Genomic DNA, 72,089 nt, shown 5'->3' on the forward strand with positions numbered 1-72,089 from the left:
AATTTCGTCCCGAAATTGAGTAGTAGTAGCTTCAGCCTCAGTAGTGGTTGCATTGGTTTCGAAATAACTGGGGTACTTTTCTGTCATCTCATCTTCGCGTTCCCAGGTGTACTCTGGGTCACGTCGGGAGTTCCAACGAACTCGAACAAGAAGGATTCTCTTGTGTTTGAGGACCTTAACATCCCGGTCCGTGATTTCAACTGGCTCCTCGACGAACTGCAACCGCTCTTCGATAGTGAGTTCCTTAAAAGGAACTGTGAGGGTCTCATCTGACAGGCACTTCTTCAGATTCGACACGTGAAATACATTGTGAACTGCACCGAGTTCAGCTGGTAGGTTCAGTCTGTAGGCTACTGGGCCTATTCTTTCAGTGATTTCGAACGGTCCAACATACCGTGGATTGAATTTGCCTCGTTTACCAAATCGAACCACACCCTTCCAGGGTGAGACTTTAAGTAAAACCCGGTCCCCGACCTGAAGTTCCAATGGCCTCTTACGCTTATCCGCGTAGGCTTTCTGACGGTCGCGTGCTGCCGCCATGCGTTGTCGTATCTGTGCAATCTTTTCCGTGGCGTCCACTACAATCTCTGGACCCGTAATCTGACTATCCCCCACCTCTGCCCAACAGAGAGGTGACCGGCATTTACGTCCGTACAATGCCTCGAATGGAGCGGTTTGAATGCTGGTATGGTAACTGTTATAATACGAAAACTCCACCAAAGGGAGATGTTTTTTCCCAGCCGTTGCCGAAATCGATAACACATGCCTGAAACATGTCTTCAAGAGTCTGAATCGTTCGCTCAGACTGCCCATCCGTCTGAGAATGATATGCTGTGCTCATGTCCAATCGTGAGCCGAAAGATTTGTGCATCGCTTGCCATAGCTCTGTCGTGAATCGTGCATCCCGATCCGAGACAATGGAGATGGGCACCCCGTGCCTCGAAACAACTTCTTTAAGATAGATGTATGCGAAAGTGGAGAACTTATCCGTTTCCTTAATAGCCAGGAAGTGTGCAGACTTGGTGAGTCGATCCACGATCACCCATATAGTATCATTCCCACGCTGAGATCTGGGTAAGCCCGTAACAAAATCCATGGAAATCTCTTCCCATTTCCCCTGTGGTATCCTGGGTTGCTGAAGTAAGTCTGAGGGTTTCTGGTACTCTGTCTTGACTCTCGCACAAGCCAATCATTTGCAATGTGGGCCTTCATGCTAGGCCACCAATATGTAGTTCTAATGTCGTGGTACATTTTATCCGACCCTGGATGTACCGAGTAGCGAGACTTGTGTGCTTTATCCATCACAAGTTCGCGTAGATCGCCATAGGGTAGGACCCAATACGTCCTGTTACATAGTAGGCGCCGTCTTCCTTTTGTTCTAACCGTGGCCTCGAGCCGCGTAAGGCTTCAGCCTTGACGTTTTCTGGTTTCAATGCTTCTACCTGAGCATTTCGTATCCGTGCAGGAAGATCAGACTGAATAGTGAGCTACAGAGCTCGTACACGCCTAGGTAAAGTGTCTTTTCGACTGAGGGCGTCGGCCACAACATTGGCTTTGCCTGGATGATACTTAATAGCGCATTCGTAATCGTTAAGCAGTTCGATCCATCGTCGTTGACGCATGTTCAACTCCTTCTGCTTGAAGATATGCTCGAGACTCCTGTGATCGGTGTAAATTGTGCACTTGGTACCGTACAGGTAGTGTCGCCATATCTTAAGTGCAAAACAACAGCTCCCAGCTCTAAATCGTGCGTCGTGTAGTTCCGTTTATGAATCTTGAGTTGCCGTGAAGCGTAAGCAATAACTTTATCACGCTGCGTCAATACACAACCAAGCCCCTGTATCGATGCGTCACAATAGACCACGAAATCGTCGGTGCCCTCTGGCAATGAGAGAATAGGTGCACTGCAAAGCCTATCCTTCAAGTACTGAAAAGCGGTTTCCTGGGAACCTCCCCAACGGTAGGTGACACCTTTCTGTGTCAGCATAGTGAGCGGCTGAGCGATCTTCGAGAAGTCTTTGATGAACCGTCTGTAATACCCTGCCAAACCCAAGAATTGGCGTATTTCCGTCGGTGTACGCGGTGCAGGCCAGTTCCTGATCGAATCTACCTTGGATGGATCGACATGAATCCCATCCCTGTTCACCACATGGCCTAAGAAGTGGACTTCACGTAGCCAGAAGTCGCATTTAGAAAACTTTGCGTACAATTGCTCCTTTCGAAGAAGTTCCAAGATAAGACGTAAGTGCTGCTCGTGCTCCTCCTGACTCTTGGAGTAGATCAGAATGTCGTCGATGAAGACAATGACGAATTTGTCCAGGTAGGGTTTGCACACCCTGTTCGTAAGGTCCATAAATACGGCAGGTGCGTTCAATAATATCAAACCATCCATCATATCACACATAAAGTATAGTAGTTAAAAATAATTCATAAAACCCAATACATTTGATGTTCAAACCAAACTTTGTTTGTGTAGCGGAAACATAATAATGAAAACCCAAAATAAGTTATAAATTCAAATATCGTTCATTGCGTCTCCTCGTCCTAACACGAAAGCTTGACCTCTTGCCTCGTTGCCATTGTTGTTGTTGTTTCCCCTGTTGTTGTTGTTGTTCCCGTTGCCCTGGTTATTGTTGTGGTTCTGGTTCTGGTTCAACTGAGGACAATCGCGTTTGTAATGACCTTCTGCCCCACACTGGAAACATCCCCGGTTCCCACGCTGTGGTTGCTGCTGCTGGTTCTGTGGAGCTGGCGGTGGGAGTTGCTGGTTCTGATTTGCTGGCCGAGAGCTTCTACAATCCTTAGCCTCATGACCCATCTTGAGGCATCTTTGACAACGTTCCCTGCGACATCTTCCGCTGTGGTATCGGTTGCACTTATTACACAGTGGGTGAATTCCCCGATATCCACCCTGCCCCTGACTGCCAGATGATTGCTGACTCGAGTTCTGGTAGTCATTTGTCTTGCGCTGTTGAGACTGAACAGAAACCGATCCCTTGCTGGAATCCCCCTCCCATTTCCTCTTGTTGTCACTGGGAGTAGCAGAAGTGGTGACAGCAGCAGTGGTAGCCTTGACACGTTTTGGCAGTCTGTTCTGATCCACTGCCTGATCTGTAATACGGTGAGCGAGGCGCTGAATAGCCTGAATGTTGTCAAGATTGGCCGATGTCACATGGCTCTGGATCTCTGGCGCCAATCCCTTGAGATACATCTCAATGCGCTTGTACGGAGGGTCTACCATAGTTGGACACAGCACGGCCAGCTCGTTTGACCGTTTAGTATACGCTTCGATCTCAAATCCAACCATTTTCAAATTGTACAGCTCGTCTTCCAACTTGTGAATATCTTCACGCGTGCAATATTCCCTCTTGATAAGTTCCTTAAAATCGTTCCAGGGTGTGGCGTTAGCAGCTGCCAACCCCAGAATTTGCACCTGCGCGTTCCACCAGGTTAGCGCGATTCCCTCCAAGGTGCCAGTTGCATACTTGACCTTGCGAGCCTCAGGGCACTCGCACATTTCGAATACTGACTCTAGCTTTTCAAACCAATGGAGGAGTCCCACTGCCCCCTCGGTGCCACTGAAAGAATTTGGACGACAGTCCATGAAGTTCTTGAATGTGCAGACAGGCTGCTGCGCGTGTTGACCTGCTTGAGCGGCTGCAACCGCCGCAGCAACTTGAGCTTGAACGAGAGCCTCTAGCTGGGCTTGAGTTATGTTAAGTCGTCCAGACATGATCTTCATTGTAAAAGTAGCATAAGTAAGGATGGTTCGCGAATAGGGCGATGACAGAAAAGAGTAAGCACGTAGGTGTTCTCAAGCAATAACAAGTAGTGAGCAAAGTAAGGTAAGCATACTACGAGCAAAGTTCTATGCAGTTCTAGCAAGCAGGTAATAAACATAAACCTTATTACCTAGGATGTCGAGTCTTGCACGTGGAGCGAAGCGTCGTTGTGGATCGTTGAGAGCACTGTTCTGGTTATAGTCTGGTTTTAATAAAAACGTTTTCCCATATTAAAACCGAGTTCTCTATAACCAATGGCTCTGATACCAATCTGTCACACCCCCAAAATCCACCTGCGGAGTATCACCGCTTGGGAGCGTGACTGACCAGGATCAAGCCACCAATCATATCGAACAATGTAATTAATGTCAGTTATAATAAATGTAAACCAATCATTCAATACGATTGATGTTTACAACAAAACATAGTTTAAGTAGCGGAAGCGTAACAATGAGAATCCAATGTATTTAAATAGTTCAAGTGTTGTAAGTGTAACGTAACATCCACGATCCAAGCTCCACAACGACCTGCTCCTCCTTGTGCAAGCTCCATATGTACCTAATGTCCTGCAAGGCATGCAGCAGAGAGTCAACAACTAGTTGAGCGAGTTCACAGTTAACAGTTCAGTAATAGTATAGTGTGAGTAGTAGTATGTTCGTTCGTTATGTCATGTATCGTATTAGTTTCCATCGCGGCCTCCCAGGCAGGTATGCGAAGATATTAGGGGGATGTTCATCCCATATATTCTAGACTAGGTTTACCTGTATCGCGGCCTACCAGGCAGGTGTGCGAAGATTAGTAAATTACAGTTCGCGGCCTTCCAAAGGCAGGTGTGCGAAGTCAGTCATAATATCGCGGCCAACCCTTGGCAGGTGTGCGAAGATCAGTTCAATAAGTGTTACTAGTCTAGTAGTAGTTCTAACAGTGGAGTATGTACAATAGTTCATCAAATCACATCACTACGTTCCCGTATAGATAAGTACCAGTAAATAATCAAATCCCATTCCCACCCTGGGAACCCCATGCCTTGGCTGTGTGAACTCACCTTGGTTTGCTCGGTATGTTATTGCTTCTAGGGTTTATAAATCTCTAAGTCCGTAACACACGACCTAGGATGTGTTGCACATGATACGATGTAAGTGTTTGCATCAAATTAGGGTTTGCAAATCGTTGGCATTCAAGCAGTTGTGTCTTGTGTGTTTATTGTGTACATGATGATATCACATAGAATGTTCACGCATGTAGAATCATACAGTTGCATTCAGTATCATACCATTATACATATACAGAATCATACATCACGTAAACAGTTAATCGTATTCACCTAATTCCTGCGTCGCGTCTATGATTGCACAGTTTAATGTAACGTGGATTCTAACCTAGTTGCCACTGATAACACACTTAACATATTATCATCGTTAATAAGCTTGACAGGTTTAGTAGGGTTTGCGACTAGAACAAGTGTCATACACATCTTATCAGATTCAATCATCATTTATTACACTTTCATGGCCTCATATTAAACACACATCAGCATCAGACAAGTGTGGGGGTGTTAAAACTCGGACAAAGAGTTTCATTGAAGAAACTCGGACCACATTAAGTGAATGAAACTCAGCCATACATCCTCCCCCCTAAACTCGGACCAAGTACATCATTTAAACTCGGACATATATCCTCCCCCCCTAAACTCGGACTAAGTACTTCATATAAACTCGGACATGGGAGGTTAATGAAACTCGGACAAGTGTTTAAGGGATTAAACTCGGACCTTTTATGACTGATTTAAATTCGGACTAGTTCATGGAGTGTCAAAACTCGGACTCCACATTGTGTTCAAGAAACTCGGTCATATGGTCCCCCTTAAACTCGGACCATATGCTTCACTAAACTCGGTCAACATTTAAACACTATGTAATTCGGACCTTACACCTCATTAAACTCGGACACTTGTGTTTCTTATTAAACTCGGGCAAGAAACATCAAAGTATACTCGGACATAGGCTGCCCCATTAAACTCGGACCACATTGTTTCTTGTAAGCTCGGATCTATAAGGTGTCAATAAACTCGGATCCCTCATGTTTGTTTTGAAACTCGGATTTAATTATTTTCCATTACAAACTCAGACATAGATTCATCAATAAACTCAGACATAAAACATCATATTAAACTCGGAAATGTGATATCATATTAAACTCAGACATGAAACATCATATTAAACTCAGACAACTAGGATCAAGGTTACGAAACTCTGACAGAAATCGTGAGTTCCAATACAGAATCAAATGAATCAAATCAGTTACATTTCTCTTGGTTTCTAACCCTAATATCAAACACAGTGACGGCAGAATCATAATCAATCCACTCATGATCAACAATAATCAAACTATATCATTATAGGAACCATCTATCAATCATACGACTAATCATTATCATCAATAATTCAGAATCAAATCAAAATCACAACCTATCACATGAAGAACTAGGGTTTTATAAGCATCAATCAATCAACAATTAGTCAAGAATTGATACAATCAAATAATCAACGCACAATCATTAACAATTACCTTGAATGATTCTAGAGAAAGAGGAATCAAGTGTGATGATTATCTTGTGCCAATGATGATGGTGATGATGCTTGCTAGAGGATTAGAGAGTTACAAGTACGTGTTTTGATTTTGAGAGAGTGATTAGTGAAAAGGGGATTAGGGTTAAGTATAATTAAGTTTTCACTAATAACTCTTCACACCCTCAATTATTCTATTTTACAAAGGTACACCATCTCAATCAATTTCACAGTTTCACCACCAAGTTCACATATTTGACAAGTCTATCACAATTAACAAACAACCATGCAAAGTCACACAACACACTTCATTGTATCAAAACATATACAATTTCATAACAACTAACTGTGAAATCAATCAACTAAATAATACAAGAACGTGCAATAAATGCGAAATAGAATCTTGGAAATTCGAGTTGTCACAGAAACTACGAGTAAACATAACAAAACTACTTATATGAAAGTAAAAACCTACGCTTCAACTCCATTGAAATAGTAACTTGTTTAAATAAATCTAACATTTGTGACATTAACTCCACATCCTTCGGCCCATTCTCACTGTTATACAAATGTGCCAGGTCATGAACGACATTTGGAGGCATTAAAAGAAAGGTCTCAGATACAAGATCTCAAGAGACAACTCCATTCTTCATAGCATCAAAGCATTTCCTTAGATCTCTGGCAATCACTGTCTCAACTTCAAATTCTTCCATCACTACTTTGAAAAAGAGTTCCTTGAAATCCTCTCCTTGATTACATGATGATGCCATCAAAAAAATTTACTTTTTAATTCGATATCTGTAAAACTTAAATAAGTTGAGATACATCATACATGAAATGTCTATATATATAAAGGGCTTATGATCACTAACGTGAAACTATTAATGGCAGCAATGGTGACATAATGTAAAAACTACTCCGGGAAACGGTGCAAATAACTGAAGAGACACACGATTACATACAGTTATTACTATAAACACACAAACCATTAATTAAACACGGGAAACTTAACATGATACACGCCTTACTATGCATGAATCAAAGAAAATATTAATTACCCTTGAAATTATAACGAAAATATTACAAATAAAGAAAAACATGCATGTTTAAATGAAGGGAAAATATACACATAAAAAAAGTCCAACTCAACATAGTACCATTACCAAAATATAATGTATTCAAAAATTTACACAAAAACGTATTGAAATTCAAAATCAGAACTAACTTTTGACAACAAACATAAGAATGCATTAAAATAAAACTACAACAACAAATAAATATGAAATGATTACAAACCATTTCACCATCTAACCATCATCATACATAAAAAAAAAACTACATAACTAAACAACCTAAACAACCAAGCTAACGTTTCCAAAGGAAAAACAACAACGAAAGAAAAAACAAAAATGCCAGGTCACGATCATATGGTAGCCCACCGTGGAGTGAAATAAACACATCGATTAATCTTTTTAATTAGCATATCATCATCTTAAGAATCTTCACAAAAACGGTCGATTTCAATCACCTCATCCCACTTCTAATTCTTCAGCGCCTTTACCCTTTGATTAATTCTTCTGAAATAACAAAGCTAGAAAATAATATGCCAGTCATTCAGCTAGAATATTAACTAAACACGGTGTGAGCGCATTGTAGGACCGTGGACGACTCCTGTACGATTGCGTAACGAAACGTGCGACGTGCGGAATCCGTGCACATGCGTGGACCGAACACTAGAACGTATATAATCTGTGATTCTATTGAATGTATTACAACGTACAAGCATCATGAATCACCTTGATGACTTTCTCTCTCTAAACTCTCTCTCTAAGTTCAAAGCTCCAAAGTCACTAAATGCTAAAAGTTCTTAAACTAATACCCTCAGCCTCCTATTTATAGGAAAGGCTTCTAAGCTAAGTTCAAGGTAATTACAATAATGCTACCTTGACTATCTCCTATATATATCACTATAAAATCATGTTTTCTTCTAATTTCTGCTATGAACTGAATTAACAGAGGTGATAGACATTCCTACACTAACAAACTCCCCCTTGGATATTGCCGCAGTCAATCTCGTAGCATCTTGTGTAACATTTGTGCTTGAAATCATTGTGAATAGTTCAGTTATCAGTAAAACAATGTTATTTGATCCCAATGTTTGTTTGGTTATGTTTTACATTTTTCATGTTTTGACTTTTGTTCGATTTTAAACTCTACATCGCTTTCTAGAGAATTATACGCAAACTGGTGCGTAAACGTACTCAGTTTAATGCGAAAAATACTCCGGAACATCAACATATACTTAACATACCTTAAAAAACCTTTACATAACTTAGAAATAAGTTTTGAAGGCTTTGGTATGGCAAAAACAAGTTAATTCGCCTACAGGGACTAAATTTGACAAACTACGAAAGTATGCCAATTTGAACTGTAACGAACATTCCGGAACATGACCATAAGTTAAACACACCTTAAATATCCTTTATATAGCTTAGAAATAGGCTTTGAGGGGTTCGGTGTGCTAAAATAAACTTTTGGATCATTCAGGGACTAAAAGTGTCAAAAAGTGCATAAGTTTGCACTTTTGCGCGTAACTTACGTTCTGAATACATCCGGACATCCAAAAATTTATGTAAGCACTAAAATATTTTATTTTAGTGTTTGGCATAAGAAAAATCCATTCGTCACGCCATTTGGATCGTTTTTCGCGCTTATGCGCATTCCGTCGTAATTAACCGAACATCGCGTTCGTGCTACCAAACGAACCGACATCCGGCATATTTTTGAGCATGTTTCATGTCCACAATATTTAGGCATCATTTTAGGTCCTTAAGGTTGGCTTAACGGGCCTTAAACATGTCGGAAATGGCCTTAAACCACAACAGGGACCTAAACTGTCATTTTTGAAAGCTGTTTTCTGATCAGGACACCCAGGCGGCCCGCGTAAGCCCAGGGTGATCCTTTACGTGGCCCGCTTCAGCCTTTCAGATCAGCAAAGGTCGTTAAACTGCTGTAAACAGCCTTTCAACCCTCCAAAGGGCAATGCCTCTTGCAAATCTCTAGGGTTGGGGTCATATTGTGATACCATAACATCTTGACACTTGTACGGATGAGATTCAAGCACGTAAGTCGATAAACGATCCTAACGGTCTTGCATATCCTATAAATACCCCCCCCCCATTCTTGCAAAACCCACAAAATCTGATCTAAAAGCTCTAAGTTGAAGCCATTGCTTCATACCTGAGCTCCTGGATCAAGATTAGCTTTCGGGGACCCTTCGTAATTTGACTTTCTGCATTGACCAGTTTATGGTCAATGCGAAGTTCATTTGAACTTCATAACGTGAGCGTGATCACGATGGATATAGTCCATAGTGACTATACCTACTGATTACCACGTTATCTAGGCTTAGTGACGAGTCGTAGTTTCGGCCAAAATGCGCATTCTTGCATATTTTGTAACCAAACTACTCATAGGTAACAAAACCGTTTGTTTGATACCAAACCTGTTTTCTAAACTTAGTTAAGCATGTTTTAACATGCTTAGCTCGTCACTTTTAGTTTAGTGCTTATATAGGGTCGTAAGGTAAGCGATCTAAACAATCGCTTATACTTTCGAACCCGACCCATTTGGTCGATCATTAGGATCCGACCAAACACATTAGGTGACCATAGTTGTATAGAGAATAACCTTCTGAGGTTATACCTTATGGTCACATCGTTTAAGTAGTTGTATGATAGGTAGTTTATATGCCTTAGGTAAATTACCAAAATGCCCTTTTTACGCCAAAATTCATATTAAGCATATGTAACATAACTTTTGACATCTAAACTGATTTGGTAACAATATTAGACATGTTAAGGCATATTTTACTTATCATAGGACTAGTTAGGCGTTCCGAACGCGTTTTACGCGAACGACACGTTTACGTAGCATAAGCTACCTAAACGGGTCGTAATGGGTCGTAAGCACTTAGGTTAGGTTTCATTTTAGTATGTGGGCTTTGTTAAACCATATTACATGAGTTCCCATACTCGTTTGGTTTACGAACCCTCATTCTATCCAATCCTCTGATTTAGGTCCGGTATATTAACATAGTTACCTATATTAGGTGCCGTTTGATATCCGTGATCTCTAGCACAGTTTGTTGTTACTCAAGGACTACTAAGCAATCTCAAGTGAGTACATAGACCCCTCTTTTACTGTTTTTCCAAACATTTTGGGGTGAAACACATGTGCCTACTTGTTACTTTCATGCTTTCATATCATATGCTTGTTAAGTTCAATAGTACACTTATAGCACATGATTTCATTGTTTTTATGCTATGTATGCCCATTGTGTGCATACTTAGTACATCATTTTACATAACATTTTATGCTATGTATGCCATTGTGTGCATACTTAATACATCATTTTACATTACATTTTATGCTATGTATGCCCATTGTGTGCATACTTAGTACATCATTTTACATTACATTTTATGCTATGTATGCCCATTGTGTGCATACTTAGTACATCATTTTACATTACATTTTATGCTATGTATGCCCATTGTGTGCATACTTAGTACATCATTTTACATTACATTTTATGCTATGTATGCCCATTGTGTGCATACTTAGTACATCATTTTATATTACATTTTATGCTATGTATGCCCATTGTGTGCATACTTAGTACATCATTTTACATTACATTTTATGCTATGTATGCCCATTGTGTGCATACTTAGTACATCGTTTTACATTACATTTTATGCTATGTATGTCCATTGTGTGCATACTTAGTACATTTGTTATTCATCACATGCTTACATTTTGGTATGACATTTGGTTTGTTTAAATAAGACAATGTACATTCATTAACACCGATCATGCCGCTCGGTAGTAAGTAGTGGTACCATAGGACTTGACAAATCCCATTCCTAACATCCCGGGATTGTTTGGATGTAAGGAATGACTGAATCCGAAAACATTTCTTTTGATAACCTTGACTTAGGGTTATCCGACTGTCTCAAGGCTTGGATGTATGCATTTTCACAATACCGCATAGATGTTTATATCAGTATAGCATGCATTTGTTCCACAAAACATAACTTTGATTTAAACCATGTTTTACTTCAATACCTTGTTTTTGTGCATTTTACATATGGTTTTGTTGATATATTTCACTCACCATACATGATATTTTGGATACACATTACATGAATTACATTAGACATAAACATTTTGACATTCATATACACAATTCATGATTTATATTAGACATAAGCATTTTGACATTTATATACACAACTCATTATTTACATTAGACATAAACATTTTGACATTGATATACACAACTCATGGTTTTCATTAGACATAGACATTAGACATGGTTTTCACACAAACATTTTGACATTTGATTACACATAAACATTTTACAATGGTGGTTTGGTTTGAGCAAGTGATTTAAGTAACGAGGCATGTGTAATATGATACAAGCATGGTGGATACACCGCTGGTACTTCCTATATATAAGTGCTTGTATGGTATTACATATCGTAGCGTTATTTGAATCATTTCAATTTAGACATATAACATTTTTTACAAATAACATACTTTTCACAATACATTGTTTACAACCAACTTATCTAATACAAACTCATTTTACTTGGTTATTTACTTAACCATGTAATATTCTTTTATACATATATATCATTTGGTTTATTTATCACTTTTCAAATGATTTACAAGACAAAGCAAATTACAAGGTTCATGACTAAACATTTTCTTAAACATAAGTCATGAATCTTATTTTCACAAAACCTATGTATCTCACAGGCATTTTTATGCTGACGTACCTATTTTCACATGTGTTTCAGGATATGATGCATAGGATTTATAAAGATATACTTAGGCGGACTTGGGCCTTAGTGACAATAAAAGATGCAAGACTAGTTATTTATGTTATATTTCTTTGATTGTCATGATATTGTAACTCTTTTATTCAATGAAACAATATTTCAATTTCCATGTGTTATGGAACAATGATTCTGTTACAACACTCCCCGATGTTTCCGCCACGTTTTGTTGTTCCACGTGGTCGGGGTGTGACAGAAAAGTTGGTATCAGAGCTCATGGTTATAGGGAATTAGGTTATTAGTTATGCTTTGACCTAGTCTATAACCTTCCTAGGACCCTAACGCGAGTTTACTTGCGTTTAGACATAAAACAACACCGTCACCTATCCTTAAGTGACAACCGCAACAAGAACATAAATTTCAAAACTGCTTTGAAAACTAATCATCTGTTCTAGGATGATTGATTACTAGGTTTTGAACCCTCTGTTATATGGTTTTAAACCCCTTTGAATTTTCAAAACCTCGTCAAAGTTTGGGTCTTATAGTGTGAACACGTGCAATCTGGAAGAGTGGATGCCTGTACTCTGAGTTTTCTGTCTAAGGCTAGAGTGTTCGTACAAATCCACATAATCGGACCAGTCACTCTTACCTGGGAACTCTTGGGGTGAGTGTCCACTTATAGGCTAAAGCATGTCTTCGCGATACTTTAATATGACCCGCTTACTTTGATTAGTCACCGAATCATTTGTTTGCCCTAGGTAACAAACAAATGATCGCAATTACTATGCGTTGTCATTTTGTTTTATTTACCGATAACATTTCATTTGTTCCCTCCTATATCCTTCTTTCCTCCAGAATGTCTCTTCATCGCAACGATGCGCAGATATCCGAGCAGACTGCCAAATTTACCCAGCGGATAGGCGAAGTAATTCTGAAGACTGTTGAATTAGGCATTGCCATGTCTCGTCTCAACAATGAAGCCACTCAATGGCCACCAAAGGAAGCAGAAGTCAAGCCTGCACCACCAGCCAAGAAACCAATCAAGGAATCAAAGACCATGGATGAACAGACTGGATCCCCTAAGAGGTCAAAGAAGCGAAAGGCTTCTCAGAACTTCGCCGTGGTCGCTCACAATGGTCAAGCCATCCCCAACCAACCAGCTCAACCCCCTGCTAGGAAGCCATACAATGGAACTGCACCCTTGTGCAACCAATGTAGCCTCCATCATCATGCCAATGTAAAGTGCCGCAAATGCCAAACTTGTGGACTTATAGGCCATACAGCAAGAGTTTGCCCAGCCGCAGCTGCACCAAACCAAGCTGGCAACAATCCCGCTCAAGGTCGTTTCCTACCAGGTTCTTGTTTCAACTGTGGCGAGATGGGTCATTTCCGAAGAAATTGCCCGAAGCTTGCTAAGGCAAATCCAACCCACGGATTAGCAGTTGGCTGTTTAGAAGATGTTGTTGTCTTATGCTTTTGTTTCTTCTATTTAATTGTAATGTGAAACAATCTGTCCCGTTCATAAATAAAAGTTGTTGTTCGCAATTCTGATATACAAGTATAGTTACATGTATGTATGTGATTCCCCTATGATGCCTACATTAAGGAACTATGTTCCTTGCAAACTACTTTTGTGAAAATTTTTCCCATTTTTGCGTTTACTCATGATTTCCTTGGTAAATTCTAAGTACTCGTTTTATTCTAAGAAACGAAGTACAGGAAATAAAGTGACATTATGAGTAATCGTGCTTCTATGCCTTTGAATCCTTGGTTAGATAACCAAGGATATTTTCAAATCTCATGCCCATTACGTTCTGATTTCTTCAACATGTATAACATAAGTTTTCAAAACAACCTATATGATTTCAAAACGTTCTATATGTAAGTTCGAAAACATTTTTAATATAGTGTATTTACTTAACATGACAAATGCATAAAGCATTGTCTATGTTTTCAAAAATAACCCTCATGATTTCAAAATATTTCATATAGTTTGAAAACAATTTTAAGTAATATATCAAGTCCACGATTTCAAAAGCATCATTCATGTTTTCAAAAACCGAATACATAGTTTCAAAATTCATCTCGCATGATTTTAAAACATTTTTATAAATATACTTTGTGACAACCGGTAATTAACGGCTTCTAATTACACAATTAGCGAATGATTAAGACGATAATTAATAGTGTTTAAGGCATGAATTAACCCAATTAGGCTTTAATAATGCCTAGGAACGCCTACTCGACTTTACAGTACGCGAATGATAATGTGCGGAGAAACTACGTAACGATAAACGATAACGAACTGATGCCGTACAAAACACTGACCACGTCGACAAATACGAATTTTATACGTATAATTTAAACCTATGGATTTCGTTTTGTGAAATTTACACGCTTTCGAATGTCACAACACGCAAACGTGAACGAAAAACGCGACTGCAGGAGCGCACCGACAACGAAAAAGAAGCACCAGACACGTGTATTAAATTACAAACTGAAATATTTTGATATATTTAACTTCGTTTTCAAATTTTATTATCCATAGTTGAAAACGAGTCGCAAAACGGACATGGAACGATGAACGACACGTTTTACGCGTTATGACGCAATCTACGAAATACGCGTCAAAATATCGATTTTCGACGTGATTTTGAGTGCTTCGACTTAACATTATAATTTACGACGTTTTATAAAGTTCCGGCTTGAGAATCGGGCTTCAGAATTTTATTGGGCCGCTCAAAACACTAGTAACAGGCTTGTGGGCCCTGGGCCCAAACCCATTTAAGAAGCCTAGTATAAATACCCTACTAAAAATTTCAAAACCCTAAAAACCCATTTCTTGTTAAATCCTGCGCACACACCTATAGTTCCTTCAAGACCCCTCTTTCATCTCCTCTGCATTTTTTTTAAGGAAAACCCTAAACCACTAACCAGACACACACACACACCCCTGATTTCCCTCTCCATCGTCATCTCTCCGGCGACCCGAGCCGGAGATACCGGCCGTAATTCTGGCACCCTGTGTTTGTTCCGTCAGATACACACCCACAACCCCTCATCGAATTCAAATCCACGACACAACACCTCTTCACCCCACCCTCTCGGTTCTCCCTCTCTCATGACTGCCCGGTGGCGACGTTGGACGGCGGAGCCGTCACGACGATGATCCAGATCCACCGAAATCAATGCTGGTGGTGTTTTAACGGTGAGGGTGGTGGTGTTACGGCATTCAACGACGAGAAACAGAAGAGACAGCGAGAGAGAGAGAGAGAGAGAGAGGAGAAATCGAGAGAGAGTGGCCGGCGACGGTGGCGGCACGGGTTCTGGTTTCTTCCGACCAAAACTTCACGGTAAACCCCCTCCTAGTTTTCTATTCGTCTCTTTTCTTTTCTTTGTTTGTGATCGGTGATGATGATTTCATTGATTTGTGAGATGTTGAGGAGGATCTGAGGACAAAGAGGATGGTGTTAGAGACGTGGTGGTGGTCCAACGGCGGCTGAAGCCGCCGGAGCCTTGCCGGCGACAATAGCAATGGTGGTGGTCGGTTAAGCTCAAGATTAAACGGGTCAGAATTTGTTAACATCTGATGTGTATGGTTCCGTTTCAAGTTTAGAGATGATTTCGGCTCAAGTGTTTAAGTTGGGTTCGGGAGCCTTGATTCAGATCGGGTTTTCAGCTACGGGCTCTTTCGGGCCTGGTCAAATGTGGTCAACAGTCAACGGATCGGTTTTGGTTTCACTCTAGTCAGATTCGTTCGGTCAACTGGTCAACAGATGGTCAACGCCGGTCAACAACAGTCAACGAAAGACCCGATAAAGTTGTTAGCGTATCGAAGTGGTTTACGTTAGAATTTTAGTTAGTTTACGCGACCGAGCTCGACCCGATTCTACTAAATATTAGTTTAGTTTTGATACTTTGACGAAAACTATATATTGTGATTACTTTGCGTTGAATTTTGAAATTATACGACGACTTTTATTGTCGGGTTATTCGAAAAATAGAGGAAACTCTGTCCAATTTTCGTTAAAAATCCAAAACACGGCACGTAATTTTGATTTAAAAGCGACACTTGACGAGATCCGAGTTTTATTATAAACTAAATATAAAGACATACTTATTTTGACGACGTTATATGATTTCGAAACCGATACTTAATTGAAATAAATATAACGCTTATAGTTATTGCAGATATAGATATTTCCGATACTTATGTAAAATAAACATAATTATTTACGTTTACCTCGAACATTGATATTCCGAACACTTTCTACAAGGTAAACATAATGTTCTATTTGTTTCGAACATCGATATTTCCGAACGTTTTTACAAACAAATATAATGTTTATATCTATTTCAAACGCCCAAAATTCGGAAGTACTTTTATAAAATAAAAATAATGTTTTATTTTTATTCCGAACGCCAACGATTCGAATACATATATATATTTATTTGTTTACATCTTAAGCAAACTACATCGGTATATTACCGCACCACATACGACATTTCGGATACGTACCACTATTCACCTACGCTTAAGATTCGTGACGACTAACACGACGATGTAAGTATATTTATATTAAAAATATAAATATATATTTTAAACCATTCGAAATCGAAGTCGTTTTCGAGACATAGTTTTATTCCGATTATAAACAGGATCTGTTAACCATAGAATGGTTATTCTAAGTCAAGATAACACTACTTTAGAGTCGTTTAGTTAGCGACTCGGTAGAGCTCGGACACGTAGTTTATCTACGTTTAATTAGAAACTGATAAGTTATTCCCTATTAGGAATGCTTTAGTTGCATGCTAGCGAGTTCACATTCTTGGAATGACATCATGGAATCACGTTAAGCTAGCTTTGCACAGGAATGTCAACGTGAGTTCATAACCCCCACTTTTTCTGTTTTACATTTTTATAAATGTTTTCGGGGGTGGAAAGACATGCAAGTTTCGCAAAGGTACACAATATTTCGATGAACGAAAACTATATATATTTCTAAACCATCTCGCAACAGGATTTCAACGAACTCAAATGGTTTACGAAAAGTTAATGCTAAACTTACCGGTTTTTACAACAATACAAGGTGTTCGAAACATGCATGAGTTTTCATGACGTGGGCAAGGGCCCAATGTCACTAGGACTGGATAGTCCACTAGGGCAAAGGCCCAAGGACGTGGGCAAAGACCCAATGTCACTAGGACTGGATAGTCCACTAGGGCAAAGACCCAATGTCATTAGGACTGGATAGTCCACTAGGGCAAAGGCCCAATGACACTAGGACTGGATGGTCCACTACTCACTAAGGGCCGTAGGGTCTCTAAAACTGTACAGTGAAGTCCTCGCTACTAATTGGAACTATAATCACCCACTAGTCGACCGTCTTGAGTAAACGGTTTGGCGAGGCACTTGCTAGCACAGGGTGGGTTATAGGCTCATGCGGGCATGTTGTCTTTGTCGTACACGGGCATTGACGGTTATACAATTTATACAAATACAAGATTTTCAAATGACATGTCAAAGAAAATGGTTTTATTACATACTCTCGACATTACTTAAACCGGTTATCAAAAAGATTTGTTTTAAATCTTTTTCAAAACAAACTTTGAACTCGCTCAACTTTATGTTGACTTTTTCGCATGTTCTTTCTCAGGTTGCATTTTCAAAACTATGGAACGGTTGGAATAGGAAAACCCATGGGAATTCGAGTACTTAGCAGGCGTTCAATTTCTAGAAGTCTTAGCTTATTTGCTTCCGCTGTGCAATGAAGATACCGGTCCAGTCACGCCAGCTTTGATATTTCGGGGTGTGACATACTTACCTAGTACACCTACTTTATGATTTCAAAAGTATTATGCATAAGGTTTCAAAAACATTGAACACATTTTTTTTAGAACCCCATGCATAGTTTTCAAAAATATTTATCCTCATACATTGACTTAACTTTCAAATTCCGCTTCATATGTTGCCTTGGCATATTGAGCATCTCAACCTCATAAGCATTTTACTTCATGTTTTGACTTAAACACGTCCAGTGCAAGGTTTCGAAACATCTTCAACTTCTAAAATCTATATGGGATCTTTTTATCTCCACAATTAGACCCTTGTGGATGATTATCATACAAATCAGAGTCCTTAATTGGATTCCTTGTGTACCTTAATTCGAACATTTCGGTTCCTTAGAATCGAAATCGAATTTTCTCTTTAAGATCTTTCTATCTTTATAGTTAGATTCTTATAAATATTTAAAGCACCAATCAGAATCCACTGATTGGATATCTGGTGTGCTTTGAATACATGTGCACAGTTAGCAGAACAAATTAACAAAATGATAACCAATCAAGTTAAGCAATTTTGTGGTTATGTGACTATGTGTTTATGCATCTTGTGTTTTCTTTTATGCATTTTTTGTGTTTTTGCATACTCTGGATATTCGTTATCCAAATCCTCGTAGAACCTTTAGTATCTTCATATGAGGGATTCGTAGAAGAATATTCAAAAAGGTACTACCTTAAATCCTTATTGGGCTTCTACATGATAGTTAAGACCCTTGGATTGTATAATACCACTCCACGATTCATAAGAGACCCTTTTAGTGGTCTAGTAAAAAAGATTGATTCAAAAATCTGGTTAAGAATGACATGTGATGGTATAAGCTGAAAAGACTCATTGGTTGACTATTAAAATCATTTATTGATTTAATAAAAAGGGACCCTATGGTGGTCTAGTCACAATCATCACAGGCTCGTTCATCGTTTTCTTCCCCTACACATTTTAAGATGCACTACGTGACAATGCAAGGAATTACGTAATTATGGATGCATACATAATTACGAAGTTCAGTGCACGGAAACCACAGTAAGACTTATTATGTGTAAGAACCGATAGTGACAACCATAACGAAATGTGAACAATGTAATAGAGGTACGGTGGACGCACCAATAACGCCTTATATACTTGTATATAAGTGTCCCTCTCACATTACAAGCATGATGTTATTGTAAAGTTACTAGAAGTTCAGGACGCTAACCAGTGTTGTTTGATCTTTTCAACTTCATGTTTCAAGCTCTCACAAGTTTACTCTGAATAAATTTCGGGACGAAATTTCCTAAAGTAGGGGAGACTGTAACATTTGTGCTTGAAATCGTTGTGAACAGTTCAGTTATCAATAAAAAAATGTTATTTGATCCCAATGTTTGTTTGGTTATGTTTTACATTTTTCATGTTTTGACTTTTGTTCGATTTTAATCTCTACATCGCTTTCTAGAGAATTATACGCAAACTGGTGCGTAAACGTACTCAGTTTAATGCGAAAAATACTCCGGAACATCAACATATACTTAACATACCTTAAATAACCTTTACATAACTTAGAAATAAGTTTTGAAGGCTTTGGTATGGCAAAAACAAGTTAATTCGCCTACAGGGAGTAAATTTGACAAACTGCGAAAGTATGCCAATTTGAACTGTAACGAACATTCCGAAACATGACCATAAGTTAAACACACCTTAAATATCCTTTATATAGCTTAGAAATAGGCTTTGAGGGGTTCGGTGTGCTAAAATAAACTTTTGGATCATTCAGGGACTAAAAGTGTTAAAAAGTGCATAAGTTTGCACTTTCGCGCATAACTTACGTTCTGAATACATCCGGACATCCAAAAATTTATTTAAGCACTAAAATATTTTATTTTAGTGTTTGGCATAAGAAAAATCCATTCGTCACGCCATTTGGATTGTTTTTCGCGCTTATGCGCATTCCGTCGTAATTAACTGAACATCGCGTTCGTGCGACCAAACGAACCGACATCCGGCATATTTTTGAGCATGTTTCATGTCCACAATATTTATGCATCATTTTAGGGCCTTAAGGTTGGCTTAACAGGCCTTAAACATGTCGGAAATGGCCTTAAACCACAACAGGGACCTAAACTGTCATTTTTGAAAGTTGTTTTCTGATAAGGACACCCAGGCGGCCCGCGTAAGCCCAGGGTGATCCTTTACGCGGCCCGCGTCAGCCTTTCAGATCAGCAAAGGTCGTTTGAACTGCTGTAAACAGCCTTTCAACCCTCCAAAGGGCAATGCCTCTTGCAAATCTCTGGGGTTGGGGTCATATTGTGATACCATAACATCTTGACACTTGTACGGATGACATTCAAGCACGTAAATCGATAAACGATCCTAACGGTCTTGCATATCCTATAAATACCCCCCCCATTCTTGCAAAACCCACAAAATCTGATCTAAAAGCTCTAAGTTGAAGCCATTGCTTCATACCTGAGCTCCTGGATCAAGATTAGCTTTCGGGGACCCTTCGTAAGTGTTCTTTCGTTCTTTTATCGCTTTTCGAGTCCTAAAGTCAAACTTTGTTTGACTTTCTGCATTAACCAGTTTATGGTTAATGCGAAGTTCATTTGAACTTCATAACATGAGCGTGATCACGATGGTTATAGTCCATAGTGACTATACCTACTGATTACCACGTTATCTAGGCTCAGTGACGAGTCGTAGTTTCGGCCAAAATGCGCATTCTTGCATATTTTGTAACCAAACTACTCATAGGTATCAAAACCGTTTGTTTGACACCAAACCTGTTTTCTATACTTAGTTAAGCATGTTTTAACATGCTTAGCTCGTCACTTTTAGTTTAGTGCTTATATAGGGTCGTAAGGTAAGCGATCTAAACAATCGCTTATACTTTCGAACCCGACCCATTTGGTCGTTCATTAGGATCCGACCAAACACATTAGGTGACCATAGTTGTATAGGGAATAACCTTCCGAGGTTATACCTTATGTTCACATCGTTTAAGTAGTTGTATGATAGGTAGTTTATATGCCTTAGGTAAATTACCAAAATGCCCTTTTTACGCCAAAATTCATATTAAGCATATGTAACATAACTTTTGACATCTAAACTGATTTGGTAACAATATTAGACATGTTAAGGCATATTTTACTTATCATAGGACTAGTTAGGCGTTCCGAACGCGTTTTACGCGAACGACACGTTTACGTAGCATAAGCTACCTAAACGGGTCGTAATGGGTCGTAAGCACTTAGGTTAGGTTTCATTTTAGTATGTGGGCTTTGTTAAATCATATTACATCAGTTCCCATACTCGTTTGGTTTACGAACCCTCATTCTATCCAATCCTCCGATTTAGGTCCGATATATTAACATAGTTACCTATATTAGGTGTCGTTTGATATCCGTGATCTCTAGCACTGTTTGGTTGTTACTCAAGGACTACTAAGCAATCTCAAGTGAGTACATAGACCCCTCTTTTACTGTTTTTCCAAACATTTTGAGGTGAAACACATGTGTGTAGGATCGTTTGCTGACCCGAATGAGTTGTTCAGAGGTTGTCTCTTGCGTTTCAGATGCGGAATAATAAGAAATGCAAGTAGAAGTAGCTTAGTCTTCTCCCTAACTGCTTGTTTTATTGTTTTGAAACGTTTTACAGCTCAATCTTCACACCGGCAGAACCTCGGCGTGGAATTCGACAATTACGTTATGAGGTCCGCTCTAACAACATCTATATATAGGCAGTTGGGTCCGCTTATGTGTCATATGACCATAAGAGCGGACCACCTTAGTCCACATAAGCGAACCATACTGTCAAATAAGCGAACCATAACCCTAATGTTCATATGAGCGGGCCTAGCATATAAAACCTATACAGACTCCTGTTTTCTCGTATTACGTGCCCTATGCTATACAATACAATATAAGACCTGATCCTAGACACCTAGACGCAATCAACAGATGTAGTGCACTAACAGACTCCCCCTCAGATGTTGATGGAGTCGCCAATACACCCTGACAGCAAAACTGTGTCTTCACATCTTCAGTCTAGATCAGACTCTAGGCTTTCTCTTTTTTTGTTAATCTTCAGATCCACCTCTCGATTTACTGGCATTCTTTTGTTCTTCAGTAATATCTTCAGGATCGTTGTCTGGCTTTAAAACACTCTAATTCTCTTGATCAGATCTGTTGATTCCTTAAGTTCATCAGCATCAACGGTAGACGTGATCTTCAGGATTAGAACCTGACTCTACTCATTCTTTCAGAATTGATTTCCAGGATCGAAACTTAGCTCTCTTCCATCAGAGATCTTCAGGAATCGAAACCTGGCTATCTGCACAATCTCAACCCCGAAATAAATTTCTTTCACAAATATTTCAAATAACTGTGCACCAACACTTGATTCCCTTCATATGCACCAAAACAAACATATAATCGTGCACTACCTCAGACTTTCTTTCAAATATCTATGATGAACCACTTGAGAAGGTTAGATTTAACGAAAACAGTTTTTATTCAAACACTCCCCCTCAAATGCTGTTCATCATGTTTAGCACTCGGAATTTTGAAAATCAATTTTCCAACGTCAGCTGTCGAAAATCTTTTTGACTTTTTCAAAATTTAACGAAAACACACTAAAATCTTTTTTGAATTTTCTGAGAGATACTATCTGACACCACATGTAGACAAAAACATACAGAAATGTAATATTTACAAACAATATTTTTTGTGAGTTTGTGCAAGAGGAACAAATCAGTTTTTGAGACCAATCACCAACACCATTAAGCTTGATTACATTTTAAGTTCTAAACAATTTACCTAGATTGTCAGTATGTTTGTCCTCTTAAATTCTCACACAGATTTCAATCGATTCGAGATACGGTATTAATATTTTAGAGACTTAAACTTAATTGTGTATCACTCCACTTGAATATACTCTTGTATCCAGATCCCAAATATTCAGTCTTACAGGTGAGTATACCACAGATGATATCTGTAAAGGGGTTAGGTGCGAAACCGTGAGAACTCAGGTCAGAACTTCCGTTCAGCAGAGAGATGACGGCTCGACTTTTGGTGGGTCCCCTTTAGAGGATCTTTTGAATTTCAACAGCAGCGACTATCAATTTTATTGTTTCATCAGCATGCTGAGGGTGAAGCTTATGTTTCAAAGCTTTAGCAGAAAGTATTATCCGGGGACTAGGTCAGAACTTCCATTCAGCAGAAGTCCCGGGATAATACCCCAGATATCACCGAGTATAAAGACCTAGTATCTCAGAATATGGGACCTTTCAAACAAGATTTCGGGGGTTACCCATATATTCAAGAATAGTTACCCACAAATCAAGTAAGTTTGAATTTAGATTTATATCTCGTTTCAATTTACTAAATGTGCGAAAATCTACTGACACATCCGCAGTAAGATTGTTTATCACATTTTGACTTTACATTTCTTTAGCGTGCCGTGATAGTCCACTGATGTACTATCATTTCCTCTTTTTCGCAACAAATCTCATTTTTGAATTTATCATGTTTTTGACTTTTTCAAATTTTCAAATATTTTTGGATTTTCTGAAATTTTCTACTCCCCCTAAAATGCAAACACATTTCAAAGAAAATTTGAAAATTACAAGACTCTTGACCCTACTTGAAAAACATAGAAAACAATACAAACTGTTGACAACTGACACTGAATCACATCAAATCGCCATTCACTCGGCATAAACAATCAGAACTCCCCCTTTCACAAACCATTTTCTCATTTTAGATTTCAAAACACTTAAGTTTGTTTTAATCAAAATGATTTTTCCGGAAAATAAATTTGTGTTGATAAAAACCATTTGTAGGTTTATCATTTTAAAAACGGGGATGTGGTTCATCATCTTGTTCATTTCTTGCCAGATATAGTAAATCAAGTACAATTTAATGTCCCTGATTTACCATTTGCATTTCAGAACCTTCTGTACCACTTGTAAAGATACAAACATCTCAAAATATAACCACAAATACCACTTGTAAAATCAAGATTACCACTTGAAGATACCCAAAAACTACCATTTGTAGGTTATGCTGTAGGAATAACACTTCTACAGAAACCTTTTTACCACTTTGTCGAATTATTCAGAAAGATGCCGATTCCTGCTTCTCAATTAACAACCTGGAAGCTCCGGCGTAGTCCTTCAACCTGCAAAACATTAAAAACACTATTCAAAATCTTTCAAAACAAACTGTTCAAACACTAGAAAAATGCCGATTCCTGATCCACGATATAAACTTGGGATCTCCGGCATAGTCCTAAGACTATTATGGAAAACAAACATCCATCCAAGTCTTCTCAGACTTGATGGATTTCAACTCCAGAGAAGTAGGGTTGTATGTTGCCTTTTTCGTGGCATAAAAATCTTTAACCCCCTTTGATCTCCCACTCAGCATTTTCCCAAAAATCTTTTTAACATTCCCGTTGAATGTTTTCTCGACATCAAAATCTTTTTTCTCAATGTAAAACTGATTTGAAATCTCAGTTTTTCCAATTTTCTTCTTAACTTCCTCAAATTTTAGTGACGGAAATTCTTCATCATTCACTAAAATTTTCTTCTTAACTTGTGGCTCTTCTGGCTTTGTGGAACCAGATTCATCGCCGACATTCACATCAAACTTTTTAACAACCCACACCTGGTTGTCTTTTTCTTTCTTTTTGTAAAAATTCTTTTCCGAACACTCACCAACCTCATATTTAGAATTTTCAAAACATTTAAGTCTATCGGTTGGTGGTTCAACATCAACAACTTTTTCTTTTAGTTTCTGAGAAACTCCCTGTTTTGTTTTGATATTTTTCGGGCAATCCCATGCAATGTGACCAGCTTCATTGCATCTATAACAGGTTCTAGTCTCTCTTTGATAACATATATCAGCTCCATTCTTCTTTCTCTCAGCAAGAAACTCTTTATTAGACTGTCTCCAGAATGGTTTCTGCTGTTCCTCCTCAGCACTTCCACCTGACACAAATTCAGATTTTGTTTTAGAATTTTTCATATTTTTATCATTTTCTGGTGGAACAAAACCAAGACCTTTCTTTTTGTAGCTACGATTCTGGTTAGGTTTATTTTGAAAACCAGGACCAGAATTGTTGCCCTTTTTCTTATTTAAATGTTGCTGAAATCTAGAAGTGTATTTTTTTGGTTTTTCAAAACTTTTCAAAACTTTTAATTCTGGAATATTAACTTCTATAAATTTGAAAGTTTTGTTTATTAGTTCCGTTTTAATACTCATTATTGGGAACTCTTTATTGTAGTATAATTTGTCCGAACCATTCAAAGTATACACAACTTCGAATGTCTCATCATTCAAATCTGCCTTTGACAATAAAATTCTTTACTATAAGACCGTTTAACCGACGAATTTTCTCTGTTGACTGACGAATTTCCAGACCCAGATTTCGACTCAGACTCCTCATCAGTATCCAAAACCTGATCGACCACCTTTTTGATTAATTCAGACTCATGATCAGTATCGGACGAGGTATACGTGACATCAATGTTATCTGGTAAAACGTCAGTTGTGTCGGTTTTAAGCTTTATATTGACTGCTTTTTCCAATTGCTCCTCATTTGGTCTCCAAGGTGAATAACCATCCCAAATCGGAGGCGGACATTTGTTATAACTAACAGTCGATTTCTTACCACAGTCTTTCTTTTCTTTTAGCTTCTCATCTTTGAAAGCTTCCATACCTGCAACAGTTGGGTAAATACGGTCAATGAGATAATCAGAACTAGAATAACTTTGCAATAAACGTCTAATCCTCTCATTCTCTATTTTCTCTGTCTCCAACTCTTGCTTCCACTTAGCACTCTCTTCGATGTAGAAGTTTATTGCTTTTTGTTTTGTCATTAAAACTGCATTCAACATAGTCAATGCTTGTTCTGTTTCTGAGTTTGTCTTTTGAAGACCAGTTACTGTTTTGTTCAAAACATCATATGATTCTTTCACATAGTTGAGATTGAACAATAACTGCTCCTTCTTCTTCTCATACTCAGCTATGATGTCGTCTTTAGCTGCACAATCCTTGCAGGCTTCCAAGCACTTCTCACACGGCTTGACGATTTCAACAATCTTTTCGACTTCAATTGTTTTAACAACTTCTACCACCTTTTCTACTTCAATCACCTTTTCTTCTTCTTTCACAGCCTCGGTAAACTTCTCAGTGACACTTTCAGCGTTCTGAATATCACCTTTAGATACAGCTGGTTGTTCTTTAGCAGCTCGTTTCTCCTTCAGTTTCTCCATTCTTTATGCAAAATAGAAATGAAAACTTTCAGGAGACAGATGAGTTTTTGCAACATTTATATGTTTTTCTTCCTCATCATCACTGCTGTTGTGATCAGGTGATCGATCAAACTGTACAGACTTATCAGAATCACCATCTGATACATCGGAATCAGACGGTGTTTTATCAAAAACAACTTCTTTTTCTTGAACATTTTCATTTTGTACACTTTTATCAGAACTCTGTAAATCTTCATCTGAACCCTGTAAACCTTCGTCTGAACTTTCTGAAACTTCCCCAGAATGTTCTGAAAGTTTATCAGCACTGTCTGAACTTTCATCAGATGACACAGATTTTTCATCTTCACTTTTCACATTCTCTCCAATAGATTTCATCCAATTAGCAAACAAATCTGGCTCTCGGACGATCTTAGCAATGAAGGCTTTAAATTCTCCCTTCTCATCTACAAACATATCCTAGCTGAAACCTTCTGGTAGTTTCTCATCATCTTGATCAATAATGCGTGTTTCTGTGGCTTCAGATGATATGTAATTACTCCAGCTGAAATCTACCAAACATGCTCTCTTGGAATCTTCAATCTTTCTTCCGTGAGCTGTCTGCGGTTCTTGGGATTGACCAACTTGCTGATAGATAGCTTTGCGATAGTAATCATCTTTCCCGAATGGATTCTGTGCTCCGCTAGCTTCTCTTCCCTTGCACTCCCGCTTGAAATGGCCTTTCTCCCTGCATCGAAAACAAGTAACTTTAGATTTATCAAAACCTAAAGTTGAAACATGAGCATCTAGAAAGTCATTTCTCCCGGTAATGGTTTTGAATTTCTCAGCTCGTCGAAGAACACTTGCGAGACACCATTTGATATCCATGAGTTCCATCTCTTCGGCGTCTATCTGATCGTAATCCTCTTTGGTAAGCATAGGATTGCTGATCCGGCCAGCAACTAGACCTTCATATGATAACAAAACTGAACCCAGAAGTGCCATGTGGTCTTTAGCAGTGTCTTCAGAGAAACTTTGACCTTCTGGAAGATTAAGAGCTATGTTGCATTGAATTATGTATCCATTTCCGGTTTTTGTACTCTGAGACTGAAAACTCGTGTTAGTCTCTTTCGGATTCACACTCGGAAACGATGAAAACCCGCTGCTACTCTTGTTCGAACCCTGATCAGCTTTTTCAGATGAATCACCAGCACTGAACGCAGTTTGAATCTTCGGACTTCTTTCAGACTCAGTGACTGGAACACTATCCCGGTAGTACATCTTCACATCCTGTTGACCACTCGGACTATTCATCCTTGCGATCTTCTGCTGCTCAAGATCCTGACTTTCTATTTTCTCAATGAACTGTGAAATAGTCAGCCCGTCATACACACCAGTATTCTTTAAAATCATCAAATACGTTCCCCACTCTTTCTGAGGTAACGCGTCAGCTAATTTATCCACCCATTCCTCACGACCTTTCTCAACTCCCAACATCGATAATGATCGTACCAAGTGACAGTATCTCTCGATTAGCTTTTTAGTATCCTCTCCCGGCAAACTGCTAAACAAATCGAATTCTTTCTTTAACAATGCTTTCTTTCTCTTGTTAATGTTTTCACTTCCCTCGAATTTAACTCTAAGAGCATCCCATATCGACTTAGCAGTTTTGTCGTGCTGTAACAAGATGAATATATCTTCCTTTATTGCCTGCTGCAACAAACTGATCATCATTTTCTCGGCTCTATACATTGCTCGTTCTTGATCGGTAAACTCGGATATCTCTTTAATAACTTGCAAATCTGTTCGAGGCAATGTGTACTTCTTCAATATGCATTCCCACGATCTGAGATGATTTGCCTGAACCCAGTTTTCAAATCGATCCTTCTACCCATAATACTCCTCAATGCTCATCAATCTAGGGGGTTTTTGAGTCGTTCCCGTCTCATTTTCTAAGTTCATTGCTTGAGCAATTGCGGCTGGAGTAGTCGATGATGCAAACGCGTTGTAGAACTCAGAATCCATATTGACTTGGCATGTTTTTCAAGGCAAATCACAGAAAAGCAAACCAGAAAGATCCAAATAAGTGAACTAGATGTTCACAAAAGCGAACTGTACTTTTGAGCGAACTAGGCTTGGGCTTTGGAGCGGACCAACACACAAGCGAACCAGCAAATCACTTTGGAGCGAACCTAACTTGGTCACAAAAGCGAACAGACAATATACTTTGGAGCGGACCCTAAAAACTTCCTTGGAGCGGACCAGTTTGACAAATAAGCGGACCTGTCTTGATTTTGGAGCGAACCAGAAGCAAAAATGTACACTCGAGCGAACCAAACTACTAATTTGGAGCGAACCAGACTTAAACTTGTACCAATAAGCGAATCAACCACGATCAGAAAAGCAAACCAGACTGTGACCTAAGGGCGAATCTCGATGACGTAAGTACGAGCGAACCGCATAACGAACATGATTTGACCCATTTTTAGGCTGTGTTTTGACCTGAAACTTTCAAGGGTTTGTCTTTGATCAATTTTTAACAATCTGTGAGCTTTTAAACGAAATTTGACCGTGAAATCTCCCGGAAATGAGAAAAGAAGGTATAGAAGTAAGAAGAAATGATGAAAAACAGCTACAATCTGCAGAAAACCTCCTCCCAAGCTCTGATACCACTTGTAGGATCGTTTGCTGACCCGAATGAGTTGTTCAGAGGTTGTCTCTTGCGTTTCAGACGCGGAATAATAAGAAATGCAAGTAGAAGTAGCTTAGTCTTCTCCCTAACTGCTTGTTTTATTGATTTGAAACGTTTTACAGCTCAATCTTCACACCGGCAGAACCTCGGCGTGGAATTCGACAATTACGTTATGAGGTCCGCTCTAACAACATCTATATATAGGCAGTTGGGTCCGCTTATGTGTCATATGACCATAAGAGCGGACCACCTTAGTCCACATAAGCGAACCATACTGTCAAATAAGCGAACCATAACCCTAATGTTCATATGAGCGGACCTAGCATATAAAACCTATACAGACTCCTGTTTTCTCGTATTACGTGCCCTATGCTATACAATACGATATAAGACCTGATCCTAGACACCTAGACGCAATCAACAGATGTAGTGCACTAACAATATGCCTACTTGTTACTTTCATGCTTTCATATCATATGCTTGTTATGTTCAATAGTACACTTATAGCACATGATTTCATTGTTTTTATGCTATGTATGCCCATTGTGTGCATACTTAGTACATCATTTTACATTACATTTTATGCTATGTATGCCCATTGTGTGCATACTTAGTACATCATTTTACATTACATTTTATGCTATGTATGCCCATTGTGTGCATACTTAGTACATCATTTTACATTACATTTTATGCTATGTATGCCCATTGTGTGCATACTTAGTACATCATTTTACATTACATTTTATGCTATGTATGCCCATTGTGTGCATACTTAGTACATCGTTTTACATTACATTTTATGCTATGTATGTCCATTATGTGCATACTTACTACATTTGTTATTCATCACATGCTTACATTTTGGTATGACATTTGGTTTGTTTAAATAAGACTATGTACATTCATTAACACTGATCATGCCGCTCGGTAGTAAGTAGTGGTACCATAGGACTTGACAAATCCCATTCCTAACATCCCGGGTTTGTTTGGATGTAAGGAATGACTGAATCCGAAAACATTTCTTTTGATAACCTTGACTTAGGGTTATCCGACTGTCTCAAGGCTTGGATGTATGCATTTTCACAATACCGCATAGATGTTTATATCAGTATAGCATGCATTTGTTCCACAAAACATAACTTTGATTTAAACCATGTTTTACTTCAATATATTGTTTTTGTGCATTTTACATATGGTTTGGTTGATATATTTCACTCACCATACATGATATTTTGGATACATATTACATGAATTACATTAGACATAAACATTTTGACATTCATATACACAATTCACGATTTACATTAGACATAAGCATTTTGACATTTATATACACAATTCATGATTTACATTAGACATAAACATTTTGACATTGATATACACAACTCATGATTTTCATTAGACATAGACATTAGACATGGTTTTCACACAAACATTTTGACATTTGATTACACATAAACATTTTACAATGGTGGTTTGGTTTGAGCAAGTGATTTAAGTAACGAGGCGTGTGTAATATGATACAAGCATGGTGGATACGCCGCTGGTACTTCCTATATATAAGTGCTTGTATGGTATTACATATCGTAGCATTATTTGAATCATTTCAATTTAGACATATAACATTTTTTACAAATAACATACTTTTCACAATACATTGTTTACAAACAACTTATCTAATACAAACTCATTTTACTTGGTTATTTACTTAACCATGTAATATTCTTTTATACATATATATCATTTGGTTTATTTATCACTTTTCAAATGATTTACAAGACAAAGCAAATTACATGGTTCATGACTAAACATTTTCTTAAACATAAGTCATGAATCTTATTTTCACAAAACCTATGTATCTCACAGGCATTTTTATGCTGACGTACCTATTTTCACATGTGTTTCAGGATATGATGCATAGGATTTATCAAGATACACTTAGGTGGACTTGGGCCTTAGTGACAATAAAAGATGCAAGACTAGTTATTTATGTTATATTTTTCTTTGATTGTCATGACAATGTAACTCTTTTATTCAATGAAACAATATTTCAATTTCCATGTGTTATGAAACAATGATTCTGTTACAACACTCCCCGATGTTTCCGCCACGTTTTGTTGTTCCACGTGTCGGGGTGTGACATCTTGTCTTTTCTCTCTCTCTGAGTCTTCTTGAAAGTTTAACATCTTCAGCAGCCACAGTCTCCCTCTTGCTCAAACAGACTCCCCGTGGATCTGTCTTCAGCTTCAGTTGCTCCCCCTTTCGATAGACTCTTTTTCTTCAGGCTCCCCTTTTTGTCAAGCTTCCGTGCTTTTGGGATCAAAACCTGGCTTTCCGATTACAAGCTCCCCCTTGCGATAAGCTTGTCTTTAGACTCCCCCTTAGGCTCAGTTTTCGGGATCGTAATCAGGTACAACATCTGTAAATTTCAAAAAAATTAACAATGAAAGCATTTTGAACATCCAGGATTGAAAACCTGGTTCTAAGCATAGATATAACAATACGAGTATATCTAGAATTACTTTGGCTCTCTCCCCCTATCAAAATACTTTATGGATTTGACGAATTTAAGTATCCAAATCCCTCACAGTTAATCATCCAAGTCCAAATTAATGACCTTGGAGATTTCATAAACTGTTTTTGATTTTTGATTAAAACTTCAAGTTTCAACTTAATGAACTTGTTTTATTTTCAGAAACACGTCCAGCATACTCAGATTTTGAAACTCAGCACTCAGACATCGGTTGTCGAAATTAAAGTAGAATCAAAATCTTTTTGTATTTTTCTGAAACATAAAGCAGTAAAGAAATATTTACAGACAATATTTTTGTTTAAGTTCGTGTCAGAGGATCATATCAGTTTATGAAAAATCACTAGCACCGTTGAGCTTTAAACACTTTAAGTTCTAAACGATTCACTTAGATTGTCAGTATACTGATCCACTTAAATTTTTACACAATACGAGATTAGTGTTTTAAGAACAAAAACTTATTCGCGTGTCCCAACTCAGAATATACTCTCGTATCAAAATTCCCTAGATTCAGTCTTATAGGTGAGTATACCATAATGATATCTGTATTCTGGGTTAATGCGAGACCTTGAGAGCTCAGGTATGAACTACCGTTCAGTCAAAGAGATGAAGGCTCGACTTTGAGGTATGTTCCCTTTAGGGAATCTTTTTTACAACTGCAATTGATTTATATCTTTTGATATTTTCTCAATTTTTATCCAGAGGGTAAGCTTTTAAAGCGCGTAAAGTATTATACGAGCTCTAGTCCATTGCTTCTGCAATATCGGTAGACTAGGTATAATACCCCGGATATGAAACAGTATAAAGACCTAGTATCTCAGAATCAGGCAATCTCTCAAACAAGATTTCGGGGGTTACCCATATATCCGAGAGATGTTCCCCACGAGATAAGTAAGTATATGATATTTAGATTTATATCTTGAAATCAATCTACTAAGCGTGTAAAAGCCTACTGGCATATCATCAGTGAGACCGCTTATCACATTTTAACTTTCCAATTCTTTAGCGTACTGTGATTGTCTAACTGATGTACTATCATTTCCTCTTTTTACACAAAACTCATTTTGATTTTCTTATTGTTTTTGGCTTTTTCAAAATTTTAAATGTTTTTGGATTTTCTGACAACGCTTACTCCCCCTAAAATTTAAAACATTTAAAGAAAATTTGATAATCGAAGCTGATAGCTTTATCTCGCCATCAATTTTCTACTTCACATGCTCTGTTTTGAAGAAAATATACCCTCATGATTTACAACACATTGATATTTGACAACTTGAAAATCGTTTTTCAATCTTGTGAAATTAATCATGTTTGTTCCGCCGTGAGGGTTTCGGCGTATTCAATTAACATATTTTTTAAATTTTTGATTTTTTGACAAAATTTAAAAACAAACATATTTTTCATTTTTCAAAATTTTCAAAGTAAAAACATATTTTGGCTTTCAAAATTTTCAATTTTTAGGATTTTTAATATGATTTATTTATGTACAGAAATGAACAAATTCCCTTATTTCAGACGCAGGGACCAGCAACCTCCTCTTGTTGTGCCAGGCTACTCTGATACTCCTTTTGACAATCATCCTTTTTCTGGAACACCTGCACATTCACACAACTCAATTACTTGAACAAATTAGCCCAGGTCTGTTGGACCTTAGGCATTGTCACACAATAAGAATCATTCAACTTCGGAAAATCTTTATCATTTTGCACAAATGTATTTTCATTCTAATTATCACTCACAAAAACCTTTTGTATCTTTTCCACCCAAGCTTGTCCTTTTGAACCATTTCTTTTATAAAATCTTGAATCATTTTGATTATTTTGATTTTGAACAACTTTTGGTTTCCAAAACTGGTTTGGTTTTGTTGCATCAACAGTTGTTTTCCAACTTTGTGTTGTTCTAAATCTGGGTGTCACCGGTTTCCATGTTTGTTTTGAATCAAACTGTGGTACCCGCGGAAAATCCACAGACATCCTAATCTAACACCTCGCCACTTTTGGACTACTTATCAAATTTCGGGATGAAATTTCTTTCAAGTTGGGGATGATGTGACAATCCGCACCTTCAAGGTTAGTGTCGTCTAACCTCATAACCTTAAATCTTGTACTATTCCTTTTCACCCTACGTTTTATCATGCGTTACGTTGAGTGCTTGTTACTTGTTAAATCGATTAAACACGGTTGTTGTTATAATAACGTATGTATAAGTCGATATTGTTACACACTTTGGTTCACTCGCGCACCTCATGAGAAACCGCACAATCAACACTCTCTCTTAGCTCTTGGGCCGGTGTGCACCTTATCTCAACTCTCGGCCCAGTGTGTACCGAAGCCCAAACACAATTACACTTCAAGTGGGTTCGGTCCACTTGTTCCGATTTTATATGTATGGGTTTCCATGCATCTATCATATTAACACAAAGATAAGCAAACCCTAAACAACCCCACCTCTCCCTTGAACCACGACGGCAGTAGACCCCTTCCCCCTCTCGAGGCATCATTCCATTTGATCGAGTTTTTGGTTAGTGAATTCATATATACGTTAATTCTTATTTGGTGATCTTTTTTATGTGTAATCTGGATTAACAAAATTAGATATGTATGTTCTATAAACGTGAGAGACTTAATGTTGTGTTTCTTGCATGATTAAACTATGCTTGGGAAGGTTGTTTATGAATCTGATTTAAATGTTTAGGAGGGATGACCTAGGAGGATTACATGTACACTTTGGATAATTGAGTATATGTAATTGATGACTAATGTTGCATAAATTGGTATGCACATGAATGATTGAACACCTGTGAATGAATGGCTAATGATGTGCAATTTATTTCATTGGACCTCAACAATAAGTGGGTTGACACAGTTGATATAAAAATAATAGACTGTAAAATTTATAATCGGGCCGCTACTTTATTGGTTTTGACAAAAACACATGGGCTCAATGTCATGTGAATTTCATAAATGGTTCTGAAAGATTCACTGATCAATATACTTCACGTGAAATTTTGACTTTAATGAAATGTTGTTTGTTCCATGATTTCGGCTTATGTGACAACGTGTACACACTGTAATGATTGCAGTTTTGAATTGATTGAATGATTATGATTACTAGCTGTTAGACAATAATCATCGTTTGATTATAATTTTATATGTGTGTGGAATGGAAATTGTTACACGCATATGATCGATGAATGTTCATGTTAGGATTGGTTAGATGAAACAAGTAACTGTTGTGATCCAATACTCTTGTTTAGAAAAAAGTGTTAGCTGTTGACTACGTGACTTCGACAAAACAATAGTAATGTTTCGTCATGCATGATTCCCGATGAAAGATGAAGTCTTTCGTCACACCTTATCCCGACGAAATATGGGATCCTTCGTCGACAAGCATCCCGACAAAAGATGATCCGACGAAAGATGAAGTCTTTCGTCACCGGGATGTTTCGTCGTGTAAGCAAATGAGCCAAACAGTAGGTGATCTATGTTGGTTTGACTTGTATGAAAAATAAACTCACCTGTTATACTTTGTGACATTCGCATGAGATGTGAAATTGTGGAAGGTAGTGTGTATTAGCCGCATCTTATACTGTGATCAGGTGATAGATGTAAAACGTGAACTTGATTGATTGTAAAAGCTATATTATTCGTAACCATTGTTGGGAACATGAACTGTGTTTTAAACGTGTACGAAATCTTAAGGCTTGCTATGTGATATGTGTTAACGGTATTTCGTGTGACTTGTTGCAAACGTAAATTGGATATGTGTTTACGAAAACTGACTGTTCTTTATAACCATGGTAGGGTATGGTTGACCAACTTGGTACGGGTAATGTGATGTAACATACCGAGCAATCTAAGGTGAGTTCACTACTCTTTTTCCAAGCATGCGTCTCGGGGAGGGACATCTGGTAATTGTTCCGGGGAGGAACGTCGGGTTATTGGGCTGTTGGTTATTAAACTCATTTCTATCGATAAGTCCCCTTACATCTACCGATTAGTTTCCGGTGAGGCAACGGGATTATTAATTGATAGCGCTATTAGGTTTGGCACCCTCACACCGTACCGGGGAGGATGGGCGTGAACTAATTACCTTAACCACTTGACCAATGTTTTGATAAGGCATTGGGGTTTGGGCAAATAAATCTAGAGCCATCTGCGGTAATCGAGTTAATAACAACATCAAATCAAACCACTGAAAGGTTTTAAACTCACATCTGGTAACTAAACGCGTTAACAAACTTTGAACTCACCAGCGTCGTCTGACACACTTGTCTGCATGCTTGCAGGCCCATAGGTTTATATCATTTGGAACTTGCTGTCTGGGATGCTGGAGTGGTCATGGGTCGAGATACATGGAATCGCAAGACAAGTCTAACGGTTTTGTACATGTGGTTTATGAAACACTTACAAATGATTTATGCTTCCGCTGTATACAATGAATTATACATAACGTTTTGTAACACTTTATCTTAATGAATGAAAGTTTTATTTAAATATAGTTACAAGCTCAATGTGATTGGTGGCTAGACCCTGGTACGTCACACGTCCTGCGGTGTTTCCGCAAGTGGTATTTTGGGGGTGTGACACAAACCTAGTCTGGTTTGATTTCCAGGTTTGATTCGAAGCAAACCTGTTTGTGTTGTACCTCCAAGTTTTTTTTGAATCAAATCTGGTTGACCTTTGTTCCACGTTCTCAGATTTCTGTTTTTCAACATCAACAGGCTTTGGGTTTGGACACTTGCATGCTAGATGTCCAGTTTAATCACATTTAAAGCATGTTCTCTTGGACACATCTTTAGCCTGTTGTTGTTGTTTTTTCTGAGCATAGAACTCTTCATTAGACTGTCGTCTAAACTGGAGTTCTTTCTCTTCTTCAGAACTTGTTCCGTGAACAAAATCCATCTTTTTCTGATAGTTTGGCATTTCAGTTCTTTTCCAATTCTGTTTCTTTTTATAACCCAACCCAGCCTTCATGTTTTTCTTCTTGAACTCAGGTTTTTTATAAAAAGTTTTGTGACTCTTTCCAGCAAACTTTGAAATCTCAGATTCTTCAATTTCAACCAACTTGAACACTTTGTCAATCTTTTCTGAAATCACATTCTGAATTGGGACTTCATTATCTGAGAATAATTTGTCTGATCCAATCATGGTATAAACCAATCCTTTTAAATCATCATTCATTTTTTTCTCAAATTTTGAGTTTTTCAGATAACCTTCATGAAAACTACCTTCATTTTCATCATGTGATTCAGACTTACCTGTTTCAACAGACTCTTCTTTCAAAACACTTTCAACGACCTTACCTACCACCTCTGAATCACTAGAATCATCAGATTTGGAATAGGTTATGTCTATATTGTCTGGCAATTGATCAACCATGTTGAAAGCTTTTTCCACCTTCTCATCATCATAGAATGTGAATTTTTCCACAAACGATGGTGGAACCTGATGATACTCTGAGCCAATTCCTTTCTTGTTTTGCTTAGAATCTTTACCATCCGGTTTTATATTGAAAACGCATTCAAGAATATATGATGAAGCGTGATAACTGTGTAACTTGTTGTTATCTTGTTCTAATCAGCTATTTTACGCTTTAGCTTACCAACATCTTCAATGTAAGAATTTACAACTTGTTGTTTAATTTCATACTATCACTTAAGCGTATTAGATGTTTCAGAACAATGTTTCAATCTCGATTGAACAAGTTTCAATTGGCTCTTCACGTCTTCATATGATTCTTTTGTGATATGATATGCAAGTTTTATTGAATCATACTCTTTTTTTCATTTCTTGAAAAGCATTTTCTTTTTGTAAACATTCTTCAGTCATTTTTGAAACCTTTTCTTTCAAAATTTCATTTTCTTTTTCTAAAATCTTGCATTTTTGTGTTAGTTTTTCATCATTATCTTTCAAAACTTTTTCATTTTCTAACATTTCTTTGCATCTTACTTTGAAGACTTTTTTCAATTTTAGTGAATTCAATGTCTCTTGTTCTGAATTTTTCATCTTTTTCAGTACAAGCACTGCACGTTGCCATGCATTTCTTGTACTGTTCAACATTTTTATTGAAGACTTCAGAATCAGTTGAAGTATTTACCTCACTGATTGGCATTTCGGCTTTCTCTTCAGTCTGCTTCTGATCTGCTTCTTTCTTTTGTTTTTCCTCAGCAGCATCATCACCATCGATCACTTCAACCGATCTTTCAAGCTTCTCGTCAACTTCTTCTTTCTTCTTTAGATCATCTTCATTTTGCTATTCTTCAGTAACAGCTTCTTCATCAACAGCTTCTTCTTCTTTTTCACCTTCCACTTTCTTTTCTTCTGCAATCTGCTTCAGTTCATCCACCAAACTTTCAACATTCTTCTTCATCCTCTCTTCATCTCTCTGTCTTAGACTTGCTGTCATGACATCTCTGATGATTTTATCCAGCTTTTTCACATAATCTTTATCTTTCGCAACCTTTGAATAGTACTCGCCGGATAGAGGGATTACTGCAAGAACGTCGTTAAACACCACTTCTTTTCGATGGACAACTGGTTCACCTTTGCTGTTGAGATAACATTCTCGTTTCTTGTCGTACCTTCCATAATTCTTTGCTTCTTCATATTCTTTCTCCATTTCTTCGATTCGATACCCAACAATACATCTCTCTCTGTATGTCTTCTCTTTCAGAATCTCTTCTTTTGTTTCATGACTTGTGCTGTGAATGCGTAACCAACAGCATCCTCTTCTAGAAGAACTTTACTCCAGTCAAATCCTTCATCATCTTGGATCACTACCAATGCTCTTGACTTCTCTTTCTCATAAATGTTTCAATTTGTTTCATATTTCATAGTTCCTCTTTGCTCCTGTGATAGATCGCTTTACGATAGTAATCGTCTTTAAAAGGATTAGTGGTTTCTTCAACAGCAGAATTTCTACTTTTCTCTTTTAAAATGACCCTTTTGTTTGCATTAGAAGCATGTCACTTTTGATTTGTCGAAGCCCAGCTTTGTTGATGGTCCACCGAGTGTTTGTCTTCCAGTTATTTCCATGAACCGATGTGCTCTTCGAATGCAGCTAGCCAAGCACCCTCTCAGATCAATCAGTTCCATCTCTTCCGGATCTATCTGGTCGTAATCTTCCTGTGTCAGCTTAGAATTTCCAATTTTCCCAGCCACCAGACTTTCGTATGATTCCAGAATTGATGCCAGCAAACTCATTTGCTGTTTAGCAGCATTCATGCTCATTGCTGGAGAATTTTTCAGCTTTAATGCAATGTTGCAGAGAATTTCTTCTGATTTTTCATAGTTTGATGTTGTTGGTGATGAATGATATCCTGGATCGTAGCTTTATGAGCTTTTCTGTGAGTCTTTTGTCTTTTCAACACTGTATGCAGTCTTTGGCGATTCACTAACTTTCACCAAAGGTACGCTGCCTTTGTAGTAAAGACCGACATTTTGTTGATACGAAGAACTGCTCATCTTGCTTTGTTTTTACAACTCAAGCTCATAACTCTCTATCTTTTCTATCAAAACATCAAGGGTAATTGTATCATACAACACATCATTTTCAAGATAAACACAAACGTTTGCCACTAACCAACTCGTGGTAACGCTTCAGTGATTTTATCAATGATTTCCTCATGGGTTTTTGTTACTCCAAACCTATCGAGTTCAATTTTAAGGTGACAAAATCTTTCAATCATTTGTCTTACAGATTCACCTTTTATTCCGTCAAACAAATCAAATTCCTTTTTAAGTAAAGCTATTTTGTTCTTTTTGATTTGTTTCCCACCCTCAGCTTTAACCCGTAATGCTTCCCACACTGATTTAGATGAGCCATCGTGATTAAGCAGTGCGAAGATATCATCTCTAATCTACTATTGGATTAAAGCAATCATCTGTTGTTCATACGAAAAATTCCTTTTATCATCAACGGATAAGATTTTAAGTGGGATGTCTTCGTTTTTATCATCAACTGTCCTGCTATTATCAAATTCCATACAAAACAAGCTTTCGTGCGCATAAGCTTTGGCCCAGTTAATGAATCATTCTTTCCACCACGTATAATCTTCAATACTATCAAGTTTAGATGGTTTTGAATTAGTTCCGTAAAAATTATCATGACTGATGTTTTTAGTTATTGCTTTCGAAATGCTTTTCGGTGTGACAGTCGATGTTTCGGAAGATTTTGAAGTGTAGGCCTTGTAGAACGTGTTCTAGAACTCTTCCTCCATGACGTACAACTCTTTGTTTTTCTCTTTTGCGTAAAGCACTTTGAATTTGCACCTCGTTTATCACCTGCAAACAAACAAACGATCAGTTTAAAGTGAACTGAATTCATGAAACTCCGTGAAATGTGTGTTGTTGATATCGATCTAAGACTTGTGTCGAAGATTCGCGGACTCGTTCCAATTTTTGATATGTCAATAATGATGTCCGGATGAAAACTTGATCGGATGACTTTGAACGGATCACTTTGATCGGATGAAGATCCTAGCGGATCATTATCTGCTTGAATGTAATGGATTGGACGAAGATCCGAGCGGATCACTTTTCAAATATACTTTTCGTCCGAATTGTCATTCGGTCGAACGAAAATCCGTTTGGTGACTTTCTCATGCAACTGACAACTCAAATAAAATCTAATTAGGCCGCTGCTTTAATTGGGTTGCAACTTCAAATTGTGAAATGGGCTTGTTAATGGATCGGATGACTATATGATCGGATAGTCATCCGATAACATCCATAAGTCTACTAGTCAAATGTGAAGTGTTACAATCGGATGGTGTCACATCCCGACCACGTAAAACAACAAAACGTGGCGGAATCATCGGGGAGTGTTGTAACAGAATCATTATTTCATAACACTTGGAAAAATTGAAATTTTGTTTTATTGATTAAATGCGTTACAATGTCTTAACAAACAAAGAAGTATAACATAATTAACTAGTCTTGCGTCTGTTATTGTCACTAAGGCCCAAGTCCGCCTATGTGTATCTTGACCAATCCTATGCATCATCTCCTGAAACACATGTGAAAATAGGTACGTCAGTATAAAAATGCCAGCGAGTACATAGGTTTTATTGATTTAGGATTCATGACTTATAAGTTTAGAAAAGAAGTTGTTTAACAAAAGTCAGTCATGATCCTTGTAAAATGTTTTTGTTTTATAAATCATTTGAAAAGCGATGATAAGGTAGATGATATGTAAAAGAGTAATGTAAGGTTACATGAATAACCAAGTAAAAATGAGTTTGTATAAAATAAGTTGTTTGTAAAACAATGTCTTGTGAAATATATGTTATATGTCTAAACTGAAATGATTTAAACAACGCTGCGATATGTAATATCATACAAACACTTATATATAGGAAGTACCAGCGGCGTATCCACCATGCTTGTATCATATTACACATGCCTCGTTACTTAAATCACTTACCCAAACAAACCACCAATGTAAGATGTCTATGTTTAAACCAATTGCCAAATGTATTGAATAATATGTCAAGATGTAAATCATGTAATGTATAACCAATGTCAAAAATGTTTATGTGTCAAATGTAAATCATGTAGTGTGTAACCAAAATGATATGTATGGCTAGTGAAATGCATCAACTAAACCATAGGTAAAATGCACAAAACAAAGTATTGAAGTAAAACTTGGTTTAAATCAAAGTTATGTTTTGTGGAAATGCATGCTATACTGATACAAACATCTATGCGGTGTTGTGAAAATGCATACATTCAAGCCTTGCGACTGTGACGATAAACCCCTAACGAATTAAAGGTTTATCTGAGTAAATGTATATCGAATTCGGTCATTCCTTCCATCCAAACATACCTAGGATGTCAGGAACGGGAGTTGTCAATTCCTATGGTACCACTACCTACTAACGAACGGCGTGATCAATGTTAATGAATGTATATTGTCCCATTTAAACAAACCAAATGTCATACCAAAATGTAAGCATGTGATGTGATGTGAATGTACTAAGTATGAACTAAATGAACATACATAGCATGTGATGTGATGTAAAACAATGTACTAGTATGATGAACATACATAGCATGAAAAGGTAATGTAAATCAAATGTACTAAGTATGATGAACATACATAGCATGTGATGTAAAACAATACACTACGTATGCACTAAATGGACATACATAGCGTTAAATGTAATGTAAATCAAATGTACTAAGTATGCACACAATGGACATACATAGCAAAAACATAATGAAATCATGTACTAATAGTGTACTAGTGAACATAGCAAGTATATGATATGAAAACATAAAAAGCATGAAAGTAACAAGTCGGCACATGTAAAAGAGGGGACTATATACTCACTTAAGATTGCTCAATAGACTTTAGATATCCACCAAGCAAAGCTAGAAGATCACGGATTCAAACGGCACCTAATATAGGTATCTACATTAATAAACGGACCTATCGAAGGATCGGGTAGTACGAGGGTTTGTAAACCAAATAAGTGTGGGAACTTATGTAATATGGTTTAACAAGCCTATATACTAAAACGAAACCTATCCTAAGTGCTTTTGACCCGTTACGACCCGTTTAGGTAGCTTATGCTACTTTAACGCGCCGTTCGCGTAAATCGCGTTCAGACCACCTAACTAGCCCTATGACAAGTAAGATATGCCTTAACATGTTTAATATCGTTTCCAAATCAGTTTAGATGTCAAAAGTTATGTTACTTATGCTTAAAATGAATTTTGGCGCAAAAAGGGTATTTTGGTAATTTTCCTAAGGCAAATAAACTACCTATCATACAACTACTTAAACGAAGTGACCATAAGGTATAACCTCGGAAGGTTTCCCTATACAAATGGGTCGGGTTTGAAAGCATAAGCGATTGTTTAGATCGCTTACCTTTACGACCCTAGACAAGCACAATTCTAAAAGTGACGAGTTAAACATGTTAAAACATGTTTAACAAAGTTTAAAAACAGGTTTGGTATCAAGACAAAGGGTCTTGATACCCAAAAGAAGTTTGGTTACAAAATACGCAAGAATACGCATTTTGGCCGAAACTACGACTCGTCATTAACCCTAGATAACGTGGTAATCAGTAGGTATAGTCACTAGGGACTATAACCATCGTGATTACGCTCACGTTATGAAGTTCAAACGAACTTTGCATTAACCATAAACTGGTCAATGCAGAAAGTCAAACACAGTTTGACTTTAACGCTAAAACGAAAGAAAAGCACGAAAGAATACTTACAGAAGGTCCCCGCAAGATTTGATCCGATTTACCCTCAGGTATGAAGTATGAACTCCAACTTAGAGGGCCAAAATCAGATTCAAATGTGGGTTTTGCAAATGAGAATGGAGGGGTATTTATAGATTTCATGGAACCGTTAAGATCGTTCGTCGAATAACGTGCTTTAATCTTAACCGTACACATGTGCCCATGGTTTTGTAAAACCATGGGAGCCCCTAGAATGAGTCCATAGTATAATAAAAACCGTTGAATATTAGCCCATGGTATTGCAAAACCATGGGTTAAAACCATCAACTCTCAAAAGTGGACCAAGTTCAATGTATCTGCCAGAAATTTCAAAAATGGTCCCTGCACTTGTAAAACTTGATTTTTTTTTTTGCACTTTTAAGCCCCGTTGTAACATTTGTGCTCGAGATCATTATGAACAGTCCAATTATCAATAAAACAATGTTATTTGATCCCAATGTTTGTTTGGTTGTGTTTTACATTTTTCATGTTTTGACTTTTGTTCAATTTCAAACTCTACATCGCTTTCTAGAGAATTATACGCAAACTGGTGCATAAACGTACTCAGTTTAATGCGACAAATACTCCGGAACATCAACATATACTCAACCTACCTTAAATAACCTTTACATAACTTAGAAATAAGTTTTGAAGGCTTTGGTATGGCAAAAACAGGTTAATTCGCTTACAGGGACTAAACTTGACAAACTGCGAAAGTATGCCAATTCGAACTGTAACGAACATTCCGGAACATGTCCATAAGTTAAACATACCATACATATCCTTTACATCGCTTAGAAATAGGCTTTGAGGGGTTTGGTATGCTAAAATAAACTTTTGGATCATTCAAGGACTAAAAGTGTCAAAAAGTGCACAAGTTTGCACATTCGCGCATAACTTATGTTCTGAATACATCCGGACATCCAAAAATTTATGTAAGCATCCTTATATTATGCCTTAGTGTTTGGCATGAGAAAAATCCATTCGTCGCGTCATTTGGATCATTTTTCGCGCTTATGCGCATTCCGTCGTAATTAACCGAACATCGCGATCGTACGGCCAAACGAACCAACATCCGACATATTTTTGGGCATGTTTCATGTCCACAATGTTTAGGCATCATTTTAGGGCCTTAAAGTTGGCTTTACGGGCCTTAGAAGTGTCGGAAATGGCTTAAACATGCAACAGGGACCAAAACTGTAAATTCTGCAAGTTGTGCAGATCAGACATAGCCAGGCAGCCCGCCTGGGTTATGCCTGTATGCTGATGAGGGCCGCATGGCCCCTTCAGTTGTAGAAACTTTGTTTTCTTGCAAAAATTGGCCTTTCAAACACTCCAAAGGGCAATGCCCTTTCACAATCTGTAGAGACAGGGTCATTTTGAGCTACCACAACAACTTGACAAGTGTACACATAAGATTGTGGCACGATATTGAAGAAACGATCCTAACGGCTTTACTTTTCCTATAAATACCCCCCTTTGGTTAAAACCCACAAAAATCTGATCTAAAGCTCTAAGTTGGAACCTTTGTTTCATACCTGAGCCATTTTGATCTAGATTAGCATTCGGGGACCCTTCGTAAGTGTTCTTTCGTTCTTTTATTCGCTTTTCGAGTCCGAAAGTCAAAGTTTTGCTTGACTTTCTGTGTGACCAGCCTATGGTCAACACGAAGTTCATGGAACTTCATAACGTGAGCGTGATCACGATGGTTATAGTCCATGGCGACTATACCTACTGATTACCACGTTATCTAGGCTAAGTGACGAGTCGTAGTTTCGGCCAAAATGCGCATTCTTGCGTATTTTATAACCAAACTACTTGTGAGCATCAAAGCCGTTTGTTTTGATGCCAAACCTGTTTTGTAAACTTAGTTAAGCATGTCCTAACATGCTTAGCTCGTCACTTTTAGTTTAGTGCATATATAGGGTCGTAAGGTAAGCGATATAAACAATCGCTTATACTTTCGAACCCGACCCATTTGGTCGATCATTAGGATCCGACCAAACACATTAGGTGACCATAGCTATAACCTTCTGAGGTTATACCTTATGGCCACGATGTTAGGCGTTCCAAACGCGTTCTACGCGAACGACGCATTAAGGTAGCATAAGCTACCTAAACGGGTCGTAATGGGTCGCAAGCACTTAGGTTAGGTTTCATTTTAGTATGTAGGCTTTGTTAGACCATATTTCACGAGTCTCCATACTCGTTTGGTTTACGAACCCGCATACTATCCGATCCTTCCGATTTTGGTCCGGTATATTAACATAGCTACCTATTAGGAGCCGTTTGATATTCCGTGATCTCTAGCATTATTTGGTTTTTAAACAAGAACTTCAAAGCAATCTCAGGTGAGTACATTGAACCCCATCTTTTACTGTTTTCTAAACTGTTTTGGGGTGAAACACATGTGCCTACTTGTTACTTTCATGCTTTCCATGTTTTCACATCATATACCGGCTATGTTCGTTAGTACATTATAGTACATGATTTCATTACATTTCATGCTATGTATGCCCATTGTGTGCGTACTTAGTACATTGCTTTACATTACATTTCATGCTATGTATGCCCATTGTGTGCGTACTTAGTACATTGCTTTACATTACATTTCATGCTATGTATGCCCATTGTGTGCGTACTTAGTACATTGCTTTACATTACATTTCATGCTATGTATGCCCATTGTGTGCGTACTTAGTACATTGCTTTACATTACATTTCATGCTATGTATGCCCATTGTGTGCGTACTTAGTACATTGTTTCACATTACATTTCATGCTATATATGCCCATTGTGTGCATACTTAGTACAATTGTTTACATCACATGCCTTCATTTTGGTATGACATTTGGTTTGTTTAACATGGAACAATACATTCATTAACATTAGCTACGCCGTTCGTTAGTAGGTAGTGGTACCATAGGAATTGACAACTCCCGTTCCTGAAATCCTGGGTTTGTTTGGATTGGAAGGAATGACCGAATTCGATATACATAACTTAGATAAACCTTTAATTTGTTTAAGGGTTTATCGCCACAGTCTCAAGGCTTGGATGTATGCATTTTCACAATACCGTATAAATGTTAATATTAGTAGAGCATGCATTGTTCCACAGAACATAACGTTGATTTAAACCATGTTTTACTTCAACACCTTGTTTTGTGCATTTTACATATGGTTTAGTTGATACATCTCACTTACCGTACAAGATATATTTTGGGTACACATTACATGATCTACATTAGACATAAACATTTTGACATTGATATACATACTTGGTGGTTTACATTGAACATAGACATTTCGATATGGTTTAAACAATAACACTTGACAATTGATTTATACATGAACAATTTACATGGTGGTTGGTTTGGGTGAATGGTTTGAGTAACGTGGCGTATGTAATATGGTACAAACATGGTGGATACGCCGCTGGTACTTCCTATATATAAATGCTTGTATAATATTACATATCGTAGCATTATCTAAATCATTTCAGTTTAGACATATAACATTTTATACAAATAACACACTTTTCACTAGACATTGATTTACAAACGACTTATCTTATACAAACTCGTTTTACATGGTTATCCATTTAACCATACAGTGTTCTCTTATTTATACATATCATCTGATCTTATCGTTTTTCAAAAGATTTACAAGACAAAGCAAATTACAAGGTTCATGACTAAACATTTTCTCAAACATAAGTCATGAATTCTGTATTCACAAAACCAATGTATCTCACAGGCATTTTTATGCTGACGTACCTATTTTCACATGTGTTTTCAGGAGATGATGCATAGGACTTATCAAGACATACTTAGGCAGACCTGTGCCTTAGTGACTTAAAACGAGACAAGAACTAGTTAAATTATGTTATGTACTCTTTGGTTCTTGTCTAAAACAATGTAAACTTTCATGTTTGATTAATAAAACGAAACTTCAATTGCCATGGATTTGAAACAATTGATTCTGTTACAACACTCCCCGACGTTTCTGCCGCGGTTGCGTGTTATACGCGGTCGGGGTGTGACAGAAAAGTTGGTATCAGAGCCAAATGTTATAGGGAATTAGGTTATTTGTAATGCTTTGACCTAGTCTATAACCTTCCTAGGACCCTAACGCAAGTTTACTTGCGTTTAGTCATAAAACAATATTGTCACCTGTCCTTAGGCGACAACCACAACAAAAACATAAATTTCAAAACCGCTTCGAAAACTAATCATCTGTTCTAGGATGATTGATTACTAGGTTTTGAACCCTCTATTGTAAGGTTTTGAACCCTCTGTTATATGGTTTTGAACCCCTTTGAGCTTTCAAAGCCTCGTCATAATTTGGGTCTTATTGTGTGAACACGTGCAATTTGGAAGAGTGGATGCTTGTACTCTGAGTTTTCTGTCTAAGGCTAGAGTGTTCGTATAAATCCACTTAATCGGACCAGTCACTCTTACCTGGGAACTCTTGGGGTGAGTGTCCACTTATAGGCTAAAGCATGTCTTCGCGATACATTAATATGACCTGCTTACTTTGATTAGACACCGTCGCATTTGTTTGCCTTAGGTAACAAACAAATGATCGCAATTTCTATGCGTTGTCATCTTGTTTTGTTTACCGATAACATTTCATTTATTTCCTCCTATATCCTTCATTTCCTCCAGAATGTCTCTTCATCGCAACGATGCGCAGATATCCGAGCAGACTGCCAAATTTGCCCAGCGGATAGGCGAAGTAATTCTGAAGACTGTTGAATTAGGCTTCGCCATGTCTCGTCTCAACAATGAAGCCACTCTAGGGCCACCAAAGGAAGCAGAAGTCAAGCCTGCACCACCAGCCAAGAAACCAATCAAGGAATCAAAGACCATGGATGAACAGACTGGATCCCTTAATGTGACAACCCTCACTAAACTAGGTATCCGTACGACTTAATTAACTATTAATTGTTGCTTAATTTCTGTGCTTAACTGAAAATACTGATGAACTGCTACTTGACTGTTGATACTTGTACATATCTGCATCATACCTTGATTTCCGTCACTACATTATTTACTTACTGAACTCTAGTGACAAACATGATGCACAAAAGCACAGTAGCATTTGAACGGATAATCTATTGAACATGCTGATAAAGCCAGCATCAGGCAGACACTGCCTCTAAGGGCCTGTATGAGCCAGAAATATTTTACTACACCCATAGTGTGTGTAGGGATACAAGGGTTGTAGAACCGCGTCTCTAGGAATAAGATATAATGATTGGATGTGCCTAAAACGTACTCTAAGCACAAAACACAGCACTTTTATTAACATACCAGCTTCTAGCTAACTAATAAAGTGCCAAAACATGAGGAAATATTACTGACACTTTTGGAAATAAATTGTGTCACTAAAAATATCATTTACGACGCTTAAAAGATTACTTAAGCACTTTAACGGATTACTATCCAACTGAACAACCGGACTATACCCGGAACATAAAAATATTGCCAAAAATATTGTTAGTCTTTTTCTGAGCCAGTTAGGGTCCCTGATTACCCTAACACCCGTATTATAACACATCATACAACTAACGGAGTTAACCCCTAAAGTTAACCTACTTAACGTAACTAAGCCCCAACTACACACTTGAAATCGAACCATAGGACCCCCCCCCCTGGGCCGGTTCTATCCCCATGTAACTAGGTTGGTACTATTTTGATTATAATAATATACTTTGTCTCAAATCAAGAGGACATATTAACCAAGGGATTAAGGCATTTGATTTGTCTATAAATACAAGACTTAACACATGGGATTATCACTCACCACAACTCACAATCACCCTCTCTCCCTTGCCCTCCCAACTCTCGGCCGAACTCCCCTCTTGTTACCCATCCATTGTCGAGTCTTGTTCAATCCATTCCAAGCATACACAAGCCTTTCGGGTCACGTATTAGGAGCTTTGGAGCAAACGGAAGTGGAAGGACCTCGTTACTTAGCATTTATCCACATCGTTTTCGCCTAGATTCTTCCCTAGCCCCGAGCTAGAGGTATAATGTTTAAAACTCATTCTCGAGCATATCAAAGGTGGTTAATAAGATTTATAACGGTTAAAAGTCGGAAACATGCATTTTGAATCTCTAAAGTTTACTAAAAATGCAAGTGTTGTTGGATAAAAGATCATAAGTTGTGTAAAAGTTGTAGTGTTTGAATATGGTGATTGTTGAGGCCCGATCTATGTTGTGGTGGCTCGGATCATCGTCTAACCCGACTTTATTAAGATCATGAATCTTGACATAAGCTTGTTTCTATCGGTACGAGGGTTAAAAGGTGAAACTCTACCACACGAGAAACATGAACTTGTGTAAAAGTATTTTACTAGTAAAATGGTGTTTAAAACTAGCGGATCTACGTATGTGCAAGTGGTATTTTCGAAGGACCAAGTGTCGAGAAAATCATGTTTTATAAAAAGTCGGATGACAAACTAATGAATATGATTTTACAAACCACAAGTGTATAAACACTTGTGAAATAAGAAGTTTCGACAAAATAACAATCTTTGAGAAAGATGACGGGAAGTTGTAAAGAATGATTTATTCTAAAAACGGGGTTTTTACAAGATTAAACTATTTTATGCAAAGATCCACCAAATATAAGGAGATCTACACTATAGTTTTCGGAAAAACTACAAGTTCATGTAATAATGCGATTTACATACTAGTCGACTAGTTTGATGTGTCGGAAATTGTTTGATTGAATCAAGAAATTGTTGAAGTGATTTTGTAAAAGAAAATGATACGCTTGAAAGCGTGGCCACCTCCAGTTACAGGGGAAACTCTGGCGAAATTTTTCTAAAATCTAACACTTAGAATTATTTACAAGTGTTAAACTATTTTGAGATGTTTTCAAAATATATTTCGCCATGACTTTATTTATTAAATAATCGGAGGTGGGATTTTCACAAAAACTAAACATGATAAATATTTATTCGATAAATATATTTTTCACCACACTGTTTATGATTATTTTGTGAAAATATATAAATATTATTTTTAGAGTAAAAATAATATTTACAAACGTTGACGAACCCAAAATAATACAAACGCTTACACGACGAACATATAAGTTACACCGGTAATTATTATTACCACTTAATCGTTAAAACGTAACTTACGCATTACGGAAATATTCATGAACGCGTATCTTGTCGACGCATTATTTTGGAAATATTATGTGAAGTGAAAGTATAATATTTTTGAGAAAAATATTTATATTTTGGAAGTAGAAGTAAAAATATATTAAGTGGGACTTAATGATATAATACAAATACACATGTATTAAATCCCCCATCCTTGGGAAGGAGATTAACTACCAAGTACATGAAAGATATAAACACGAAATAGTTGTCTAACTGTTTCCCAAAACTTAAACTATAAAGCTAAGGCACGGCCATCCGTCTAATAGAATTAGCACATGTAGGTCGTTGCACAGCTGCCTGACATTCGGAGTACTTGGTATAGCGACGCACTGACTGTGAGTTCATGTCCCCCTTTTCTCTTAACTGTTTTCAGTTTTCTAAACTGCGGGGGTGATATACATGTTACATTAATTATGAATACTTTATACATGGTATGGTTAGCGTAAGGAGGTTTGTTACTTTTAGATCATGTGAATGGGTAGGCGGAAACTTGAGGTCATTAATCCTCAGGGTAGGACCGAGGGGCAGGAGCGGTAGATCTATTTGGGTGTAGCGAGCCCAGTCCCAGGTCCAGCATAACGGACCTTGGGATGACTTTGTTCCCGACGCATAAATTTGCTAGGTTTGAGCCTTCCTACTTGCATTTCACACATATTAATGGCCTTGCAAACCATTGGTGATCTCTTTTTCCTTATTTGCTACATACCAGGGTTTTTGATAAATACAATGGTTTATTTACTCACTTTCGCATGAACTCGCTCAACATTATTGTTGATTTTTCAACTTACATGTATTTCAGGGAATTAAAGATCTGGCACGGCATGGCATGTTTTCCGCTGCATTAGTCACCGAGGTCATCCAGGGTTTGGGGAATGTGACTCTTTCCTGGACAAGTCACAGTCCTCGAATCATGTTATGTTATGTTATGTTTAGGGTTGTAATGTTTGTGGGACAAGTTTATGGTTGATAGGGTGTTAACCCGTTAAGACAATGTTTTGATATTTTTATTTTAATGGATGATCTTGCATATTTTTAATTCATATAGCTTTGTTATGATTAAGCTATGGTATTAAGAAGTCACACCAAATTAACCACGCTTCCGCAAAGCCAGGGTGTGACAGCTTGGTATCAGAGCTCTGATCATAGCGAACTAGGATTTCTTCTCGAGTCTAGACTATGATCACTAGGGCTCTCACGAAAACATTTTTACTGCATACCACTTAAGTCCAGATCCAAAACCTTTTTATAAACAAATGTTGAGCGCATTTTATTTATTATTTTTAGGCTCAGTCTGGGAGGCTGAGGCTCGGTCTGGGAGGCCGAGGCTCGATCCAATGGATCGAGGTAGTTGTCTAGTGGGACTAGGGAGTCAGTCTGGGAGGCTGGGAGAATTGACTAGTGGGACTAGGGAGTCAGTCTGGGAGGCTGGGAGAATTGTCTAGTGGGACTAGGGAGTCAGTCTAGGAGGCTGGGAGAATTGACTAGTGGGACTAGGGAGTCAGTCTGAGAGGCTGGGAGAATTGTCTAGTGGGACTAGGGAGTCAGTCTGGGAGGCTGGGAGAATTGGCTAGTGGGACTAGGAAAAGCAGTATGGGAGGCTGGGAAGCTAGTGGGACTAGGAGAATTATGTGATATTTTACTTGGTGACTTATGTGAATACCTGATTGTATGACTGATTATTTGTGCATATTTGTGCTTGTGTTACAGACACATGGACTCACCAGGCACAGGTGACTCGGACACCACCGGACCCCTACCTATCGTATCTGATGACCTCCCATCTTCGGAGTATGAGGTGCATACATCTGATTCCACTAGCACAGATGACGACGACTTCCAGCCCTTCGCACTACCCGAGGGTGCTGATGAGCCTGCGGATGGCCCCCCTGCTGAGTACTTACCCCTAGTTGTGATTCCGGCTCCTATTCCTTTAGCCGTCTATCCCGCATATGACTTGCTGCTCGACGCCGAGGCTGACGGCGATATCGATTTGTTTGAGGACGAGCCTATTGAGGATGAGATTCCGGATGCAGCCCTTCTTCCCGCTGGCGATCTTCTGATGATCGCTGACGCCCCTGCTGAGGACTCACCCGCACATTCACCGGTCCCAGACTCCTTTGAGTCTGTGGCATCCTCAGCTGCACCTATTCCGAGCTTTGCATTCGAGCATGACGACATAGAGGATTCTGATCCCGTCTTTCCTCCGGGATTTGACCCGGATCACGACATTGAGTATATCCCGATGGACCAGCCCATGGAGGATCCCGCTGATCCCGTTGACCCTATTGATCCTGAGTTCGACTTTGATATGGCTTTTGATGACCCTGAGCCTGCCTTGGCCCCTGAGCAGGCAGCTGCTCTAGATCCTATGCATGAGCATGACCTGGTACATGCTGGCGTTCCTGTTGAGCCCATTATAGCTGACCCGCCTGTTGGCGATCTTCCTGTTGATGATGTTCCTTTGTTAGTTGGTGATCATGTTATTGCCGATGATCCTGTTGTTGATTCACCTTTTGTTGATCCACCTTTGGTTGCTGATATCCCTGTTGACCATCCTGTTGATCATATTGCACCCGTTGATCCTGTCATTGCTCCATTTGATCATGTTCCACTTGAGCCTGAGCACGCACTATTTGCTGACCACATGGATCCACCCGATGAGGATGCTCAGCACGGTTGGATACCCGCTGATGAGGACGTTCCACCTTTGCCCCCTCAGATCCCTGTTACACGACCTATTGATTTTACTTTTCAGGTTCCTCAGTTCGTACCTCCAGCGAGGCCTGGAGAGGGCTCTTCAGCCCATCCTTTTGGGCACGTACCGATGTCTATTCCCTTCATGCCCCAGATGTCATCTGTTCCACCCTCTACTTCACCATTTCATGTGGCACCATTTGACCCCACCAGTGAGCCTTTGCTTTGGTCGACACCACCAGCCATGCCACCTACTGATCCATACCATCCGTTTCATGTGGGACACACTATAGAGGACGTTTTGATGTCCTTCGTTCATCAGCACGAGTCACACACGCAGCGTCTCCAGGAGCTCGCGAGAGCTCAGCTGCCACCATGTTCATGCCATGGTCAGATACACTCCCCTCTTCAGCCATGTCGATCATTACCCCCAGATTTTGCTGCTCGTCTCTTTACACTAGAGCAGCAGGTTGCCTCAGGCTATGGAGGAGGACTGGCTTCAGCTACGCCGCTTGCTTTACACTTACTTTCCCCCTCCTCCGCCGCCATCTATATAGAGCTCATCAGTACGGCTTGTGTAGACGTTGGTGAGAGGACCGCGATTGCTTTTGGTTGCATAGCATTTTGGAGACTACATGATGATACTGACTTTTGACACATACTTGATGTACTTGTTGTATTTGACACTGATTTGATATAGCTTTTGGACAGGGGTGATGTAGCCCCTAGTTGATTGATGTATGTATGACACAGTGATGTACTGATACACTTACGTTGTGGTCTCGATATATATGGCAATCGCAGTATTCTCATCATATTTGATTCGCTTGATTTCTTATTTACATTTTTATGACATGGGATGTTGTGTGTATATTTTTGTAACATGGGATGTTGTGTGTATAATATTTGTAACATGGGATGTTGTGTGAATAATATTTGTGACATGGGATGTTGTGTGATTAGTATTTGTGAAGTATTGATAACATGAGATGTTATGTGCTATTACTATTACTATATACGTACACGTTACTATGGCCTGACCAACGTAAACACATCTTCAGAAGATGCCGCCAAGACGTCAACCTCAGCCAATGCCCACTACTCAGGACGAACTACAGCAAGTCATTGCTGCTGCTATTGCTCAATATGCTGCCTCTCAAGGAGGAATGAGTGGAAGCAACTCCGGCAACACGGGCAACAACAACAATCCACCTCATGGTAACCCTAAGTCATTAAGACATACCATGACCTGAATGGATTCCCTTAGCAAGAATGCTAAAGCCAATCATATGTTATAATGTACGTGCAGGGTGCACTTACAAACAGTTCTTGGACTGCAAGCCCGTAAACTTCGATGGCACAGGTGGTGCTGTCTCCTTCGTCCGCTGGGCCGAGAAAACAGAATCCGTACTTCGCATGAGCAAATGCGCGCTGGATCAACAAGTCACTTACATCTCAGGGCTATTTTTGGATGGAGCCCTATCATGGTGGAATCTACAAGTCCAAACACTTGGCGAATGTCACACCCCCAAAATCCACCCGCGGAGTACCACCGCTTGGGAGCGTGACTGACCAGGATCAAGCCATCAATCATATCAAACATCGCATTTAATATAACAGTAAATAACGTAAATCATCATGACATGACTGATGTTTCAAAACCAACATCGTTTAAGTAGCGGAAGCAATGTAAAGTAAACCCAAATAAAGTTATAAGTTCAATAATGTTCATGATCCATCTGCCACAACGACCTGCTCCTTCCCTGTGCAAGCTCCAAGTATACCTAAGGTCCTGCAAGGCATGCAGCAAATAATCAACAAACTAGTTGAGCGAGTTCACAGAAAGTAAGTTCATAACGTAATGCATAAGTATAGCTAGTGGGGGCTTCCCATACTAGTGTGTACTAAAGGTGGGGGTTTCCCATGTTCATCCTGGTTAATGAGGGCTTCTCATTAACGGTACTTACTAGACTAACTTCCGACCATGTGTTCTTCTTCACCGAGAACAGGAAAACGTACAGGGTCACGTAGGCTTTACGTGACGTGCCCTTCCCCGAGGACAGTGGTACGCGTGGGGGCTACGTAGGCTTTACGCAGCGTGGCCTTCCGACCTGGAAGCCAGTAGATGGTATTGGGTTACGTAGGCTTTACGTAACGTGTCCTCCCGACCCGGGAGACATATAGAAGATATACTGGGTTACGTAGGCTTTACGTAACGTGTCCTGACTAACCTGAGGACGATGGTCTATAGTCTGGTATATGCGTAAGTACGAGTAATCATTCCATATCCAACATATCCAACCCAAATTCCCAACCCGGGAATCCCATGCCTTGGCTGTGTGAACTCACCTTGGTTTGCTCGGCAGATACACAAGGAATATAAGTAGCAAGTAAATGGTCACTCACGTCCTATCATGGTTGTTATACGAGTCAGGTTCGTATATAGCACGTATATAGTAATCACGTATAGTCATGGCAAACATGTACGCACGTAAGCAGATAAGACATAGCATGTGAGAACCCAATTGTCTAAGTCCAACAATACCCGGCCCAAGGACATAAGCAGCCCAATAACAAAACAGTTCAGATTCTCCAATCGGCCCAATTAGCAAACACATACAAGTCCGTTAATAAACAGTTCACAACTCAAATCATTGGGCTCAACAGATTGGGCCCGTGACAGTGAAGGCCCAACAGTGTCTGTGCAACGGTGGTCTTGACTCGCAACGGGGTTACGAGTCGCAACGGGGATCTCGAGTCGAAACGGCTGAATGCGAGTCGCAACGGACAGTCTCGGCTCATCATGGTTTGGTTACGAGTCGCAATCTGACTCGCAACCGTGGTTGCGGTTCGTGCGGTTTGGTCTCGAGTGGGGGTTCCGACTCGCAATCCGAGTCGCAACCGGACGTGTAACTGATTTCCATACTTTTAGTCAATTAAATCCCGTGATTTCAGCTAACAGTTTGGTCAGTTTCGGTAACCAGATCAATTAACATAATTTTCAACAATTCATTAGCATGATATCGATCAAATAGGATAATTGCAACACAATTTCATAAGAACCCTAATTAATTCCATATGAACAACATTAACAATTCGCATGATCCGGTCCGATTACTAGCATACACGTTGACTCAACAATTTAGCATAACACACATCAGTCGATTAGCACACGTACAATCTGATATCATCATCTAAATAATCCGATTCACAACAAACATGAAGCCGATTACATGTATCAACATTCAACCCGATTCCTAACATATTATCTTGTAACCACTATTGTTCATCATACAATTCCAACCGGATAACATCATGTAACACGTATAGCACAACAGAAATCACAAATCCAGAGGTAATACACTAACCGATTACAAGTGAGGTGTGTGATCCGGGCAAGAGTGCTCCTTGGTGCCGTCGGGTTCAAGCAGCCGAGAGAGAGATAGAGAGCAAAGCTTCTAGGGTTTGTGTGTAAGTGCTTGTGATTTGCAAAAGTGGTAAAACAAAACCCCTAACTTGGTTTTGTGTGTGTTGCGAGTGGGGAGTGGGCCGAGCCCACTCGGTTGTCTAATGGACCCGAGAACAAAGAGTGGCCCAAAGGGCTTGTGCGAGTGGTGTTGTGCGGTTCAAGTTGTGTAGCCTTGTGCGGTTTGGCTCGTTTACATACATACACATATTATATGCACAACACACGTAATAACAAAATCACATAATTATTCAATAAACAACGTTCTCATAACCACGTATCGTTACACAAAGTGAGTCTAAAGTTCGAGTTGTCACATTATCCCCAACTAATTGGAAATTTCGTCCCGAAATTTGGTATGCACTCACTGAGGAAGCTAGGTAAACTGTACCGTTCACTGATTTTCCTGGGGTGTCACATCCTCCCCCCGTTGATCTGGAATTTCGTCCCGAAATTCCGAAGTAGTAGCTTCAGCCTCAGTAGTGGTTGCCTGGTTCCCGAATAACTGGGGGTACTTTTCTGTCATCCTGTCTTCGCGTTCCCAGGTGTACTCTGGGCCACGTTTGGAGTTCCAACGAACTCGGACAAGAGGGATTCTCTTGTGTTTGAGGACCTTCACATCCCGGTCCGTGATTTCCACTGGTTCCTCGACGAACTGCAACCGCTCGTCGATAGTGAGTTCCTTAAAAGGAATGATGAGTGTTTCGTCTGATAGGCACTTCTTTAGGTTCGATACATGAAAGACATTGTGAACTGCCCCGAGTTCAGCTGGTAATTTCAACTTGTAGGCGACCTTGCCAATCTTTTCTATAATTTCGAATGGTCCGACGTACCGCGGATTCAGTTTACCCCGTTTGCCAAAACGAACCACACCCTTCCAGGGTGAGACTTTCAATAAAACCCGGTCCCCGACCTCAAATTCCAATGGCTTTCTACGCTTGTCCGCGTAGGCTTTCTGACGGTCGCGTGCTGCCGCCATGCGTTGTCGTATCTGTGCAATCTTTTCTGTGGCGTCCACTACAATCTCTGGACCCGTGATCTGACTATCCCCCACCTCTGTCCAACAGAGAGGTGACCGGCATTTACGCCCGTACAATGCCTCGAATGGAGCGGCTTGGATGCTGGTGTGATAACTATTATTATACGAGAACTCCACCAAAGGGAGGTGCTTTTCCCAGCCATTGCCGAAATCTATAACGCATGCCCGAAGCATGTCTTCAAGCGTTTGGATCGTTCGCTCAGACTGCCCATCCGTCTGAGGGTGATATGCTGTGCTCATGTCTAACCTTGAGCCGAAAGATTTGTGCATTGCTTGCCAAAGTTCTGACGTGAATCGTGCATCGCGATCCGAAATGATAGATGTGGGCACCCCGTGCCTCGAGACAACTTCTTTAAGATATACGTCTGCGAGAGTGGAGAACTTGTCTGTTTCCTTAATCGGCAGGAAGTGTGCAGACTTAGTGAGTCGATCAACTATGACCCATATCGTATCGTTCCCACGCTGGGATCTAGGTAGGCCTGTAACGAAATCCATGGAAATTTCTTCCCATTTCCACTGAGGTATCTTAGGCTGTTGAAGTAGACCAGCTGGTTTCTGATATTCGACCTTGACTCTCGCACAGGTCAAGCATTTTCCAACGTACGTAGCGATGTGGGCCTTCATACTAGGCCACCAATAAGTAGTGCTGATGTCGTGGTACATTTTATCCGACCCTGGATGTACCGAATAGCGAGACTTGTGTGCTTCGTCCATTACAAGTTCGCGTAGACCGCCATAAAGAGGGACCCAAATCCGGCCCGTTACATAGTAGGCGCCGTCTGCCTTCTGTTCCATCTGTTGTCGTGAGCCGCGTAAGGCTTCAGCCTTGACGTTTTCGGGCTTCAGTGCTTCTGTCTGAGCAGCTCGTATCTGAGCAGGAAGGCTAGACTGAATTGTAACAATTAATTGTTGCTTAATTACTGTGCTTAACTGAAAATACTGATGAACTGCTACTTGACTGTTGATACTTGTACATATCTGCATCATACCTTGATTTCCGTCACTACATTATTTACTTACTGAACTCTAGTGACAAACATGATGCACAAAAGCACAGTAGCATTTGAACGGATAATCTATTGAACATGCTGATAAAGCCAGCATCAGGCAGACACTGCCTCTAAGGGCCTGTATGAGCCAGAAATATTTTACTACACCCATAGTGTGTGTAGGGATACAAGGGTTGTAGAACTGCGTCTCTAGGAATAAGATATAATGATTGGATGTGCCTAAAACGTACTCTAAGCACAAAACACAGCACTTTTATTAACATACCAGCTTCTAGCTAACTAATAAAGTGCCAAAACAAGAGGAAATATTCCTGACACTTTTGGAAATAAATTGTGTCACTAAAAATATCATTTACGACGCTTAAAAGATTACGTAAGCACTTTAACGGATTACTATCCAACCGAACAACCGGACTATACCCGGAACATAAAAATATTGCCAAAAATATTGTTAGTCTTTTTCTGAGCCAGTTAGGGTCCCTGATTACCCTAACACCCGTATTATAACACATCATACAACTAACGGAGTTAACCCCTAAAGTTAACCTACTTAACGTAACTAAGCCCCAACTACACACTTGAAATCGAACCATAGGACCCCCCCCTTGGGCCGGTTCTATCCCCATGTAACTAGGTTGGTACTATTTTGATTATAATAATATACTTTGTCTCAAATCAAGAGGACATATTAACCAAGGGATTAAGGCATTTGATTTGTCTATAAATACAAGACTTAACACATGGGATTATCACTCACCACAACTCACAATCACTCTCTCTCCCTTGCCCTCCCAACTCTCGGCCGAACTCCCCTCTTGTTACCCATCCATTGTCGAGTCTTGTTCAATCCATTCCAAGCATACACAAGCCTTTCGGGTCACGTATTAGGAGCTTTGGAGCAAACGGAAGTGGAAGGACCTCGTTACTTAGCTTTTATCCACATCGTTTTCGCCTAGATTCTTCCCTAGCCCCGAGCTAGAGGTATAATGTTTAAAACTCATTCTCGAGCATATCTAAGGTGGTTAATAAGATTTATAACGGTTAAAAGTCGGAAACATGCATTTCGAATCTCTAAAGTTTACTAAAAATGCAAGTGTTGTTGGATAAAAGATCATAAGTTGTGTAAAAGTTGTAGTGTTTGAATATGGTGATTGTTGAGGCCCGATCTACGTTGTGGTGGCTCGGATCATCGTTTAACCCGACTTTGTTAAGATCATGAATCTTGACATAAGCTTGTTTCTATCGGTACGTGGGTTAAAAGGTGAAACTCTACCACACGAGAAACATGAACTTGTGTAAAAGTATTTTACTAGTAAAATGGTGTTTAAAACTAGCGGATCTACGTATGTGCAAGTGGTATTTTCAAAGGACCAAGTGTCGAGAAAATCATGTTTTATAAAAAGTCGGATGACAAACTAATGAATATGATTTTACAAACCACAAGTGTATAAACACTTGTGAAATAAGAAGTTTCGACAAAATAACAATCTTTGAGAAAGATGACGGGAAGTTGTAAAGAATGATTTATTCTAAAAACGGGGTTTTTACAAGATTAAACTATTTTATGCAAAGATCCACCAAATATAAGGAGATCTACACTATAGTTTTCGGAAAAACTACAAGTTCATGTAATAATGCGATTTACATACTAGTCGACTAGTTTGATGTGTCGGAAATTGTTTGATTGAATCAAGAAATTGTTGAAGTGATTTTGTAAAAGAAAATGATACGCTTGAAAGCGTGGCCACCTCCAGTTACAGGGGAAACTCTGGCGAAATTTTTCTAAAATCTAACACTTAGAATTATTTACAAGTGTTAAAATATTTTGAGATGTTTTCAAAATATATATCGCCATGACTTTATTTATTAAATAATCGGAGGTGGGATTTTCACAAAAACTAAACGTGATAAATATTTATTCGATAAATATATTTTTCACCACACTATTTATGATTATTTTGTGAAAATATATAAATATTATTTTTAGAGTAAAAATAATATTTACAAACGTTGATGAACCCAAAATAATACAAACGCTTACACGACGAACATATAAGTTACACCGGTAATTATTATTACCACTTAATCGTTAAAACGTAACTTACGCATTACGGAAATATTCATGAACGCGTATCTTGTCGACGCATTATTTTGGAAATATTATGTGAAGTGAAAATATAATATTTTTGAGAAAAATATTTATATTTTGGAAGTAGAAGTAAAAATATATTAAGTGGGACTTAATGATATAATACAAATACACATGTATTAAATCCCCCATCCTTGGGAAGGAGATTAACTACCAAGTACATGCAAGATATAAACACGAAATAGTTGTCTAACTGTTTCCCAAAACTTAAACTATAAAGCTAAGGCACGGCCATCCGTCTAATAGAATTAGCACATGTAGGTCGTTGCACAGCTGCCTGACATTCGGAGTACTTGGTATAGCGACGCACTGACTGTGAGTTCATGTCCCCCTTTTCTCTTAACTGTTTTCAGTTTTCTAAACTGCGGGGGTGAAATACATGTTACATTAATTATGAATACTTTATACATGGTATGGTTAGCGTAAGGAGGTTTGTTACTTTTAGATCATGTGAATGGGTAGGCGGAAACTTGAGGTCATTAATCCTCAGGGTAGGACCGAGGGGCAGGAGCGGTAGATCTATTTGGGTGTAGCGAGCCCAGTCCCAGGTCCAGCATAACGGACCTTGGGATGACTTTGTTCCCGACGTATAAATTTGCTAGGTTTGAGCCTTCCTACTTGCATTTCACACATATTAATGGCCTTGCAAACCATTGGTGATCTCTTTTTCCTTATTTGCTACATACCAGGGTTTTTGATAAATACAATGGTTTATTTACTCACTTTCGCATGAACTCGCTCAACATTATTGTTGATTTTTCAACTTACATGTATTTCAGGGAATTAAAGATCTGGCACGGTATGGCATGTTTTCCGCTGCATTAGTCACCGAGGTCATCCAGGGTTTGGGGAATGTGACTCTTTCCTGGACAAGTCACAGTCCTCGAATCATGTTATGTTATGTTATGTTTAGGGTTGTAATGTTTGTGGGACAAGTTTATGGTTGATAGGGTGTTAACCCGTTAAGACAATGTTTTGATATTTTTATTTTAATGGATGATCTTGCATATTTTTAATTCATATAGCTTTGTTATGATTAAGCTATGGTATTAAGAAGTCACACCAAATTAACCACGCTTCCGCAAAGCCAGGGTGTGACAGCTTGGTATCAGAGCTCTGATCATAGCGAACTAGGATTCCTCCTCGAGTCTAGACTATGATCACTAGGGCTCTCACGAAAACATTTTTATTGCATACCACTTAAGTCCAGATCAAAAACCTTTTTATAAACAAATGTTGAGCGCATTTTATTTATTATTTTTAGGCTCAGTCTGGGAGGCTGAGGCTCGGTCTGGGAGGCCGAGGCTCGATCCAATGGATCGAGGTAGTTGTTTAGTGGGACTAGGGAGTCAGTCTGGGAGGCTGGGAGAATTGACTAGTGGGACTAGGGAGTCAGTCTGGGAGGCTGGGAGAATTGACTAGTGGGACTAGGGAGTCAGTCTGGGAGGCTGGGAGAATTGTCTAGTGGGACTAGGGAGTCAGTCTGGGAGGCTGGGAGAATTGGCTAGTGGGACTAGGAAAAGCAGTCTGGGAGGCTGGGAAGCTTGTGGGACTAGGAGAATTATGTGATATTTTACTTGGTGACTTATGTGAATACCTGATTGTATGACTGATTATTTGTGCATATTTGTGCTTGTGTTACAGACACATGGACTCACCAGGCACAGGTGACTCGGACACCACCGGACCCCTACCTATCGTATCTGATGACCTCCCATCTTCGGAGTATGAGGTGCATACATCTGATTCCACTAGCACAGATGACGACGACTTCCAGCCCTTCGCACTACCCGAGGTTGCTGATGAGCCTGCGGGTGGCCCCCCTGCTGAGTACTTACCCCTAGTTGTGATTCCGGCTCCTATTCCTTTAGCCGTCTATCCCGCATATGACTTGCTGCTCGACGCCGAGGCTGACGGCGATATCGATTTGTTTGAGGACGAGCCTATTGAGGATGAGATTCCGGATGCAACCCTTCTTCCCGCTGGCGATCTTCTGATGATCGCTGACGCCCCTGCTGAGGACTCACCCGCACATTCACCGGTCCCAGACTCCTTTGAGTCTGTGGCATCCGCACCTTCTCATGAGGTGAGCGCACAACACTTTGCACACGACTCGGATCCTGACCAGGCATCCTCAGCTGCACCTATTCCGAGCTTTGCATTCGAGCATGACGACATAGAGGATTCTGATCCCGTCTTTCCTCCGGGATTTGACCCGGATCACGACATTCAGTATATCCCGATGGACCAGCCCATGGAGGATCCCGCTGATCCCGTTGACCCTATTGATCCTGAGTTCGACTTTGATATGGCTTTTGATGACCCTGAGCCTGCCTTGGCCCCTGAGCAGGCAGCTGCTCTAGATCCTATGCATGAGCATGACCTGGTACATGCTGGCGTTCCTGTTGAGCCCATTATAGCTGACCCGCCTGTTGGCGATCTTCCTGTTGATGATGTTCCTTTGTTAGTTGGTCATCATGTTATTGCTGATGATCCTGTTGTTGATCCACCTTTTGTTGATCCACCTTTGGTTGCTGATATCCCTGTTGACCATCCTGTTGATCATATTGCACCCGTTGATCCTGTCATTGCTCCATTTGATCCTGTTCCACTTGAGCCTGAGCACGCACTATTTGCTGACCACATGGATCCACCCGATGAGGATGCTCAGCACGGTTGGATACCCGCTGATGAGGACGTTCCACCTTTGCCCCCTCAGATCCCTGTTACACGACCTATTGATTTTACTTTTCAGGTTCCTCAGTTCGTACCTCCAGCGAGGCCTGGAGAGGGCTCTTCAGCCCATCCTTTTGGGCACGTACCGATGTCTATTCCCTTCATGCCCCAGATGTCATCTGTTCCACCCTCTACTTCACCATTTCATGTGGCACCATTTGACCCCACCAGTGAGCCTTTGCTTTGGTCGACACCACCAGCCATGCCACCTACTAATCCATACCATCCGTTTCATGTGGGACACACTATAGAGGACGTTTTGATGTCCTTCGTTCATCAGCACGAGTCACACACGCAGCGTCTCCAGGAGCTCGAGAGAGCTCAGCTGCCACCATGTTCATGCCATGGTCAGATACACTCCCCTCTTCAGCCATGTCGATCATTACCCCCAGATTTTGCTGCTCGTCTCTTTACACTAGAGCAGCAGGTTGCCTCTGTCATTCGCACTCAGCAGGCTATGGAGGAGGACTAGCTTCAGCTACGCCGCTTGCTTTACACTTACTTTCCCCCTCCTCCGCCGCCATCTGTATAGAGCTCATCAGTACGGCTTGTGTAGACGTTGGTGAGAGGACCGCGATTGCTTTTGGTTGCATAGCATTTTGGAGACTACATGATGATACTGACTTTTGACACATACTTGATGTACTTGTTGTATTTGATACTGATTTGATATAGCTTTTGGACAGGGGTGATGTAGCCCCTAGTTGATTGATGTATGTATGACACAGTGATGTACTGATACACTTACGTTGTGGTCTCGATATATATGGCAATCGCAGTATTCTCATCATATTTGATTCGCTTGATTTCTTATTTACATTTTTATGACATGGGATGTTGTGTGTATATTTTTGTAACATGGGATGTTGTGTGTATAATATTTGTAACATGGGATGTTGTGTGAATAATATTTGTGACATGGGATGTTGTGTGATTAGTATTTGTGAAGTATTGATAACATGAGATGTTATGTGCTATTACTATTACTATATACGTACACGTTACTATGGCCTGACCAACGTAAACACATCTTCAGAAGATGCCGCCAAGACGTCAACCTCAGCCAATGCCCACTACTCAGGACGAACTACAGCAAGTCATTGCTGCTGCTATTGCTCAATATGCTGCCTCTCAAGGAGGAATGAGTGGAAGCAACTCCGGCAACACGGGCAACAACAACAATCCACCTCATGGTAACCCTAAGTCATTAAGACATACCATGACCTGAATGGATTCCCTTAGCAAGAATGCTTAAGCCAATCATATGTTATAATGTACGTGTAGGGTGCACTTACAGACAGTTCTTGGACTGCAAGCCCGTAAACTTCGATGGCACAGGTGGTGCTGTCTCCTTCGTCCGCTGGGCCGAGAAAACAGAATCCGTACTTCGCATGAGCAAATGCGCGCTGGATCAACAAGTCACTTACATCTCAGGGCTATTTTTGGATGGAGCCCTATCATGGTGGAATCTACAAGTCCAAACACTTGGCGAAGCAGCTGCTTACGCACTGACGTGGACCGAGCTGAAAGAACTCATGCGCAAGAAGTACTGTTCTCGCGCTGAAATTCAGAGGTTGGAGACCGAGTTCTGGCATCTAAAAATGGAGGGTCCTAAGATAGCAGAGTATGTTCAGAGGTTCCACGACTTGTCGCATGTGGTACCCTACATGGTTACACCTGAGTTCAAGAGAATTGAACGCTTCATTTGGGGATTAGCTCCTCAAATCATCAGTATGGTGACCTCCTCCAAACCTGCAACTATCACTGAAGCCATTGATTTGAGTGTGGCTCTCACCGAAGAGGCAATTCGGTTGAACAAGTTTGATGAAATTGAGCCCAAGAAGAAAGAGACTCATGTGGAGTTGTCTGGTGGCAACAAGCGGAAGTTTTTGAATTTCAAGCAGGGCACCGGGATGGTGGTTAAGAAAGGGGAATCGAATGCGCCAGCTCAAGATACAGCTGGTGGGAGAAAGAAAAGTAAGGGATATATGGGTGCACAACCCAAGTGCAACTCATACCAACGACATCACTCTGGTCGTTGTGGGTTAAAGGTTTGTGAAGCATGTGGAAAGGCTGGCCACCTGAAGGAGACTTGTTGGGCCACTGCTGGCCGGGGAGGCCAAGGAGGATATGGGAATAGGAACAACCGTGGTGGTGCTGGGAACCGCCTACAAGGAAACCAGGGAGGTGATGGAAACCGTGCCAATCATGCTAACCAAGTGGGCGCCATGAATCGAAATCAGAGAAACAACCAAGCGGGAAACAATGGTGGGAACGGGCAGAGGCCCGGATGTTTTAACTGTGGTGATGTTGGGCATTACAAAAGGAATTGCCCAGAATTAAACCAAGCACGCGGAAGAGTTTTTAACATGGAAGCCAGGGAAGCACGCCAGGATCCCAATGTTGTCACTGGTACGTTCCCTGTAAACCAACGCTATGCATCCGTTTTGTTTGATACTGGTGCCGATTACAGCTTCGTATCGCTAGAATTTAAGAATATGCTTGGTTTAGCCGCTAGTAAATTAGATATTCCATACTCGATCGAATTAGCGAATGGGAAGTTAGTAGAGGCTAACGAGGTGATTCGAGGTTGCGTAATCGAATTGGGAGACCGTGAGTTCGCTCTGGATCTACTACCAGTCCAGTTGGGAAGCTTCGACGTGGTAGTAGGGATGGATTGGTTATCGAGTAACAAGGCCGAGATAGTTTGTCACGAGAAGATTATTCGTATCCCGACCGATGATGGTGAGACCATTGTTGTTCATGGGGAGAAGCGTGAGACGCCGTTAAGGATGATTAGCTGCCTGAAAGCGAGAAAGTGTTTGCAGAAAGGATGTGTTGCTTTTCTAGCACACGTTGTGGATAAAAAGGTTGCTGAGCCGAAGATCGAAGACATCCCTGTCGTAAGGGAATATCCAGAAGTCTTTCCTGAAGACTTGCCTGGATTGCCGCCTCAGAGGCAAGTGGAGTTTCGCATTGACTTAGTTCCAGGCACCACGCCTGTGGCTAAGGCACCCTACAGACTTGCTCCGTCTGAGATGCAAGAACTGTCGACACAACTTCAAGAGTTGTTAGACAAGGGGTTTATCCGACCAAGCTTCTCGCCTTGGGGAGCTCCAGTTTTGTTTGTGAAGAAGAAGGACGGTAGTTTCCGTATGTGCATTGACTACAGAGAGTTGAACAAGCTAACGATCAAGAATAGGTATCCCCTGCCAAGGATCGATGATCTATTCGACCAGCTTCGAGGTTCAAGCTTTTACTCAAAGATCGATCTTTGATCTGGATACCATCAGCTACGGATACAGGAGGAGAGTATCCCAAAGACAGCCTTCAGAACTCGATATGGACACTACGAGTTTCTCGTTATGCCGTTTGGTCTAACAAACGCACCTGCCGTGTTCATGGATTTGATGAATTGGGTTTGCAAGCCGTACTTGGATAAGTTCGTGATCGTATTCATCGATGATATTTTGATTTATTCAAAGACGAAGGCTGAGCACGAGCAGCATCTTAGAGCCATTCTGGAGTTGCTAAAGAAAGAACAGTTGTACGCCAAATTCTCTAAGTGCGAGTTTTGGCTAAGGGAAGTGCAATTCCTTGGGCACGTGGTGAACGGAGATGGAATCCACGTGGATCCCACCAAGATCGAAGCGATCAAGGATTGGGAAACGCCAAAGACGCCAACCGAGATTCGGCAATTCTTGGGTTTGGCTGGCTATTATCGAAGGTTCATCGAGAACTTTTCAAAGATCGCTCAACCATTAACACTCCTCACGCAGAAGGATAAGAAGTTTGATTGGGGAATTAAACAGGAGGAAGCATTTCAGATATTGAAAGATAAGCTTTGTAGCGCGCCAATCTTAGCTCTACCAGAAGGTACAGATGATTTCGTGGTATACTGCGACGCTTCGCATCAAGGATTGGGTTGTGTGTTGATGCAACGCCAAAAGGTTATTGCCTACACGTCACGCCAACTGAAAGTGCACGGAAAGAATTATACCACGCACGATTTGGAGCTTGGCGCAGTCGTTTTCGCTTTGAAGATCTGGAGACACTACCTTTATGGTACGAAGTGTACGATCTTCACCGATCACAAGAGCCTCCAGCACATATTCAACCAGAAGGAGTTGAACATGAGGCAAAGACGATGGGTCGAGTTGCTGAACGACTACGACTGTGAGATAAAGTATCACCCAGGGAAGGCGAATGTGGTCGCCGATGCCCTAAGTCGTAAGGAGAGGATCAAACCCATAAGGGTTAGAGCTTTGGAGATGATCATTCAGACCGATCTTTCCTCGCGCGTTCGTGCAGCGCAACAAGAAGCTCTCAAGGAAAGAAACCTTCCAGAAGAGTATCTCCGTGGGATGGAGAAGATACTGGTACCAAACAAGGAAGGAACGTTATGTTTTGAGAAAAGGATTTGGGTTCCTTTGTTTGGTGGTTTAAGGAAGGTTATTTTCGATGAAGCTCACAAATCGCGGTACTCTATCCACCCTGGAGCGGATAAGATGTACCAGGATCTTAAAGATTATTATTGGTGGCCTAGGATGAAAGGCGATGTTGCAGTTTATGTGAGCAAGTGCTTAACATGTGCCAAGGTTAAGGCAGAATACCAGAAGCCTTCAGGACTTCTGCAACAACCAGAGATTCCCAAGTGGAAGTGGGAACAAATCTCCATGGATTTTGTTACAAAATTGCCAAGAACGCCAAGAGGCCATGACACTATCTGGGTGATAGTCGATCGATTAACGAAGTCAGCACACTTCTTACCTATCCGCGAGAAGGATAATACGAGCAAATTGGCTGAAATTTACATGAGAGAGATTGTTACACGCCATGGAGTACCTCTCTCGATTATCTCCGATAGAGACGGAAGGTTCGTATCGAGGATATGGCAATCCTTCCAGGAAGCTTTTGGCTCAAAGTTGAATCTGAGCACTGCTTTTCACCCGCAGACCGACGGACAAAGTGAGCGGACGATTCAGACATTGGAGGACATGCTGAGAGCATGTGTGATGGATTTGGGCGGTAGCTGGGATAAGCATTTACCCCTGGTTGAGTTTTCATACAACAACAGCTACCACACCAGTATTGGTGCCGCGCCGTTTGAAGCCTTATATGGGCGCAAGTGCAGATCACCGCTCTGTTGGTCTGACGCTGGTGATAGACAGTTGGTTGGTCCTGAAGTAGTCCAGGAAACCACTGACAAGATTGCGCAAATCCGAGACCGTATCAGCGCGGCTCGAGACAGGCAGAAAGCCTACGCAGATCGAGGCAGGAAACCTCAAGAGTTTGAGATTGGAGATATGGTTTTGTTGAAGGTATCACCCTGGAAAGGGGTGGCACGCTTTGGGAAGCGTGGGAAGTTGAATCCGCGCTACATTGGTCCTTTCAGAATTTTGGAAAGAATTGGGACCGTAGCATACAAGTTGGATTTACCTGCCGAACTGAATAATGTTCATGATACATTTCATGTATCCAATCTGAAAAGAAGTCCAACACAAGATAACGTTGCCATTCCTACCGACGAAATTCATGTTGATGACACGCTCCACTTCGTTGAAGAACCTGTCGAGGTCACGGATTGGAAAGTGAACAAGACCCGCCGGAGCAGTGTCAAGCTCGTCAAGGTTCGTTGGAATGCTAGACATGGTCCTGAATTCACCTGGGAGCGTGAGGACCGAATGAAAGAAAAATACCCCCACTTATTTCCTAAGAACCCTGCTTCTACAAGCAGAACTTAAAATTTCGGGACGAATTTTTTCTAACGGGGGGAGAATGTGACAACCCTCACTAAACCAGGTATCCGTACGACTTAATTAACTATTAATTGTTGCTTAATTACTGTGCTTAACTGAAAATACTGATGAACTGCTACTTGACTGTTGATACTTGTACATATCTGCATCATACCTTGATTTCTGTCACTACATTATTTACTTACTGAACTCTAGTGACAAACATGATGCACAAAAGCACAGTAGCATTTGAACGGATAATCTATTGAACATGCTGATAAAGCCAGCATCAGGCAGACACTGCCTCTAAGGGCCTGTATGAGCCAGAAATATTTTACTACACCCATAGTGTGTGTAGGGATACAAGGGTTGTAGAACTGCGTCTCTAGGAATAAGATATAATGATTGGATGTGCCTAAAACGTACTCTAAGCACAAAACACAGCACTTTTATTAACATACCAGCTGACACTTTATTAGTTAGCTAGAAGCTGGTATGTCGTACGGATACCTGGTTTAATGAGGGTTGTCACACTTAAGAGGTCAAGGAAGCGAAAGGCTTCTCAGAACTTCGCCGTGGTCACTCACAATGGTCAAGACATCCCCAACCGACCAGCTCAACCCCCTGCTAGGAAGCCATACAACGGAACTGCACCCTTGTGCAACCAATGTAGCCTCCATCATCATGTCAATGTAAAGTGCCGCAAATGCCAAACTTGTGGACTTATGGGCCATACAGCAAGAGTTTGCACAGCCACAGCTGCACCAAACCAAGCTGGCAACAATCCCGCTCAAGGTCGTTTCCTACCAGGTTCTTGTTTCAACTGTGGCGAGATGGGTCATTTCCAAAGAAATTGCCCAAAGTTTGCTAAGGCAAATCTAACCCACGGATGAGCAATTGGCTGTTTAGAAGATGCTGTTGTCTTATGCTTTTGTTTCTTCTATTTACTTGTTATGTGAAACAACCTGTCCCGTTCATAAATAAAAGTTGTTGTTCGCAATTCTTATATACAAGTATGGTTACAAGTATGAATGGCATTCCCCTATAATGCCTACGTTAAGGAACTATGATCCTTGCAAACTACTTTCGTGAAAATTCTTCCCATTTTTGCGTTTACTCATGATTTTCTTGGTAAATTCTAAGTACTCGTTTTATTCTTAGAAACGAAGTACAGGAAATAAAGTGACATTATGAGTAATCCTGCTTCTATACCTTTGAATCCTTGTTTAGATAACCAAGGATATTTTCAAAATCTTATACCCATTACGTTCTGATTTCTTCAACACGCATAACATAAGTTTTCAAAACATCTACGACTTCCAAAATCCATATAGGATCTTTTTATCTTCGCATTAGATCCTTGTGGATGATTATCTTTCAAATCAGGGTCCATAATTGGATTCATTGTGTACCGTAATTCGAACATTTCGGTTCTTTATAATCGAAATCGAATTTTCTCTTTAAAAGATCTTTCTATCTTTATAGTTAGATTCTAAGAAATGTTTAAAGTACCAAATGAAATCCACGGAATGGATTCCTAGTGTGCTTTAAATGCAGGTACGCGATCAACAAAACAAATTAACAAATAAACAAACTTTGTGGTTATATGACTATGTGTTTATGCCCTTTGTGTTTTCTTTTATGTGTTTTGTGTTTTTGTATACTCTGGATATTTGTTATCCGAATCCCCGTAGAATTTTTCATATCTTCATATGAGGGATTCGTAGTGGGATATTCAAAAAAAAGGTACTACCCTAAATCCTTAATGGGCTTCTATGTAATAGTTAAAACCCTTGGATTATATAGTATCACTCCATGATTCATAAGAGACCCTTGTAGGGGTCGACTCAAAAAGATCGATTCAAAAATCTGGTTAAGAGTGACATAATAAATGATTTTAATAGACCACCAAGGAGTCTTTTCAGTTTATATCATCACAGGGTTTATTCGTTTGGTTTTCCCGTACACATTATAAAATAGACCGAGTGAACTATGCAAGGAATTGTGTAATTATGGACGCGTACATAATTATGAAATTTGGTGCACAGAAACCCAGTAAGATTTATTATGTGTAAGAACCGATAGTAACAACAATAACAAAATGAGAACGATGTAATGGAGGTACGGTGGACGCACCAATGAAGCTTCATATACTTGTATATAAGTATCCCTCTTACATTGCAAGCATGATGTTATTAAAGTTATTAGAAGTTCAGAACCCTAACCAATGTTGTTCGATCTTTTCAACTTCATGTTTTAAACTCTCACAAGTTTCCTCTAAATAAATTTCGGGATGAAATTTCCACAAGTAGGGGAGACTGTAACATTTGTGCTCGAGATCATTATGAACAGTCCAATTATCAATAAAACAATGTTATTTGATCCCAATGTTTGTTTGGTTGTGTTTTACATTTTTCATATTTTGACTTTTGTTCAATTTCAAACTCTACATCGCTTTCTTGAGAATTATACGCAAACTGGTGCATAAATGTACTCAGTTTAATGCGACAAATACTCCGGAACATCAACATATACTCAACCTACCTTAAATAACCTTTACATAACTTAGAAATAAGTTTTGAAGGGTTTGGTATGGCAAAAACAGGTTAATTCGTTACAGGGACTAAACTTGACAAACTGCGAAAGTATGCCAACTCGAACTGTAACGAACATTCCGGAACATGTCCATAAGTTAAACATACCATACATATCCGTTACATAGCTTAGAAATTGGCTTTGAGGGGTTTGGTATGCTAAAATAAACTTTTGGATCATTCAGGGACTAAAAGTGTCAAAAAGTGCACAAGTTTGCACTTTCGCGGATAACTTACGTTCTGAATACATCCGGACATCCAAAAACTTATGTAAGCATCCTTATATTATGCCTTAGTGTTTGGCATGAGAAAAATCCATTCGTCGCGTCATTTGGATCATTTTTCGCGCTTATGCGCATTTCGTCGTAATTAACCGAACATCGCGATCGTACGGCCAAACGAACCAACATCCGACATATTTTTGGGCATGTTTCATGTCCACAATGTTTAGGCATCATTTTAGGGCCTTAAAGTTGGCTTTACGGGCCTTAGAAGTGTCGGAAATGGCTTAAAAATGCAACAGGGACCAAAACTGTAAATTCTGCAAGTTGTGCAGATCAGACATAGCCAGGCGGCCCGCCTGGGTTATGACTGTATGCTGTTGCGGGCCGCATGGCCCCTTCAGTTGCAGAAACTTTGTTTTCTTGCAAAAATTGGCCTTTCAAACACTCCAAAGGGCAATGCCCTTTCACAATCTGTAGAGATAGGGTCATTTTGAGCTACCACAACAACTTGACAAGTGTACGCATAAGATCGT

At 39.6% G+C, this 72,089-nt stretch overlaps 1 protein-coding gene across 1 annotated transcript; it reads right to left on the reverse strand.

Annotated features, from left to right (window-relative positions):
- Positions 1–32,997: 32,997 nt before the first annotated feature.
- On the reverse strand, positions 32,998–38,107 carry LOC110900478 (stress response protein NST1-like). Its single transcript, XM_022147366.1, has 3 exons — positions 37,792–38,107; positions 37,586–37,731; positions 32,998–33,081 (listed from the first exon to the last, which is right to left on the reverse strand). Exons 1-3 carry the CDS (start codon positions 38,105–38,107, stop codon positions 32,998–33,000), a joined length of 546 nt encoding a protein of 181 aa, XP_022003058.1.
- Positions 38,108–72,089: the final 33,982 nt, after the last annotated feature.

This window comes from Helianthus annuus, chromosome 1, assembly GCF_002127325.2.
Source record: "Helianthus annuus cultivar XRQ/B chromosome 1, HanXRQr2.0-SUNRISE, whole genome shotgun sequence".
NCBI classification, from domain to species: Eukaryota; Viridiplantae; Streptophyta; class Magnoliopsida; order Asterales; family Asteraceae; genus Helianthus; species Helianthus annuus.

Bases quoted from the DNA above. Each gene is read 5' to 3' on its own strand.
- LOC110900478 (XM_022147366.1), bottom strand. From the start codon at position 38,107: ATGGAGAAAGAATATGAAGAAGCAAAGAATTATGGAAGGTACGACAAG. The intron at 37,732-37,791 runs GTGAAAAAGAAG...AGCAAAATGAAG, and splicing joins AGAAGAAAAGAAAGTGGAAG to ATGATCTAAAGAAGAAAGAA. The intron at 33,082-37,585 runs GTAAATACTTCA...GTGAATGTGCAG, and splicing joins CCGAAATGCCAATCAGTGAG to GTGTTCCAGAAAAAGGATGA.